The 72,089-nt window shown below is 35.9% G+C and overlaps 2 protein-coding genes and 1 long non-coding RNA gene across 5 annotated transcripts; 2 read left to right on the forward strand and 1 right to left on the reverse strand.

Annotated features, from left to right (window-relative positions):
- The first annotated feature begins 7,815 nt into the window (after positions 1-7,815).
- LOC136219512 (transcription factor MYB80) lies at positions 7,816-8,941 on the forward strand. Its single transcript, XM_066006933.1, has 3 exons — positions 7,816-7,948; positions 8,023-8,152; positions 8,227-8,941. The coding sequence occupies exons 1-3, from the start codon at positions 7,816-7,818 to the stop codon at positions 8,939-8,941; spliced, it is 978 nt and encodes a 325-aa protein (XP_065863005.1).
- A 43-nt stretch (positions 8,942-8,984) lies between these two features.
- LOC136219511 (proteasome activator subunit 4) lies at positions 8,985-24,380 on the reverse strand. The gene is made up of 35 exons (XM_066006932.1): positions 23,979-24,380; positions 23,712-23,814; positions 23,495-23,610; positions 23,246-23,368; positions 22,587-22,688; positions 22,342-22,507; positions 18,667-18,783; positions 18,505-18,572; positions 18,304-18,405; positions 17,997-18,213; positions 17,567-17,803; positions 17,339-17,466; positions 17,091-17,208; positions 16,784-17,002; positions 16,545-16,700; positions 16,322-16,398; positions 16,028-16,236; positions 15,470-15,686; positions 15,301-15,380; positions 15,080-15,197; positions 14,813-14,983; positions 14,319-14,487; positions 14,197-14,240; positions 14,067-14,109; positions 13,846-13,991; positions 13,632-13,726; positions 12,615-13,513; positions 12,235-12,516; positions 12,055-12,150; positions 11,217-11,395; positions 10,763-10,844; positions 10,330-10,454; positions 9,974-10,066; positions 9,295-9,448; positions 8,985-9,200 (listed from the first exon to the last, which is right to left on the reverse strand). The coding sequence occupies exons 1-35, from the start codon at positions 24,137-24,139 to the stop codon at positions 9,159-9,161; spliced, it is 5,454 nt and encodes a 1,817-aa protein (XP_065863004.1). The 5' UTR covers positions 24,140-24,380; the 3' UTR covers positions 8,985-9,158.
- A 20,551-nt stretch (positions 24,381-44,931) lies between these two features.
- Positions 44,932-47,034, forward strand: LOC136216503 (uncharacterized). Of its 3 annotated transcripts, none has more exons than XR_010683323.1 (3): positions 44,932-45,115; positions 45,274-45,675; positions 46,513-47,034. It is a non-coding gene; the product is annotated as an uncharacterized lncRNA (long non-coding RNA). The 3 variants fall into 3 exon arrangements; XR_010683322.1 differs by having other exon boundaries at positions 44,934-45,115; positions 45,337-45,675; XR_010683324.1 differs by having other exon boundaries at positions 44,934-45,115; positions 45,362-45,675.
- The last annotated feature ends 25,055 nt before the right edge of the window (positions 47,035-72,089 follow it).

Consider the following 72,089-nt stretch of genomic DNA (forward strand, 5'->3'; position numbering starts at 1 on the left):
TGCAGTTCATAGACGAACAACGTGATAAGCAGCTTAACCATTCTTGCTTAATCCTCCATGGAACCGCAGTAGATTTTTCACTTAGCAACTTAACCGCATATGCCGAGTCCGATTCAATCCACAAATTGTGCCAGCCTCTTTCCCAGGCAGCTTCAATAGCAAAGGCGATCGCCATCAGTTCAGCCGTATGAGCATAAGAATCGGCAATGGGAAAGGCGAAACAACCCATTACAAAACCTCTTCCGTTTCTGAAAATCCCCCCAGCGCCAGCGATGCTAGGAGCACCCTCAGCAGCCCCATCGGTGTTAACCTTAATCCAGTCTGTCGGGGGCAGACACCAGCGCACCGTAATGAAGTCCGGTTCCGGAGGTGGCCTGACCCGAGACGTTGAAGAGGAGGTCCATTTAGGCTCATGGAAGAGGAAGAAGAGACGGTTCAGAAGAACTTGGATTGAAGGGAGTTCGTTTTCAAACACAGCCAGGTTCCTGATATGCCAAATATACCAAACCGTAGTAACCGTCGCCAAGTTCCACAAGCTGCGTTTCTTCGATCGGAAGCCAACCGCTCTAATAACACTAAATAAAGCCTCAAAATTAGTCATAAAGCAGAGAGTAACCGCAAAGTTATTAAAGACCATCGCCCAAAGACGTCTCGCAATCCAACACGTAACAAAAAGATGATCCAAAGTCTCGATATTGCAATTACACAAGGCACATCTCGAAGCAAGAGAGAAGCCGCGTACCTGAAGATTAGCCTGAACCGAAATTTTCCCATGAATTACCAGCCAGCAGGCAAACGAACGTCGATGAGGGACAAATGCATTCCAGATAAAGCGATTCCAAGGAACCGCCGGCGAAACAGAGCGGAGCGAGCTATACATGGATTTTGTCGTAAGTTCTCCCGACATGGAATGTTTCCAAATGCAGGTGTCGATTCCATCCCGATTACCTTGAACCCGAAGAATACGAGTCTGAACTTGTTCAAGAAGTCGATCCAAGTTATTCCACGAGTTATCCAACCTGTAATTTCGCACCGGCTCAAAAAGTGTGCGCTGATTTTTAGGCGGAATGCCGAGCTGATCAGCGACAGACGGGGATATCCACGAGTCGGTCCAGAAATTTAGCCGGGAGTTGTCTCCGAACCACCACACAATGTCCTCTCTAACTTGTTCATATACCCTCCTCATGGAAGACCAGACCGTCGAGTTTGAGATGTATGGATTTGGTAAGCCCGAATGCGTGTGAAAGCGAGTAATCAGAAGCTTAGGGATGAAGCTGTCGCCCTTTAAAAGTTCCCAACTGAACTTCCCAAGGAGTGCTGAATTAAACATACCCATGTTTTTAATTCCCAGTCCACCACACTCTAAAGGTTGACAACAGATACGCCAGGCAACAGTGCAAAGTTTCCGTTGATCCCTATTTCCCGTCCAAAGAAAATTCCGGAGGGCTTTATCAATTTTTTTGATAAGCGAGGTAGGCCATCTGTAAACCATGAATGAGTGAATCAAAGCTCCCGTTAAAGCCGATTTAATTAGAGTGAGTCTGCCCGCCAGAGAAAGTGCTTGCCCTTTCCAGAGATTGAATTTAGCAATAAAGCGATCCATTAAAGGTTGCAAAAACCTAGCCTTCGGGGCCCCCTGAAAAAGCGGAACACCAAGGTAATTGAAGGGTAAGCTCGCACGCCGAATTCCCAATATGCCGACAAGTCTGTTTTGGCATTGAATGTTGATCCGATTCCCAAAGAACACCTCAGATTTTTCCCAATTAACCGTCTGACCCGAAATTGCTGCATAGAAATCAAAAAGATCCTTGATGCACTTCACGTTCTTTAGGGTAGCCCTGGCAAACAACAACATATCATCTGCATAGAGGAGGTGCGAAGGAAAAGAAGCTTGCTTGTTACATGTCATAGTCTGAAACTGATTGTTCCTAACCAGCTTAGCCAGCCACCGGCTAAAAAAGTCTTCAGCAATGCCAAAAAGAATCGGGGAAAGAGGATCGCCCTGTCGCATGCCACAAGAACAGCCAAAAAACCCCTTAATTCCGCCTCCCAGAGCAATAGAGATTCTAGCTGATCGAAGAGCTTCCAAAATCCAGTCTTTAAATTGCAATGAGAAACCAAATGCTTCCAGAACAGCCAAGAGGAAGTTCCAATCAAGTGTATCAAAAGCCTTTCTAATATTAATCTTCAAGGTCATGTTACCACCATAACAATTTTTATTCAACATGTTAATACCTTCAGAAGCCGCAGCAATATAATGATGAATACTTCGACCAGAAATAAATCCGAATTGATTGTCAGACACAATACGAGAGGCAATAGGGGCCAGCCTGTCTGCCAGAATTTTCGAGATAATTTTATAATTGAAATTCCCCATAGCAATTGGCCTAAACTGTTGAATTTCTATAGCACCAGCAGATTTGGGAAGCAGAGTCATAATACTGGAATTCATCCCCGGCAACATGTAGCCCGAAGCAAAAAAACTCTGAACCATCTTACAAAGATACGCGCTAATTATGTCCCAATAATGTTGATAGAATACTCCCCCGAAGCCGTCAGGTCCCGGAGAGCTATCTCGGTTCAGTTCAAAGACCGCAGACCTAATCTCATCAACCGAAGGCTGCCGAGTTAAAAGCTCATTATCCATCGATGTGACGCAAACCGGAATTACCTCAGTGATTGGGGCATGGTCGACTAGAGGCCTGCTGCTTGTGAACAGACTTGAATAATAATCCACGACATGCTGTGCGATCACATTCTCATCGTTGACCAGGACACCATCAATAAGAAGGGTTTCAAGAGAGGAATGAGTTTTCCTACCCTTAGCTGCGCGATGGAAATAGCTCGAGTTACGATCCCCCGCTTCAAGCCACTTTTCTCTACTTTTATCCCGAAGGAGAAGCTCCTGTCTGAATAACTAAAGATCTAAATCTTGTTTTGCTTCCACTTCCTGCACACGGTTTACCTCATTCAGATCCTGAGAAGAAATAACTTGTTGTATACTCGAGAGGCGCGAATTTGCAGCTGCTATATTATTCTCAACTCTGCCAAAGATCTCTCTGTTCCAGACCCGGAGCTTAGCCCTTAAAGATTTCAGTTTGTAGCAGAAAAGTTGTGCTGGTGGTAAAGAGACATGAGTACCTTGCCAGTGCGCAAAAACCAAATCCCGCAGCGAGATATGGGTAGTCCACATGGAAAAGAACCGAAATCGGGAATGCCTTACAATACCATTTTTGCAAACTAATAACAAAGGACTATGATTTGATTGGTAGCGGGAGAGAGCCGTACAGCTGATAGTACTCCAGGAATCAACAAAATCCTCAGACACAAGAGCCCTATCAAGTCTACTTTCAACATGTTCAGTGCCAAACCGACCGTTTGACCAAGTGTACTGCAATCCTGCATTAGCCACTTCGATAAGCTCATTGTTGTTAATAAAATCACGGAACTCCCTGCAGCTAATATCAGACGGAATGCGTCTGGTTTTTTCGTGAGCCCCTGTAATTGCATTGAAATCTCCAATAACCAGTTTTTTTCTGCTATCATCAATAGCACTGACAGAATCCGAAAGAAGACGCCGTCGACCAAAATAATTGCTGCCATATACAAAAGTAAATTGGGAAAAACCCACTGCAGTACCATATCTAATCGTAATGTGCTGATCATGATTCAAAATGATGTTGCAAAGATTGATATTACCGATTTTGCAGAAAAGCCAAATAGAATTACAATGATTGCTTTCAACAAACTGTAAGCCAATCGAATTCCAGAAAAACGTAGGTATTTTATCCAAAGTAACCATGGGTTCAGAAATACATATCAAATCCGGATGATTTACTTGACAAATGAGCTTCAATGTCCGTTGAGTCCCAGGGTTATTAATTCCCCTGCAATTCCAATACAACACAATCATTTGTAATTGATTATCGGCCTGTTCCGCCCCTTAGAGCGAGAATATGTATTAGTACCCGATATCTTGGCCTTATCCTTCTTTCTAGTTGTTATCCAATCAGTATCCACATCTAGAATGTAAATATCATTATTCTGAGGTCGTTCTGAAGAACCCGTCAAGTTACCTTCAGCAACTCGCTCAGCTGTACGAGGAGTATCAGTCTCTGCTGCTGGGAGGTCTTCCTCATCACTGCAGTCTCCCCAACGTTTGGAACCCTCTTCACTTCCCTGATTGGCGACGGGATGAAGAATTATTTGTAAAGTGTCTTCTGCTACTTTGTTTTTTTCCGCCTCATCCGCGGCAGAAGAAGCGTGAGCTTCATTTGGTTCCGAATGAACATCCAGATTTTCATGTGTAGTAGGTGCCGCTTCACTTTTACTTGACTTCATATGCCTCTGCATTTGAGGTTTTACTTCTCTGTTGTTGCGCCTACATTGAGCCGTGGTATGCCGAATGGACGAACAAGTGCCACAAAGATCCGGGAGCTTTTCACACTCTAAATAAACCCACAACTTCTGATTATCCGTATCCACTCTGAGCTTCGACTGAATATCCCTTGACAAATCAACATCTATCAACACCCTGGCGTAATGGCCAAACTCTCCATTAACAGTATTATGATCGAAATGAATAGGCACCCCTACCACACGTGCAATACCTGCAATGATCCGAGTGTCCCAAAATTCCCAAGGCAAGTTATAGAAACGTACCCAAACTTGCGCAGAGGTGGACTTGTGTGAATCCGGATTGAATCCCGGTGTCCAAGGTGAAAACCGAATGATTCCAGGCTTGAGAGAAATGGGACCGAGCCCCCAAATAGTCTGTAGGGCATCCCTATCTGGCATAATAATCTGGTAGAAACCCTTACCCAACGATATAAGCTTCCAATCCATATTTCTCTTCCATAGTTGATTCAGACGCTGCTTCAATTCGGCATGTTTCCAGGGGCGATCTCCCTTATTCAGAGATATCCTCCCAATGATTGAGTGCTGAAACGCTTTAACTCGTTCCTCATAAATGGCTTGTGGGACTTTAATGGCCTTGAAACCCCCCTCCTCTGAAATTAAAGGCTGCGACGGTGCTGGAATCGCCATTGTGGTGACTGATTTCTTTACAATTGACGCAAAGGAAGGTGCGGGAGTTGAGGGATCCTTAGTGATTGTAGTTTTTAGTTTGCTGTAAGACCTACGATCAAATAAATGGGCAATTGCGAAGGCATCTGATTCGGTTGCAGCGGTGGAAGCAGAAGCCATGGTGAATCTGAAGAGAACGGCGACACAAGAACGGCAGTGCTAGGTCGCCGGCGCTAGGTCGCCGGCGGTCGGCGGTCGGCGGCGCGCGGTCGGCGGTCGGCGGCGCGCGGTCGGAGGTCGGCCGGCGGCGCAGGTACTGTTGCTCGTTGTAGTAATTGAGATTGACTTGAGTGTTGTTTAAGTCAAGTTTTGAGTTGATTCCTAGTATATACAATTATACAATTAAAAGATTCCTGATATACATAATTGAAAGAAAGGCCAGCTAAAGATACATAAACAATAAAATGGGTTGCTAACAAAAAATTACATTTCATTAATTAAGAATCATGGTTTTTAATTGGTTAGATGTGCATATATATAAAAGATGATATATACATTTTGATGGAAAACTATTGAGAGACTTTTAACTTCAATGTCAAATAGAAACAGAAGGCCTCCTACACATATACATTCATATACATGTACACTTTGATGATGTGCAGTGTGGGTCATAAGAAACTCCATAGTTATGTTTTCCTAGGTGAGGTCACAACACACATTAAAATGTGTATGGAGAGAACTTGAACCATAGTTTCAATTGAGTTACATTGTCCATCTTTAAGACTCCAATTGGTTAAAAATAGGGTTAATACATCAAGATTCATGAATTTGACCCCAAAAAAAAATTGATTGGGCACTTGAACTCTTACAAATACCACATTAAATCTTAAACTTGTTTAAAATCACATATTAGCCACTTAAATTTAGGAGGCCATTTCATCTAATGAGACAAGTAATGGAGCATTATGAGAATAAAAAGAAAGATTTGCATATGGCTTTCATTAACTTGGAGAATGCATATGATAAGGTACTAAGGGAAGTACTTTAGTGGGCCTTAATAAGGAAAAACATTTCGTGAAAACATATTGACATCATAAAGAACATGTATAAGGAAGTGTGGAGAAATGTACGTACCAATGTTGGGAAAACTGAAAAGTTCCTTATTACGATTGGAGTGCATCAAGGTTCCGCACTTAGCCCATTTCTTTTTTCCGTTATTATGGATGAATTAACAAGTTCATTCCAAGACGGTGTACCATGGTGCATGTTGTTTGCAGATGATATTGTGTTGGTTGATGAGACGAAAGAAGGTGTGGAGAGTAAGTTGAAATTATGAAGACAAACTTTGGAATCTAGAGGCTTTAAGTTGAGCCAAAGTAAGACGGAACATTTAGAGTATAATTTTAGTAGCGACGGAAGTAGGGAGGCATGGACAATCACCCTAGATGGGAGGGTTGTCCAAGGCTCAGATTGCTTCCGTTATTTAGAGTCTATTATTCAAACGGATGGATAAGTCGATGGGGATCATAGGATCAAATCTGAGTGGACGAAGTGGAAGAGTGCTATGAGTTTCGTTTGCGACCCCGACATGCCTAACAGATTGAAGGTAATTAGATTTGCATTGTTATATGGTACGGAATGTTGGACAGTGAAACATTGTCATATTCATAAGATGTCAGTGGCGAAAATGTTTATATTGCGATGGATGTGTGGTCATACGAGAAAGGATTAAGGAATGAAATAATTAGGATGAAAGTAGAGGTTACATCTATTGAGGATAAAATAATGGAAACCCGAATAAGATGGTTTGACCATGTAAGACGAAGAGCACTTGATGCGCTAGTTAGAAGATTGAAAAGTGGCAAAGGGATGCACTGGTGAAGGGTAGAGGAATGTCTAAGCAAACTTGGAAGATGGTAATTGAGAGCGATATGAATTTATTGGAGATTGAGAAAAATATGATAATGGATAGGACGAAGTGGATTGAGAAAATTTAAGTCGTTGACACGACTTGAATTCATGATTTCGTATGACGGTTCATGTTAGCTGACCCCAAATCATTTCGGAACTAAAGCTTTGTTGTTAATATTTGATAATGCATTTTGATTTTTCCAATTCCTTTCATGTTCTATCGCGTCAATTTAAAAGTTAATCATGCGATTTTAAACATTTAACACTAACTACACATTATGTAAATTTAGAAGCTTAATCGTTTTTTTTTTTTTTGACTAAGTTCACTGCCCATGGATGTATTTAGACTTTAAAATACAACTAATGATTACATGATTAACGTTAAAGGATATGCAATACAGTACAAGAACATGATTGGCTTTTCATGGGGAAAAAGTGTACGGAAACAGGTAGAGTTAGTTAAAGGCAACATATAAGAGAGGAAGAGGTGCACGTGCAACGAAGAAAGTACGTCGCTGCCCAGTAAGAAAGGCAGAATTGTGTGATCTCTGCTTAAACCTGTGTGTTAGAAGGCAGTCAACAAGAGATAGATAGAGAGAGAAAGAGAGTTGACCAGGTGTCTTGCGGGTGAGCTACCAGCAAATCTCTCACACGCTCAACAGCGTTGAATTCTTTAATAAAATCATGCACCTTTTATGTCTACTCTCATGCCTATTCTTTTTCCTTATATAAGAATTAACCATTTCCCATTACTTTTCTCACTTCTCTTTTCTTTATCTAATTCCTATCCATATCTCTGTTTTTACCCCCATTTTTCTTTATTATCCATCCCCCCCTTTTTTTTAATTTACTACATTTTAGCCCCCTAATTTTAAAATAATGGGCAGAATCCCATGTTGTGAGAAGGATAATGTGAAAAGGGGACAATGGACACCTGAAGAAGACAACAAGCTCTCTTCCTACATTGCCCAACATGGTACCCGCAACTGGCGTCTCATTCCCAAGAATGCCGGTACGTACCATTTATTTCTCTTCATATAATACAGACTAGTTTAGCTTACTTACTCAATATCATCTTTTCTCAAGGTCTCCAAAGATGTGGGAAGAGCTGCAGGCTCCGCTGGACCAATTATCTCCGGCCTGATCTCAAGCATGGCCAATTCTCTGATGCTGAAGAACAAACCATTGTTAAGCTTCACTCTGTTGTTGGCAACCGGTACGTCTACTTCCTGCATCCATCGTCATTTAAACACTCATTATATGACTAATTTCCTATATGTCACCTGCCAGATGGTCATTAATTGCAGCCCAGCTTCCAGGCCGAACTGACAATGACGTTAAGAATCATTGGAATACTAAACTGAAAAAGAAGCTTTCCGGCATGGGTATCGATCCTGTCACCCACAAACCTTTCTCACACCTCATGGCAGAAATCGCCACCACACTAGCACCGCCGCAGGTGGCTCATCTCGCAGAAGCAGCACTTGGCTGCTTTAAGGATGAAATGCTTCACCTTCTCACTAAGAAGCGAATCGACTTCCAGCTGCAACACCCTAACTCAAATGCAGCACAAGGGAACACTTCATCCCCTTATAAACATCATGAGGATGATGATACAATTGAGAAAATCAAGCTTGGGTTATCAAGAGCTATGCAAGAACCTGGAATGATGCCACCAAACAAGACATGGGACTCCATTGCTGCAATGTCCAAACATTTTGGAGGGGAATGCAGCAGCGGTTTCCCTGCATCAATTTCCGGTTTCCAGTGTGGACCATCTTCTTTTGGTAATGAAGGGGCTGTCTCACCTTGGAACCAGAGTATGTGCACTGGAAGCACATGCACAGCAGGGGACCAACAAGGTCACTTGCGTGGAAAGCTAGAGGATGAAAATGGAGAGGACTCAGAGGGCGGAAAAGCGATGAGGAACAGCTCAAGCATATTCAATACAGACTGTGTATTATGGGATTTACCATCTGATGATTTAATGAATCCTATAGTTTAAGACAGTTTTAGATACAATAGGAGTCAAGAATAGGGCAGCCTAATTAACAACAATAAACAAACTATCTCCAGGAATTTTATAAATTTTGCTAATGTAAATAAAACAACAATTATAAATTACACTATTTCCTTTTATTCTTCCACTCATTTGCTCCCTTATTCCACTCATTGAGTTCCTACAATATTTTTTACTCCCCCTAAAACAGAAACACTATATATCAAGCAAAATATGACGATGAAGAGGATGTATCGGCCAGAACCTGCAATGTCAAACAGGCAAAAGTCTTATTCTACATGCAAATCTATCAGAAGTTCAAATATAAACTAAAGCCCAAGATTTTACTGCAATGCTACCTCAAGTTGTTCTTCGGTAAATAGATCTTTCTGGAAATTCCATGTATCAGCATGAGTCCGCCGGAACTCAGCAACAGCCTTTGTAACCGTAGATTTCACAGGTGATGGCTCTCCTCCAAAGCGAGCTAGTAAAGTAACATGTTCAGGCAACCACCTGAAAGGAAATGAATATGAACCAACATACCAAGAGAAAAAATATATATCATACAGCAATATCCAGAAACAATTGGAACTCCTGATTAGTTCAGTCTTTTATTTCTTTTAGAAGCTACATGTAGGTATTCTATTAATTATTTCCCTCCATTATCACCAAGAAAAGTTAGTTATCCATCTTTCCATCTCCCTCCTGCCCCCATCCTCTTTAATCTTTCACCATTCCTCATTTGCATCCTTCTAAACCAAAATATTGTATAAAGTCTGGACTGGTTTGAATTTACGTCTATTACGCTAGTAATTGTGGATTCTCAGTTGTCTTTATTTGACTTAACAATCAATGCATTAGAGAGTACTTCATTCTTTTTCTCCCTCCATTACCAAACAATAAGAAATATCGAGAATCCATCCTTTCATCTCTCTCCTTTCCACTTCCATCTTTCCCAATTTCATTCCTCGCCAAAAATAGCCTAAATATCTGACAATACATGACATAGCCAATGGCCTATTCTCAAAGTGAACATACCCGAGCATGTCATATGGAACAGATAATACTGAAGCAGCCAAAGCAAGCACAGCACCATGAACAGACGCTATAGATTGACCTGATTTTATATTCCTGCAATTACGTAGAAAATTGTCGATTAACATGTAGCACACAAAATTTATACCAAGACTAGCTGCCTGAAAAAAAACATGGAATAGAAATGATGATCCTACGCAGAAGAATTACAGACACAAGAATAGCAAAAGTGTTCCACATAATAAATTTTCAGCAAATGAAAAATAACTTTAGAAGAAACTATTTCCATGTCATATAATGCAATTGTATCCGCATCAAAAAAATAGACGAAAACACAAGGGATTAGCCAGGCCACCAACCTTTGTTTTCTCTTCTTTTGGATAGTGTTAGCTTCTGCATAAGCTCTCTCACGGAAATCTCTAGCAAGATCTTCATCCCCTCCCTTCACTAGACCTGCTAGAACTGCTGCAGCATGCTCTCTTACCTGAGCAAGATAATAGATACAGAAAATTAGAAAAAAGAAATAACTGAAAGAAGACCCATCTCAGATTCCAAATACAGATGTTTCCATCACAGAACTCTACTATATCATTAGATTTGGACTCCACCAGATACAGGACTTCTCCCAGGGATCAGATATCATAAGCTAATTGTGTTGTTACAGGATTGTCAAACATCTTTATCACAAAAGCAAGTAATAGGAGTCAAATTTTGATGAAGGCATATGGTTTTTCATTCACATAAATCTACTAACATCCATTACTCATCAATTCAATCCAGCCAGGAACTTGCCTCTACTTGATTGTCTCTCAGTAGATTCTCAACTGTTCGCCAAATTTGTTGTTTCTCCACCTTTGAAAGAATAAAAGTGTGCCTGTTTAAGATTAAAAAAACACAACTCAATACAAATTCGCATCATAAATAAGATGGGCTGGACCAAGAGCTTGAGTTGATTTCCACAAAAAGCCTCCACCCCATCTATGAAATGGATATAAGCACGCCATGAATGGAACCAAGAAGCTCTATACTCTGTAATAGACAATGTATAAAGCATATTTATAGCATGGTATATGTTGTATGCATGAAGGAAATTCCTTGAACTGAAAGAAATTTGGGCTCCAAACTACACTGTAATATAAACTCATTAAAAGAAAAATGCAATTTCAAGATCAACCAGAGGCTCCAAATAAACCCTATGCAATTAAAAAGGTGGTTCACAAAGAGATCCATTTGAAACGTATCATACCTATACATGAAAGTACGCAAATATGTCAGAGTAGCTGATCTGGTCCGCCAGTTAGAATCACTGGCCAAAGAAAGAATCACTGAAATAATCCTCTGCAGATGAGGTTCCCAGAAAATCCTCCATTTTAACAATTCGAAGGAAGCCTTGGCAAGGGTTGACAAATCCTTATTTGATGTTTCCTTCAAAAAATCAATAATATTCATCAGATAAAAATGTGTACTAACTTACGTAACTGTTAATAACAAACCAAGATTTTTGCTCATTCCACAGGGTTACAGTTCAAAAAATAATGAGAATCAAAAACCAATTTAAAAACCAGATATTCAATATGAAAATATGAATTACACTCCCTCCGTTCCACAATAGATGTCTTTCTAGATAAATTGTTTTTGTTTCATAATACATGACGTTTTGAAGATAAAACTTTATCAGTTGATGCAATTAATACAAAGGTAACAAAGTCTTTTAGTTAATATTAATTATATTTCTTAATTATTGTGTATCAACCTTAAAAAGACATCTATTGTGGAAAGGAGGGAGTATATATCTAATAATTACAAGACGCATACTAACATAACTGATAATAAGACTCCAACTTGTTAGCTCATTTCATAGGTTATACACTTTAAAATGTGAGAATCAACCCAATTTAGAAACCAGATATTCAATATGCAAATATGAATTAAATATATTCAATTAAGCATTACAAGTAAAGTCACTGAATGAAGGAATAGTGCAATAGAGGGAACTGTGGTAAAAGAAAACTAGATACATATGTTTTGAAATTAAATTGGAAGATGATCAAAATCAGTCGCTACTTAGAAAAATGCAACCATACCTGCAAGGAAATCACCGGATAGAGAAATCCCACAATAACATCTAGCAAATAGGATGATCTTCCAGATTTCAATGTTGAGATGATAAAATGGAACAGCTATACCAAAAATAACCATAAATAAATTTATGAACAAAAGTTTTAAGAGTTACAGAATTTACAAGTTATTGAAAAATATAGTACCGTTTCCATCCATTTTACATCGTCTTGTACATCCCCATTCAAGGACCCATTCTGTGGCACTATTGATGTTGGTATCTCCAAATTGTCTGAAGGACTAGTTTTCTGAATATTTATGACCACCTCAGATGCTTGTTCTGTCAGAAGCAGAAGCCATTTTTCTTCTTTCAGTTGGTTATCAACATCAGCAATTGCTCTTTCACTTGAATGATTAGAAGCAAATGACGAATAAAGGCGAATGTTGGAGCACAAAATAGACATGTTAACGCCTATAGCTTCCCTGACCTGTACCATGCAATATTGACATCAAAGTATGACAATAGTAACAACTCAAACTTTCATGGCAAAAGAAGGGTAAGATTATATAAAATTAAAATGCTTACTTGGGCTGATGAATGACACATATTAGACAGCAACTCAGTAAGAAGTTTGCTGTGGAGCTGTATCTCTGGCAGTGGCATTTTCTGTGCGGATATTTCAAGAAGTGCAGCTGAAAGAAAAGTGTATCGCTTTGCAACTATAGTGGTTGTTACAGCTGCAGGTAAAGGCATTATCAAGCACTCCAAAATTTGTTGCCTCAGAAGGGGAGTTCTCGTACCATACTTTCCTTTTCCAGTAACTGCATAACGTATACAAGCTGCCCACTCGGGTACAGATTCCACTGACTGCGAGAGAATGATACTCTGTAACTGAACCTTCATCCAATTGTCCCACACGTCTAAAAGTCCATTGACATCAGAATGCAACACCCCTGCTAATGCTTCAGCAGCAACGCATTGTTTGGACCTTTCCTTAGCATTTACAAACTCCTCCAATGTACTTTTAAGAGCAAGTAAAACAGGCATCCCGCATTCTTGTATGAGTCGCTTAAAAATACGTGCAAAATGAGGGTAGAAAGTATCATTTCCTAGTAAAGAAATCCAACTAGGAGTACGTGGCCAAGAAGCTGTAAAGTCAAAATAAAAGCGGGTGATGGATTTGTCTGCCAGGCTTTGAAAAGAAGGATTCCCATGACTTCCTCTAGATGTGCTATCATTATCCGTGATTATATGAACATGGGAAAGACTATTCAAAGTCTCAGAAAAGAATCCATCTTCCTGGAAAATTTCACTTAATACCCCTTCAAGAGATGACTTGGTAGTTGTTGACTGCTCCCTAGAGACTGCTGGTTGATTCTCCGCTGAGATCTTATAAGGTGATTCATTTAGTAGTGTATTCAGAGCTGAGATTGCAAGTATCCTTGTCTGAGGAAGTTGACTTTTTAAATTTTTAAGGAAGTGACCTGAAAAGGCATGAACAAGAGAATTTTGGAAAAACTAATTTCATTTATTTAATGAGTAAGACTTGCTAGCGAAAAAGCAAACAAGGGCAATCCATGATCCAAAAAGAAAATAGCTAACCAGCAGTTTCACTCAGTATTTTTGAAGAAACGTTAGGATCGTTTCTGGATGTCATAGCCAACAAAAGCAAGACCCTATTAGCCATCAGGTTATACCTAATACAGGAAAAAGTAGCAGATAACATGTTAGTAATAGGCAAAGCAATACATGTTCATCATTAAGAAACTCATGACAAGCTCAAAAAAGTTTAGTGGAGAAGCATTTGAACATATACCTCCAATGCAAGTCACTAGAATCAAAACTCATAGATCCAATCTGAGAAACCAAATCTGTTAAATCCGGTTCAGCTATGTGATTGTCTGCTGCCCTGAAAATGGCTCTAGATACTCCAGAGAAATGGATGTTGTACTTGACAAAGAGCTGTTGAATATGAAGCATATTAAAGAGCGAAAAATTCAGAAATTGAACAAATAACTCAAAAAACTGGGAAACTACCTCATTAATTGCTTTCTGGGATTTCAGAGATTCATGATGTGAGCTACATCGTAAGGAAAAGGAAAATGAGATGGAAAAAAAAAACTATTGTCAAAATATTAGACAAAAACAATGGAGTTTAAAGGGACACCTTGAAAGAATTCCAAGAAGAAATGAAGATAACGCTTTTGTATCCTGAAATGAAAAGGTTAAGCATCAGGAGCAAAATATTTCCGAGGAGTTGACATCAACCAATTTGTGCTAAATGACTACCGCTGTCAAATGCTTGAGAACTGTTTGCGTAGAGAGGACTGCACAAGAACCCAGGACTGCATACTCTGGTGAGTCGGGACTTTGTAAGTTTCTAGTAAGACAGAGCACACACTTGGAAATCATAGATGGCCATCTTTTAATAATCTTCAGCAGCGATTTCCCAGCAAGTCTGTAAACCATGTCAGCATTGCATATTAGACAATGATTCACCATTTGCTACGTAATTAAATAGAAAGAATATCAAATGTAGCCCCCAGGAAAAAATACAAACCACCATAAAACTTGGAAATTCATGAGATGGTTATATATGAAAGTTATGCAGAAGCCAACATAAAATGCTTAATACTAACACGTAGAAGCGTGTTAATCAAGTCTAGCAAACTGATTGAAATCACGTCCCCCTACCCTCCTCTACCCCAATCGAGAGGGAGAATGATAACTCGTAAGGCAAACAAGTCGAACATAAGGAGATCACAGAGCACTGGAAAACTTACCCGCGAACAGTTTCATAGCTATGCAAAGAGAGATTAAGCAGATCTTCCATTAAAAGAACTGCATGATCTGATGGAGAAAAATTGCCGTTTGTACGATATAGATGATAAGATGACTGTGATGATCTCCATGTGCTATGCATATATGCCTTGTCAATAAGAGCCCACCTAGGCCTGGAGACCAAGAACGGATTCAATGTCTAAGTGCTAGTAATTTATTGCATGGTACAAGTAACAATAAAGGGAAATCTAACGATATAGACTCCTTACCTTTTCTTTCCTTTAGAATGAGATGATACAATGAAATTTATTGGAGGCTCTATGATGGCAGCAGATTCCAACTTCCAAGCCTGCCTGTGATTTGACCACTCATCATACTCCAAACTCCCTGTTAGAATAACAGATGTCAAAAACTGGGTCAAAGGAAAGGCTACTATAGACGTTAACAACAAAGTTCCAGGGATTCTAGTCATCCAGATGTGTCGTCTCACCGTAATTGCTCAAGGCATCCATTATACGAACAATGAGTATCAATAAAATGCTATCATCTGATTTTTCTTCTAACAGATACCTGCCAATGTATGAAACAATTTTTAGAACCAGAGCACCTGCAATAGGCAAAAGGAAACACAAATGACTCCTGAAAAACTTGGATATTACTTGCAAGCTGTATGAATAATTGTGGCAGCTTTTTCACGCAGTTTGATGCTTCCAACAGTTGAACCTGTTGCTCCAGCTATGAAGAAAGAACCATGATTTGGGTCTTTGACAATCCCATTCCTTGAGGATGGGCTGAAATCAGGTAAGCAAGATAAAACACCTTGCAGGGAAGAATCAATACGCAGAAGAGTCACTTTCAAGTGCTCTTTTTCATTTCCTGCTAACAAGTCAACTAATTAGTAATAATGATAATATAAAGAATATTGCACAAAAATGTCAGGGTTGCAAATTTACATGTAAAAAAATTGCACGGCCCTAACAACTAGTTGTTTCCCTCTTAACTAGTAAGGCACATGCGATGGATATAATGGCACTGACATATGTAGTACAAGGAACACTTAGGAATATTAAGGTGCTATGACGAGAATAAAATATGATAGCAGTATAGTCAAGGCTATATTTAATAAAAAGACTCATGTCAGAAGAACATAAGCTATTCAAAATAATATTGAACAAAAAAGAAGAAAAAAGAAGGTAAGAAAATTTAATCAGCATTACCTGTATCAGAGTGAATCTTGTTTTGGCATATTCTCAAGAGATCATCTAAAGCTGATTCAAAATGAAGGTTCAAAAGTTCATTCGCAAACTGGATTTCTTCATTAATTGGAACATGCCACTTTGGACCCTTCAATTCTCCATCACAGTTATAATCCTTTGTGCTGATCCAATCCTCTAAAGCTGCAGCAGCAGGATGCCGCAACATGCACCTAGAAACCAAATATTGCACTTCCAAATTAACGAAAAGGAGAAGGAAATACTTTATTCTAAATATAAAGAAATGTATGATCTTACTTGTACTGATCAATAGGATAATACAGAACCAAACTTCCAAGGAGTGACCGAAGGAGATGATCTCCAGCTCCATTAACCTGTCAAATATAAGAGCTCCAGCATATAAGGTATGATAGAATCGTATGTTTAGCAACAAGCATAATAAGAGCATATTACTAATATATTTGCTAAATGAATGTTCCGTTTCCTTGTGTAAAAAGTTAGTTAAGAGGCAAACTGAAACCTTCCATGACGGAGATTCAAAAGCAGATACGATAGCTTCTTTGAATTGTTCCTTGTAACGAAGAAGTGAAGGACCTCCATAACTGATGGAAACTGACAGTATTTTTAATTGATAATCAATTGATGTTTCAAGAGCAGGAGAAAGTGTTGGTTTTTCCTGGGAGAGAATTGATCAAACTTTTAAAATAAGTCTTGGAGTGAGATAATAGCATAAGAAAAACACATTAACCAATGTAAAACCTTGGTTGATAAAGTGGCTTCAGGATTTCCTCCTCCCCCAAACCCAGTAACAGGAGTTCCTTCTAAAGAAGATATAACAGATGACAAAATTGGTTCAACAAGGGAGCCAACTGCCTCATCTGGGTTTGTATGAACACATGCGCAACAAAGCAGTCCGACTTCTGCTATTGCTCCAGGAAGAATATTTGTCCTGACGAACTTTGAAATTTTCTTCAAAGCCTATTATAAGAAAAAAAAAGTTAACGACATCATCTATTTACAAACTAAGGTGTCTGCTGAACTTTCATTTTGAAGATTAAAACTAAACCTGGTTGTATAATGATTTTGACAGCCTGCCAAGCAAGATTTCAAGCATGCAATAATAATATGGACCATCCTCAACCAGAAAAGTGCCAGATGTTGCTGATGAAGTTAAACCTTCATTCCTATCATATGAGCAACTTATTATTCTGACCTCAAGGGAAAACTTCTGCCAATAACAAACTGAATGGCCATTTCTAGATGTATGAAGGAAAAAAATCAGAAGGCGATATGGAGCAGAATGCTATTACTTACAGAACATTACTGGGTTCCAAGTGTTGAAGTAACGAAAATAGTCGACAAAAAAATTCATCCAACCACTCAGCAAAGCTGCTCATTGGCATGAATGACATATCATTATTTTCATCATCCAAAGTAGCAATCTGTGAGCATATGTAAATTAGCAATCAGAGTTAATATATTATTAACATATACGACTTTTTTTTGCTCTAATGATCAGAGTCTTTTAAGTTTGAAACCTACATTTGAAAATATGGAACCAATTAACTGCATGGTAGCTAAGGTTTTGGGAGGATCATTAGCATCCATGCCTAACAATGCATTAGACAATGAGATCATCAGAAGATCAAGAAATGCATCATCACCACCTCCAAGATCATCATCATGTTTTACTGAAGTTGATAGGGATGTGAGAAAAAGCGAACGCCCAGCAAATGCTACAGACATGACAGCTGTCTTCAACTGGTGGGTGGCAGTCATCTGACTAGATGTAAACATTGGTAACAGCAAGTTAATGTGATGAAAGAAACAGAGTTTAATGAAGTGAAGATGATATATCATCCAATCAATTAGGCATGTTCCCTTTAATAAAGAGAGGCCTTTTGCAAGTTCAAGCAACAAAGGAGAAAAATAATATCCAAGTATTCCTAGAAATTCCACTAACACTACTGACCGTCTCCAAAGCCAGATGGAACCGAGATGCTAAAAATGGAAGAACCAAAGAGGGCTCCACATATGACAAAATAGAAGTTGCTGCAGCAACTGTCTCAGAAAGATGTTCGTTCTTACTATATTGCCCACGGTCAACCAACTTCAGAAGCACATTAACAAAAGAAGTCCTTTCCAATTTTCCCAGAAATAGTTCCTCTTCTCCAATATTATTTGTACTCCTGCAAAGTAAGTATTTGAACAGGACTAGTTCAGAACACGTTAAATAAAACACTGGAACTCATATATCAGTTATCTTGGTATATCCTTACTGTTGCTCATATTGTAATCGTTTCTGAAACGTAAGTACTAAATAGAGCAAAAATCTTTCCAACGAATAAGTCCACCGACCGCCATTAGAAGGATGATAATATCTGGAACAACAAAAACCAGCTCAGAACCATCAATTGGAATATATGCATGATTCACATGCTTCAGAAATGACAATTAGCATTTGATGTCAGTAGACAAACTGTTCTAAAAGGTCAATTAATTTCTTGAAATGCTCCTGTGCTGAAGTACCAGGTTTTAGTAGATATACCTGCAATCAGAAACAAAGCATCAGAGTCTAAAAATCCCTGGTATGTCACCGATTTATGAATTTTGCAGATTGTAAACTGCATTATAAGTCTTACAATCGATTTTGCAATAGCCTTTGCTGGAGTGACTGTTTTATTAGAGAACAAAAATCTTGTGTATCTGGGAACATCAACAGAAAAGGGATATGATCCAGTTCCATTTGCCACAGGAACCTGTGATTACCATACTCAAGCATTAGAATCTAAAATCAGAAAAAGGAAACCCACACAATGATATAGGAATGGAATGATGAAATAGCCGAATATCAAAAAATAAAAATAAAACATCAAGAACTTCTCCCAGAGCAAATGTAGACACTTAAAATCTAAGTCAAATTTACAATAACCGTAGGATCATACTTATATATGGTAAATTCTTCTCAGTTATTGCACTTCAAATATTCATATGAAGTTGCAGTAAGCAAAGAAAAGTACACAATTTTTTTGTCGCAACTACCTACTGTTGTACTATTGTATAAACAACAGTAAACATGTACTCAAGGCTCCATATCAGTGATGTTAAAAGTTTTTACAAATCCCACTCTCAAGTACCAGAGCACCTTTCAAGGCTATGTTTGATGGAGAGTATAAAGAAGAACAGCTGGTAGAGTATTGGTTTTTCTTAGTGATGTTTGGAAGTGTCAGATATTAATATAATTGGGCCCTTAACTATCAACTTAAGCTTTTAGTTCAATAAGTTCCATGACATGGTATCAAAGCCTCTTTGGCCAACTGATCAATGGTTCGATTCCTGACAACCCCAATTGTTGATTTAATTTCAGCACATGGTAAGATGGGCCTGTGTTGTTCACGCTTCAAGCTCAGTTGACATTCGCCTGCGAGGGTGTGTCAGATATTAATATAAATTGGGCGCTTAAAGCAAATGAAGCCTGGAGATGAGAAAGGATGGAATTCACAATTCTAATGTGTACAATGGATAACTCTTACTCAAAATTTACTTGCAGTAAAAGGTAAATTCAGATATCCCTCCGATGAAGGACTGACATTTATGGGCCAACATAAGAATTGGGAGGATTGACTTTTGTGGGCCGCATAGAGAGGGATGGAAGGATCCAGTTTTGTTTGCCCAGTAGAGGGGTGGAAGGAGGCTTTAGACTTTTTACTAGTTCATCTATCCAGAGAAACAAAGGAGAAATATTCTATTTTACCTTTAAACCCTTCCCACCTATCTTTTCCTTTTTCCCTAAGCACCCTCCAACCCACATACGTGAAGCAACAAAAGATAAATTGACAAGTAAAGTATTAAAAAAAGGAAAAAAAAAAATCAAGATTAACTTCTGATGTTTCTCATCCCACTATTACCACTGTATAGATATTTTTAAAGACTTCACCTCTAGAACAAGAAACACAAAATTTGCAATTTAGTTTGATAGGTTTCTAGGATTCTCTTATATGCATGTTTTAACACTAAACTGCTGAAAATCACAAGTAAAAGCTACTGGAGGAAAATAGTTGAGAACAGTATTTCAATAATGTAACACTACTATAATTATTGTAATACCATCTAAGAAAATGCAACATTCAATTAGAGCAAGAACAAAATGAAGAGTTTAAGGTGTTGATTGTCAAGACATACAAGAGCAGGTGAGCTTGAAGGACTAACAAGAGCTACGTAAAACAAAAAAAGACAGATATGACAGAGAACATGAAAACGGAGATGAGTATAGCAATAACATGAACAAGTTAACTCAAGAATGAGAATTCCAATGTTCAATTATTTCAATGCATCCAAGTTAAGGATCCTTCAAATAAATTTAAGACCATGTTTCTCTCCAACGAAAGAGAATAATATAAAAAACGAAAATTATTTTTGCAAATTACTGCTATTATAAAATACATTAATTTTATGTTAGGACCTTCTTACGTGGGAAACTTACAAATTACATTCACATATTTCATTGATTTTAGTTTAAGACCTCAAACTAAGGAACCATTCAATTTTACTAACTATAGAAGTTTTCGCTTACCTAGAAACCTATGAGAATCTAGGTAATGTCGATCATTGATTATCTCGAATTTTTCTATCTGAGAACAAAATCAGGTATGCTTATAGCATTTTTTCTACTCTATTCCAAATTAGAAAAAGTGAAGTTATACAGCTATGAAAGGATTAGTGAAGCCCATCTATCCCCTGTTTTGTCCAATCAGCATAAACTGTCCATATAAATGTAACTTTTCAGACAAGAAAATATAATACAACAAAACGCCAACAGACAAGAAAAATAAAATATATTACTCCCTCTGTTCCACAATATTTTTCTTTTATAGGTTAAGGCACAAGAATTAAGAAATGTAATTAATTTTAACTAAAAGACTTTGTTACCTTTGTATTAATTGCACCCACTAATTAACTTTTATCTATTCCCAAAATAAAAAAGCAACTTAAATAGGGGTATATTTGGTAAAAATCAATTACTGTGCATGTATTGAATCAAAACGGCATATATATATTATGAAAAAAAAAAAATTCTCTAGAAAGACAAATATTATGGGACGGAGGGAGTATATTTTATAACTGAATTAAGTTCAGGACTAGGAAGCACCGACACGGGTACGAGTCCAGGTGCGGCAAATGGCATTTTTAAAAAATGTGAGACACGGGTACAGCAAGGACATCCCAAATTATATATATATATAAGACATTACAAACCATAAATAACATCCATAATAATAACTGATTAATTCATCAAAAAGAAACAGTTAATACTTCAAGATATTTAAACCACCAAAAAAGGGGCCTTTGTTATATTCTTTTCTTTATTATGGTTTTATTTTTATTTTTTTATATATCAATCCCTCTTTTTTGTAAAATTGTTAAAGAAGCCGTGTCCCCAAAGTCTCCCCATATCAAAATAAATAAATAAAAAGGACATTTATTTTGGAGTGTCGGGTGTGTCTCCCCGGAGTTTCCGGAGTGTCCTATACTCGTACTTTAACCTCCTAGAAGTGTCCATGCTTCCTAGGTTCAGGGTAGATGGGTTCATGTTCTTGAATCCTCAATATAAGTTAGTTATAAGACTTCCTTGGGACATCAAAGAATTAGTCTAAAAATTCTAGTTAGCAAAAAAGACCACATTGAAAAGAAAACAGGTCGAAATTCTAATTGAACTGGCAGTATTGAAATTCAACAATGAGTTCATTACCATGGATCACATTGCAGCCACATATATCCATCCATGCAACCAATCATTTTACTTAATATAAAAAAAAAATTGTAATTTAATTAGATGTTTGCTCAAAGAAGGTATGCTCTTTTCTCTCCCATGCCTCTCTCCTAACAGACACAGTTAGTAACTATCTTCCTACCTTCTATCTGTCTCTATTTCTCAAGCCAGAAAATTCCAGAAATATATTTCCGCAATCCAATCGATCTTCTTTTCAAATCATATGCACTTCATATACTATTTAAACGGGAAGCCTATAATCCATTATTAAGTCAAAGATTTTGTACATCCTGAAAGCACTGCCAGGAATATTGTGCTAATGTCCTATTCCTATATCACTTCATCATAACCGAACAATAACACAGTTCTGTGAATTATTCTCCAAACCTGTCTGTCATTACAGGGTAAAAAACAACAGTACAGGAATGCATATAGCCCTAGATGCATTTTAGTAACATAAACATCAAGCAAAAGCAAGTCAAGTTCAACTATCGGTTTCTTATAACAGGGTCAATTGCTTAACCTAGTCATATGTATGCATACTCACCTCAAACATATTCAAGTATCTGGAGAAAAGTGTTGGCAAGAAGCACTCCCAGTTGATAAAATTGCAGTTCTTTATAACACGTGCTATCACAGCAGCCCACTGGCTATTCCAGAATTGGGAATTCGGTATCGAGTCCCACAGTTCCAAACTCTTTCTAACCCAATCACTGTTATGTCAAGAAGAAAAAGAAAAGAATATATAGTTGCACACCTAATACAGGAAAAAACAAATGAGCTGTTCCTTACTCTGTGTAGAAGTCTTGGTTGTCCAAGTTGGTAGGCAGAAACAGCCTAACAAATCCGGATCCTTCAAATGATGTATTATGCCAGGGATTTTCCAATAGAGAACTGCAAGTTTTTTTTTTAAATATAATATCAAGTAAAGAAACAATATAAGTTACCAATCTTCACCTAGTTCATGATTCGGCTTACTCAAGGCGCAATCTCGATATCAAGCAAATTTAATCTTAATATAGCAAAGCTGAGAATTTTGACTCTTCTGGCTAGATTTTTGCATCAATTGTTTCACATGAAATATGACAGCAATTTTCTTTTTATTTTACAGACGAATTTTTTTTTACTTTATAGGGGAGGTGGGATTATATATTCAATATCACCTAAACTGAAAGTCGACCTCTATTTGAAATTATTTCAGAGTTTTGTAGCAAGCCTATGTATGTGCTTGGTGATAGCAGGTTCTGTAAACCCAAAACAAGTTACAAAATTCTAGAGTTTAGACACGTACCAAATACAAGCCAAACAGGAGGAGAATATATAATTTCTTATTAAAATATATTCACATTTGGTCATCTTGTAACATCTCAACAACTATGGGGCTCTACAACGTCAGGTTTATGAGAAGCAAAGATTAGATGATAAATCAATAAGAGAACCTTAATACTTACCTAAATTCAGACCATATTTCCAAGGCAGAACCAGCTGGAAAGAATCTCCTGCAGGATCTAACAAGTGAAGTAACAGTCTCAAAGTGTCTTTGTCTCAACCTCCATCCTTCTGGACCTGTATTCCTGTGATAAAGATTCAGTTTTGAGCACTAAAGTAGATAATTGAGATCATAAAAGATATTGCATTACTAGTTCATTAATCCAGAATTACGAACAAGTACATAAGAACAAACTCAGCGACTGACTCACCTTGTGAAATGAGTATGAATCAGAGTATCATACAATGGCCGCCACTGGACTTTCAAGGAATGCAATTTCTTTCTGTACTTATTAAGAACTCTGACTAAAACACTTCCCCATCTAACCTAATTCACCCAAAAAAAGAGAGCAGATAAAAGGAATAAAATTAAACCACCCATTTATGTATTTAACAAGAAGGGGAATTCTTAATGGCGAGACAATAAACCTGGGCATAAAGCTTGTTCTGAGATATATTGAACAATTCAATCCCAATTTCCACAATTTGAGCCACATCTTCCACAGCTACTTCACTTTTCGCCTTTATATAACTGCAGAGTCAAATTATACAGCATTAAAAAGATCCAGCTCCACTCCCAGTTCAATTAGCATCCAGGAAACAGAAAAGCTAAGATTAAAAGTAAAATAAGAAAACCTCAATTGAAAAAATGAAGTTGAGCTGGACAAAAATGAAATGAAAAAGATAAAGACTAACAGGTCGATAACGGAAATCCATTTGAGAGTTGAGTAGACAGATTCGGGATCGTCAGGCTTAAAAGAGGCCTTTACAGAGTTGACCACACGAGTGAAAGATTCAGCTTCTTTAACGGCCTCTTCTACCACCGGTGGCGGTAGCCATGCATTGTAGAGATGCATAATTTTGATGTGTATTCTTCTTTCTTATGGTTGAGAATGGAGGTGATCAAAAACTGGAGATGTGAAGGAGTAAAAGAGTAAAAGAGTATTTATAGTAAGAGATTTCTTGTGCGTTGGGCCGAAGTGGTTTTTTCCTTTCTTTTTTAACAAGAAATGAAGGAAACGAAGACGAAAGACTTTGGCCGCGACTGCCCACCGGTGACCGGCGCTCCTTCTTTTATTGTTTTTGTTCGGAACCGCAACTCAACTCAACTCAGCATTCATTTTCATTAATTTATCCCATTTTCTAGCAATTCTTAATGCATCATGCACCTCTTTTTACTGTCATAAATTCTTGTTTTTATTATTAGGAATGAAATTTGTAAATTTTTACTTTATAAAATTGCAAACTTTGCATATATTTACACCTATCAGAATAACTGAAATTCTTTATTGAATTTTTAGAAGATAATTTGAGAATAAAGTTATTTTTATTATCTTTTTACAAAAATGTATTGATATCCGGATATAAATATATCCGTGTGGCGTTAAATTCACATCGCTCAGAATCAAAATACATGTGGTATCATCAGTAAGGTCAGTTCTCCAAACGACTTAGTCATACGGTTTCGATTCGAGATATCAATATCGACCTAATCAAAGATCAATCTGTTACAGTGTAATCATGCTCAATCTCGTCAATCACGGACCTAGTGGATTTGAGGAATACCAAACCCCGATCAATGGGTACACGGTCGTCTATCAATAGGCAACACATATTACAGCGTGCTCCAAGGTTTATAATTGCCTCCCTCTGTTCCAATCACATTTATATATTATAAATAGAGTAAGATAACCTCTAAGGTGCACATTCATTTCATTCATTAAGCTTATACTCTCTAACTTGATTTACTGTCGTGCTCATCCTCATATCATTATTGAAAGCTCATTTAGGTATTGGAGTGGGTTAGCTAGACTCGGGCCCCTCATTTGACCCTGCTTCTGTCTTATCTTAGGCTTGCTCGAGGACTTACGGGATTTGCCCACATTAAATTGGTACGATGGGCATGGACCAACATAACCATGACACGTTCGAATAGTTCGATTTACTCCCCTTCCTCCAGTGCACTTCTTGCATTTAGAGTCCAAGAAACGGCGGAAGAAGAAGCACGCTAACTTCAACAAGTTAATAACAACCTACTGGAAATGGAGGAAGATGTTAACACTTTAGAGCCACAGCAACAGAGACTCTTAGACACAATCTCTAAGCGATTGGTGGAAAACCTCGGGTCAGTCTAAGAGTCTGTCAACATAATGTGACAAGAGCATACCATCGAAATAGTGGAGGTAAAGGAAAAACTAGAGATAATTGAAGAGACCATCAGATACATCAAAAGATCCGAAAACACAGTTGCTCTACCGAACATCACACCATCTGAAGTTGTCCCCATCACTGAGACAGATCATCAGTGCACCGGCAAAGAGGCTGAGGTGACCAGTCGAGGGGAAGAGAGGGCTCCCCGGTAAGACGTCATACATCAAGCAATTCGATAGCACGAGACCTAAGGAATGCCAACGATCAACCCCCTAAGATTGAACCGGATAAGAAAAGACAAACCACCCTCCCCGAACAGGAGGAACCAGGATTCGAATCAAAGAAAGCCTCGACACAGATCAACCGAGTCCCGATCCATGAGCTAAGAAGATAAAAAAAGGTGACAGCGCCCAAAACTCAGGATCAATGGCCACCCAATGAGAGAGAGACTCTGGAAAGAGGCGGGGATTTTCCAAAGCCAAATACGAAGTGATTCGAAAAGAACTAGCATGGCTCAAGAGTGCCATTGCTGAAGCAAGTATCGATTCAAAACACCCCGACATAACAGAAATTTCAATACTGTTGAGTACAAGGATCATGATGAAACTAATGTTGAGATGGTTCAAATACCCATTGTTGAAGGAATATAATGGAACGGGGGATCCCACTACCCATGTCAAAAAACTCCAGGTGCGCCATGGACACTATAAAGACCACAAATGTTGTAATGTGTTGCCTCTTCCCCACGACTCTGAAAGTCACCGCCACCTACTGGTACGAGCAGCTCGACTCGGGCTCCATCACAAGCTTTAAGCAAATGGCATGGCAATTTGTAGATCACTTTGTGACATCTATCCCTGAAAGTAAAAGCATACAAGACCTCAACTACCTCGTCCATCATGAGAACGAAACCTTGAAAGACTATATAGAGCACTTCCAGCAGGATGCAATCCAAGTCTATGTACTAACTATAGAAAGGATGGTAGGTATTATGCATGTCAATTGCCTTAATAAGGAGTTATCTCAAGAATTGACAACTAATCGGCCCTGAACCTTCAAAGACCTAAGAACACGGACAATGGAATTCTATAGATGGGACAGTCACAAGTTGAACCCACTGTTAAAAGACAAAGTTGTCTCCACCAGCTCACACAGATAGCTTAAGAGTGATAGAGATAGGTGTTGGTCCTGTGTAGCGTAGTAGGATTAGTTCCAAGGGGGGGTTAGGAACTAATATAACTTTTTCGCTTTATAATGTTGACTTAATTAAATGTTTGACAATTTAACTCAGCTTTAGGTCAGCAAGGCTGAGTGAGGTGTGAGACAGCTTTAATCAGATACTGACTAGAGCTGTTTCAATTGTGAGTTGGGAAGTAACACTTTAGGTCAGCTTCCAACTCAGCACTCTGATTACTCAGCGTCGGCTTGTACAAATTATTTACTGACTAATTTAAGCAAGCAACACATACATATACATATATATCAAGAGAAAGGGTTAGAGATTACTCAGCAGACTTATCCTGGTTCGGCCTCACCGCCTACGTCCAGTCCCTAGAATCCCTCCGGGCTTTTTCAATCCACTACTGAGCTCTTTAAAGGTAGAGCACAAACCGTTTACAATAGCAACTGAGTATGAAAGAGTACCGTCCTCTATTCGTCTACTCAATCCTATCTACCACTGAACACTATAACCGAGTATTCAGATTTTCTCTACCACTGAGTACTATAACTGAGTACTCAGCTTCACTCTTCTAACCTTTACAATTGATACAAGATTGTTCTCACAAAACGAAGAACACTTTAGATGAATAGAATTCACTCTAGACTTTTACACAATGATTGGAATTGGGTGTAAGAACTTGCTTTTTCTATTCAGACAGCTTCTCTTTTGGATTTTTGACTTAGTGAAGATTTTGCTTGTCTGTATCTCTCTTGTATGTATTTGGCAATGATCCAAGTGATGAACTTGTCCATTTATAGTGAATTCTGAAGCTTCAATGATTTGAATTTAGACATATCCATTGAGAGTAAACGGTCTTCTTTCGTCATTGATTGGTCAGCTTCCAGAATTGCAGGCCAATCTTGTCTTCTGATTTTCGCAGGAGCCAGGCTTGCCAGATTCGTCTTCTTGCGCCAGGTTCATCGTCTAGCGCCAGGTTTGTCTTCTTGCTAAATGTCAGATGGTCCATGCGTCTCGAAAAGGTCCTTGAAACGGATTTCCGAGGCTTCTGAAATGTGTCAGACTTTGTCTCACAAGTTGACGGATAATTGGACACTAACTTGATTTTCATTCAGCTTGACTTAGCAGCGACTTGAATATTGCTCAGCTTGACTTCGCAGCTTCGCCTTCAAGCTTTTCTGAAGAAGACGTTTCTTTCGTAAAGCTGAGTTGCATTCTACTCAGCTCAGCCGTGTGACTTGCTCATGCTGACTTTGTTCTGTCTTTCTTTTATAAACTTTAAGTTCCTGTTCTAGATAGTTAACTTACTCAACATTGAACAAACTCATTAGTACAATTAAATCAAAGCACTTAAATTTAATTGTTTTAATCATTGGATTAACTTAAATAATTTTGTCAAATCAAAATCATGTGGAAAGGTGTTTCAACAAACTCCCCCATTTTGATGTTGGCAAAAGTATTTAATCAATGAACTCAGTGTTGAGCATCCCTCATGATTTTTGACCTTTTTATTCTTCTGAAGTTACTCCCCCGTATGGGTTGCATCTGTTGACTTAGTTCAACTCTAAACCTTCTAAGATCTAATTGAGTGAAACTAAGACTTGAGTCCACTTACTTAGTTCAATTCTAAACCTTCTAAGATTTAATCGAAAAGAGCCTAAGGTCAGCTTCCGAAGAAGGTCAATACTTGGAACATTTGGTCATTTACTCAGTTTTGATACACAGTTCAATTCAGGTATCAGAGTTGGGTTCTGGTATCAGAGTTTAGATTCAAATATCAGAGTTGAGGTATACTGAATGTATTTTACTTGATAAATTTTTATGTTCACAAGTTTTAAGTTGTTTTTCAATGAGTTTGTATGAGACAGATCAGCATATAAACACAGCAAGTAAGCATCACATATATAAAGACAGTTTGGATAAAGGATGCTTATATATAGAAATACTCAGCTTAACAAGAACATGCCATAAAAACATAAGTTACAAGCTAAGACTATAGACTATTGCTAGTTCTATATCTTGATATTGGCTTGAACTTGATTTGACTTGGGTTTGGTTTGGCTTGGCTTGGCTGTTCGTTGTTGCTGACTTTGAGTGCCTGGGATAGCAGAAGTTGAGCCAGGAGGCTTCTGCTGAGTTTCGGCGGCTGGCTGCTTAGCCTTATCTTTCTCCCCCGTTTTCTGCTGAGTTCCAACAGCTTGCTTAGCTTGATCTTTCTCCCCCGTTTTGCCAGCATCATTAGATTGAAGGGGAGGAGCATAGAACTGCCCTTGTTGAATAGCACGAGTCAGTATGGCTGAATGGTGTTGCATGTGACCCGTACTTTCTCTAAGACCCTTAAAGACCTGCACGCAGTCGACCATACTTGAAGCGAGGATTTTAATATTTGCGCTGAGCATGCTGAGTAGGTACTCAAGTGATTTCCCTATCCAAGTAATGGAGTCCGTCATTCGTGCTAGGGGTGAGCAAAACCGAACCGAAAACCGAAAACCTAAAAAACCTAACCGAAAAAACCGAACCAAACCGGATTGTAGTTTGGTTCGGTTTGGTTCTTATTTTTATACAACTTTGGTTTTCGGTTCGGTTCGGTTTGGTTTGGGTATAAACCGAAAAAACCTAAAAACCGAATTAAAATATTATTTGATTATTAAAAATAACCTATTCCCAGTACAAATCAATCTATTAACCCATTCCTACTACAAACCAGACTATTATAATTATTTCAAACCTAACACTATAAATTAGCAGAGAAAGTCGAGAAAGAGAGGAACTCAACTCCACAGCAGCCGCTCTCTCTCTCTCTGTTATTTCTTTCTGTCGACTTTCCAAGCAAGTCGATTGAGTTTGCCCACCCTCTATTCATCTAATCCGGTGCAAAATTGTCGTACTCCTTCGTGCGAAAATAGTCTTGCCGCTTACTGATTACCAGGAGACTGATTGAGAGTCTGAAAAAGGTACGAATTGACAGATTTTCTTAAATAATAAACAAGTTGTTCACGTTTTCTTAAATATACAACTATCAATAATAGACAAGCTGTTCACGTTTTCTTAAATATAATGTATATGAAAAACAATTAATTCTGTTGATAATATTATAAAGCACAATTGGTTATGTTCATGTTTTATTACGTTTTCTTAATAAACAATTGGTGTTGTTTATGTTTTGGTTCTGTTGATAATATTAGTACATATATTAAAACAATTGTTTAGGTATATAATAAGATATATATGGAAAACAATTAGTGTTGTTCATGTGCTGTTAAATTCCCAACCATAAAATTATATAAGAGGTACATGCATAGCAAATTATTTCTTTTAGTGATTATGTGCAAATTTCTATTCATATCTTTATGAGTGGTAATACTAATATTTACTAATCATTAAAATTCTAATTATTTCATAAATTGTGTTTCTATTTGTGTTGTAAACTTATTATATGTTCTATTTTTATTTTTTATGTTTGTATTTGTATTCTATGATCTAATTTGTTTCGGGTGAACTAACTTTTTATTTTTTACGTTTTTTATTTTGTAGGTTTAAATTCAAACTTGGTTGATAAAGTTTAATTTGGACTTTAAACTTCAAGACTGTTATTTTAGTTATTATTAGTACTTACATCAATCAATTTTATTATTTTAAGAGTAATTTATATTGGATTATTATTTTAGTTTATTTGGAACTAATTTATAATGGATTATTATTTTAGATTATTATGGTTATGGATTTAGAATTAGAATGATATGATATGATGAGATTTTAATTATTTTAAAATTATAAAAATAAGTTCCTGGAACAAAAGTTCCAGCAACATTGTTTTTGGATTGTATGCTTTATAACAAAGCAAAATTGACATATATAATGTAAACGTTCTAAATAAAAAAAAAAGTTACAGGAAACATTATTATTTATATCTAATTTGGTTTGGAATGGAACCAAACCGAAATAGTTTGGTTCGGTTTGAACCGAACCGAATTTTAATTTGGTTCGGTTCGGTTTATAAAAATAGTCTTTATTAGGTTCGGTTTTATTTGGTTCGGTTCGGTTTTTGAACCGAACCGGACCATGCTCACCCCTAATTCGTGCATAGGATTGATAATACATCATGAGCAGTGCAGAATCATACGAATGACGCTGAGTATTAATATGTCGTACATGCGCAAGTGTTGACCTGGTGCAGTGCAAAATGTCATTGGTCTTGACCTGGTCAGTGTCCACTTCTTCTTTGCTCAAGTTGAGTAGGCGTATAGCCTCACCGATTTGTTCTATGGAGCATTGAGAAGAGGATGATATAAGTTCACGAGCCCCGATTAGCTCGACAGTCAGCTGGGTAAAATGCTGAGTGACCTCAGCAGAAGTGGCGGATGATGAGTTCGCAGCAGTCAGGGCATTGATTTTCCCTTCGATGGAGTTCATATGATTAACCATCATCAGCTGAAGTTCGGCCAGCTTGACTATGAATTCTTGCTTGGGCTGCTGAGAGACTAGAGAGGTCATGACACTCATCAGCTCCTTGAGACCTTTGAGTTCGTTCAAAAGTTGCGTGACGGAGGAAAATTGAGTTGGCTCAGCAGGAATGGACCCAGCAGCATCGGTTTGAGACTGATGAATCTCTTGAAGTAGAGTTTGAGCAGAGTGGATGATTCTTCTTCCTGACTCAGAAGCATCCAAATAAGTATAAGGATCATCAGTGTTGTGCTCAGTGGCCGTTTTCTGGTTAACGGCAGCAGGTGGAGAATTTTGGTGCTGCCCAGAAGTGGAAGTGCCAGCCTGGTCAGTGGCTGCACTTTTATTGAGGCCAGCAGCAGGAGCTGACTGGTTGATGAACTGCTCAGTGGAGGATGGAAGTGGTTGCTCGGTAGTCTTATTTACCTGCTCAAGGTCAGTCTGGAGTTGAGTAGAACTTTGAGGTGGAGGCAGCTCAGCACTGTCTTTAGCAGGTGGATTTTCCTTGGCTAACTCATGATGTTGAGCAGCTGGAACATCGAGCACTTGCTCAGTGGAAGGTTGAGCAGAGGTGTCGGCAGAAGTTGGACCCTTAGTGGCTTGTTCCTCAGCTTGAGAAACAAAGGCTTGTTTTTCCTTTACTTGGTCCGGAGTGGGCTCAGTGATGGTGGTGAAGAATTAGAACTGGAGCCTGGTTAAGTCTGTGATTGGGTCCCTTAGTGGTGATTCATCCAGCAGATCTATAACGCTGGGCTTTTGAGCTTTGCGTTTGAAACGCTTGTCCGCACTGCCCTTTGGAGTTTTGGTTGGAGGAGAAGGGTCAGCGGCAGGAGAGTCAGGTGACTCAGAAGAGAAATTGAGTCTTAGGTCAGCGTAGAGGTTCTCTTTAACCTTGTCCTTTATTGGAGACTTAACTCCTTGCTCATCAGTCTGCTCAGCAGCAGTTGTATTACTCGGCTCAGTAGAATGTACCTTGTCAGCTCGAGCCAGTTCCTCAGTACACCCTTAGTTTTCCTCCTGATCACAAGGTGTCTTTTCCAAGTCAATTTCTTGACTTGGTACAAAATGTGAGTCCGCTAAAATCACAAAGTCAAGTGGGTTAGCGTCTAACGGCTTCAACCTAGAGGTTTTCTTCCTCTTAAGCGGCTATTCAAGTGTCTCCTCACTTTCCTCAGGGTCAGTTCTCTTCTGTTTCTTCTCAGTTGACTCTGGCTTTTCTTGCGCTGGCTCAGCAGGAGCAACTTTCTTTCCACCAACTACCACCCTGATTTTCTTGGCAGTCTTGTTAATATATTTGGCCAGTTGGGTTGAGGATTGGTCAGCTTTCCTTTTTCTCTCCTGCCGAGTTCGCTCAGCAGGTGCTGTTTTAACCACAACTCTCTTTCCTTTTTGAGACAGCTCGGCATGTCCTTCGTCATCCAGATCATCCTCAGCAGGTTCTTCTTCAACTACAGCCCCTTTTCCTTTCTTAGGTTTGATAGGTTGACTATGAGCTAAGCCGAGTAGGATGCCCGTAGTGATTTCAGTCCCTATCACATTGATTTCCCCCTTTAAGCTGATTTCGTGATCCTGTAGAATTTTGGTGATCAGAGAACCCATCCTAAGGATCTCGGTGCTGTGTTGGAAGGCCCCAATGAGAAATACAAGCATGTTGAGTGGTTTGTAGTTCAACATGTGCCAGATGAAGCACTGTTCGAAGTTTGAGTTTGAGGAGGAGGCATTGACCTTAGGAAATAGATAGTTGGTCAGGATGTAGTGTGCTTGTCTCTGAGGCTGACCCATATTGGTACTGTAGATTTCACCGCTGTGCGTTTTAGGTTTACAGAACTCAGCTACGTACTTAACCCACTTATAGTCGCTTATGCACTGGAGTTCTGCTCCTTCTTCTTTCAGATCAAGTAGTATGGCGAGATAGGAAGGGGTGATGGTAATTTCCTTGTTCTTGACCTTAGTAATCATATAGTCGTCATTATCGTCGGCTACTCTCACATTCGCGTAGAATTCCTTTACCAATTGTGGGTAGGTAGTTCCAGGAAGAGAGAAAAGTGTAGTCCAACCATTCTTTGAGATCCAGCCGCAGAACGGTTTCTCAGCTTCGACGAAACTCTTAGAGAACCATCGGGAGTGGTAGACTTTTAGGTTTTTAACGCTGGTGAAAACTGGGAAGAATTGTCTTTCCTTCGGTTTCTTGTTCTTTTTCTCCTTCTTTTTCTTTGAAGGAGTTGTTTGGTCATTGTTAGGGTTTTAGCCGAGGATGCTGACCTCAGGCATGGCTTGGTCATACTAACCATGAATTTGTCCTTGAGACTCTGAGGAAGTCTCTTGATATTCCTGCTCAGCAGGAGAGGCAGGGTTGATGTCTGAGTGATTGTCGTCGTAGTTCTCGCAGGAGTTATTCTAGGAATCGCTCGACATGGTGTTCTTGAGAGTTTTTGAGAGAGTTAGAAGATTAGGGAATTCGGAGAGATAGAGATCGAGTGCAATATGTTTCAAGTTTAAAGAGAAGTTAGTGGGAAATCATCCACTATTTATACCCGGTGCATGTTGATCTGATAGGTCGGAATGGCGGTTTGTTCTCGAATAGATCAACGACAGTTATCTCTGGCATTAATGACACATTCGGCGCATGGTTTTCTAATCATTATGCTTACATCATCCTAGGTGGCTACTTAAATACACGTGCAAGCATTAAATTTCGCAAGTTGTCTTACTCAGCATCTAGGATACTAAACGTTTGGTGTTTTGAGTGCTCAGTTTAGCGTAAAAGGGATTCATATCATGTGAAGTAACTCAGCATTTAGTAATCACTCAATATATATAGCAACTCAGCATATAGTGATTTCATAGCATTCAGTTTTACTCAGCATATGATAGTTACTCAACATGTAATGATCACTCGGCATATTATAATCACTCAATATTCATTTAGCTCAGAAATTTATTTAAGAGGATTAAACATACTGATAGCTTCCCTTAGTATGTTGAACTGCTCACGAGCCAATGGCTTCCTGAAGATATCTGCAAGCTGTTCATCTGTTGGAACATAGGTCAGCTTGATCTCACCCTTGAGTACATGATCTCTGATGAAGTGATGCCTTATGCTGACATGCTTCATCCTGTTGTGTTGGATTGGATTTTTAGATAAGTCAATGGCACTTTTGTTGTCACATTTGACTTCAATTGTTTTGGTTTGGACTCCATAATCATCCAGCTGTTGCTTGATCCATAGGACTTGTGCAACACAACTTCCAGCAGCAATGTACTCAGCTTCAGTTATTGACAGGGCAACTGACGACTGCTTCTTACTGAACCAAGACACTAGACAGCTTCCAAGGAAATGACATCCTCTTGAAGTGCTTTTCCGCTCAAGCTTGTCCGTCCATAGTCAGCGTAAGTGTATCCTATGAGTGTGAAATCGTTTGTGTTTGGATACCATAAACCTGCATTCACTGAGCTTTGCAAATATCTAAGGATTCTTTTTACAGCTATGTAGTGAGATTCTTTAGGGTCAGCTTGATATCTTGCGCAGTAACATACTGAGTACTGAATATCTGGCCTACTTGCCGTTAGATAGAGTAAAGAGCCGATCATACCTCGATACAATTTGCTATCTACTAACTTACCTTTTTCATCAGCACAGAGCACCGTGTCAGTACCCATTGGGGTAGATATTGGCTTACAACTTTCCATATCGAATTTCTTCAATATCTCCTTAGCATATTTAGTCTGACTAATGAAGATGCCATTCTTACCTTGTTTGATTTGAAGTCCAAGGAAGAAGTTGAGTTCTCCCATTATTGACATTTCAAACTCAGTTTGCATCTGTTTGCTAAATTCCTTGCACATAGATTCATTAGTAGCACCAAAAATGATATCATCTACATATATTTGTGCCAACAGGGTGTCTTTACCCTTTTTCTTAATGAATAAGGTTGTGTCAGCTTTTCCTCTGACATAGTTCCTGGTCAGCAGAAAACTGGTCAGCCTTTCGTACCAAGCACGTGGTGCTTGCTTCAGGCCGTACAGAGCCTTTTTGAGTTTATAAACATGGTTTGGGAATTTTGGATCCTCAAACCCTGGAGGATGACTAACATAAACCTCTTCATTTATAACTCCATTAAGAAATGCACTCTTAACATCCATTTGGAACAATTTAAAGTTGATAAAGCTAGCAAACGCACACAATATTCTTATTGCCTCTAATCTAGCTACGGGTGCAAAGGTCTCACCATAGTCAATACCTTCCCGCTGACTGTAACCTTGAGCTATAAGTCTGGCTTTGTTCCTGACTACGTTTCCCTGTTCATCTAGCTTAATGCGAAATACCCATTTTGTTCCTATGGTCTTTTGATTCTTCGGTTTAGGCACTAAATCCCATACTTCGTTTCTCTTGAATTGATCAAGTTCCTCTTGCATAGCGTTTATCCAGAATTCATCGTGCTCAGCTTCTGAAAAGTTTTTTGGTTCAAGAACTGAGACGAACGCAACATTACTGAGATATCTCCTGAGTTGATTTCTGGTCATCAGGGTGTTCTCAGCAGCATCAAGAATGGACTTCTCTGAGTGTCCTCTTGGAACCTTGATCTTTTTTGGTAGTGTGGAGTTTTCAGGAGTTGGTGTTTCAACAATCTCTGCAGGATTATATTGGTCAGTAAAGATAATTTCTAGTTCATTTTTACCTTTGGTCAGCCCTTGAGGTAGTGACTCAGTGGCTCCATTTTGGTCAGCGGAAGCTGAGCATGGGTCATCTTCGGTAGGCTGACTTATCTTCCATGCAGGGTCAGTTTCATCGAACTCAATATGTACAGACTCTTCTACGACCTGAGTTCGTTTATTAAACACCATATATGCTTTGCTGTTTGTTGAGTACCCTAGAAAGATAGCTTCATCAGCTTTAGAATCAAATTTAGCAAGGTTGTCTTTAGTATTTAAAATAAAACATTTGCAACCAAAGGCAAGAAAATATCCAATGTTGGGTTTTTGTCCTTTCCAAAGTTTGTAGGGGGTTTTCTTAAGTATAGGTCTAACTAGAGCCCTATTGAGTATATAGCAAGCTGTGTTGACAGCTTCACCCCAGAAATACTTTGGAAGCCTATTCTCACTTAGCATTGTCCTAGCTATTTCAACTAAAGTTCTGTTCTTCCTTTCAACAACCCCATTTTGTTGAGGCGTTCTAAGAGCAGAAAAATTGTGGTCAATGCCGCTGACTTCACAGAATTCATCAAACTGTTGATTTTTGAATTCTCCGCCATTATCACTTCGAATGTGAGCTAACCTTAGGTCTTTGTCATTTTCAAGTTTTCTAATCAGTGTTGAGAACATCTCAAAAGATTCATCCTTGCTACTCAGCAGGATGACCTAAGTATACCGAGAAAAGTCATCTACAATGACCAAGGAAAATCTCTTACCACCCAAGCTCAGTGGCTGGACTGGTCCGAAAAGATCCAAGTGTAGTAACTCTAATGGGCGCTTGATTGAGGCTACATTTTTACTTTGAAAAGACTTTTTGGTTTGTTTACCTTGCTGACAAGCATTGCATAATTGATCCTTCTCAAATCTGAGTTTGGGCAAACCCTCAACTAATTGCTTTCTTGCTAGTTTGGCTAGGAGGTCCATGCTTACATGACCAAGTCTCATATGCCATAGCCAGGAATTATCTTCCTTTGACACTAAGCATATATTTTTTGAAAACTTCTTTTCTAAGTTTAGCATGAAAACATTTTCAACACGAGGGGCAGTTAAAATCAATTCATTTGTTTTTCCCTCGAGTATTCTACACTCAGTGGCATCAAATACAACCTTTCTATCACTGTCACATAGCTGAGCTACGCTCAATAGATTATATTTAAGACCTCTGACTAGGGAGACTAACTCAATAGTAGGATTACCACCAACGGTACCTGACCCTACTATCTTACCCTTTTTGTTGTCTCCAAAACTTACATTACCTCCTCGTTTATGCACAAGTGTGATGAACTGAGTTTCATCACCAATCATATGCCTCGAGCATGCGCTGTCAATGTACCATAGCTTTGACTTCTCCGCGCACCTCAGGCTCACCTGCAATTTAACTAGTTATCTTTAGGTACCCAATTCTTTTTTGGTCCTTGTTTGTTAGAGCTAACAGGTGATGCATCATATTTAATTTTGTGATGGCAGACATTTATGGTGTGGCCATCTTTTCCACAAAAGTCACAAAAAACTACCCTTTGAGGGTATTTCCATTTTTGGTCAGCACGATGGTGCTGAGCATACCAACACACTTTTATAGTGTGTCCTCTCTTTCCACAACAGTCACACTGACTGTTTTGTTGAGTGTACCGTCTTTGCTGACTCGTACCTGAATACTCAGCTTTTGGATAGAACCTTTTCTTAGCCGATGAACTCAGTTGATTCTGTATGGATGTGATGTCCTTTCTCAACTTTTTAGAGTCGGATTGAACTTCAGAGACAAACCTGTGCATGATTTTCAAGTTTTCATCTTGCCTGGTATTGTCTTGGAGCAGATGTCGGAGGTCACTGAGTTTGACCTCTTCAATCTCATCACACCGCCTGCTGAGTGCTCGTATTTTCTTGTTACACTTTTTGATCAGTGTATAAAGATCACTTAAGGCATTAACCATTTCATTTCTGAGCAAGGGAAGAGATGTTACCTCATTAGAGTGTTCCTCATGGTCAGACCCATCGGAGAGGTCAGCTTGCTCAGATCAGCAGTTGTCAGCAGATTCATCAGCCATAAAACAGATGTTTGCTGACTCAGTGGCATTAGCTTCTGATGATGTTGACTCATCACTATCACTCCATGTGGCCACCATTGTCTTTCTACTACCTTTCTTTTCTTTCTTCAGAGTAGGACAACTTGATTTGATGTGCCCAGCTTGATGGCATTCGAAACAAGTAATAGGCTTGGAGTTGTCCCTCTTGTGTCTGCTGTCGCTAGACTCAGCTTTGTATTTATCGCTTCTTTTAAATGACCTTTTTCTGTTCTTGTCATTTTTTCTAAACAGCTTCTTCATCTTCCTGGTAAACATGGCCATCTCCTCATCATCTGATGAATTAGCTTCCGTTGAGTCAGCTTTCATGACAAGAGATTTTTGCTTCTTGTCCTCAGTCTTTTCTTTGGCCTCAAAATTTTTCATGGAGATCTCATGGGTCAGCAGAGATCCGATGAGCTCATCGTACTTTTACGTGGTCAGGTCCTGAGCTTCTTCTACGGCAGTCTTCTTTGCTTGCCAGCTCTTTGGAAGACTTCTTAGAATCTTCTTCACTTGTTCTTTTTCAGTGAAGTTCTTGCCGAGTCTTTTAAGCTCATTTATGATGTTGGTGAATCTTGAGTTCATCTCAGAGATGTCTTCATTTTCGTTCATCTCAAACAGTTCGTATAGTCTCATTTGTTGATTCACCTTGGACTCATTGACCTTGCTGGTTCCTTCATAGGTCACTTCCAGCTTCTTCCAAATTTCTTGTGCTGACTCACAACCTGAATTTTTGTTGTACTCTGCAACATCTAACGCACATTGAAGCATATTGATAGCCGAAGCATTATTTTGTAATTTTTTAAGGTCATCATCTGACCACTTATCCTCACTTTTAACGGACTTTACACCATCAATAGTTTCATAGGGAACAAACGGGCTTTGGACTATAGCTAGCCATGCACTCATGTTTGTTGCTTGAATAAATTTTTTCATCCTGTTCTTCCAGAATGTATAATTTGACCCGAAGAACAGTAGAGGCTGACTAATAGATAATCCCTCGGGGAGTATCTGTGTTGTTTGATTTCCTGGAAGGAAACGAGTGCTGTTCTCAGCCATTACAGGGATCAGCTCAAGATAGTTTTATCTTGAATAGTGAGCTACTGTGCTCTGATACCACTTGTTGGTCCCGTGTAGCGTAGTAGGATTAGTTCCAGGGGGGTTAGGAACTAATATAACTTTTTCGCTTTATAATGCTAACTTAATTAAATGTTTGACAATTTAACTCAGCTTTAGGTCAGCAAGGCTGAGTGAGGTGTGAGACAGCTTTAATCAGATACTGACTAGAGCTGTTTCAATTGTGAGTTGGGAAGTAACACTTTAGGTCAGCTTCCAACTCAGCACTCTGATTACTCAGGGTCGGCTTGTAAAAATTATTTACTGAGCAATTTAAGCAAGAAACACATACATATACATATATATCAAGAGAAAGGGTTAGAAATTACTCAGCAGACTTATCCTGGCTCGGCCTCACCGCCTACGTCCAGTCCCCAGAATCCCTCCGAGCTTTTTCAATCCACTACTGAGCTCTTTAAAGGTAGAGCACAAACCGTTTACAATAGCAACTGAGTATGCAAGAGTACCATCCTCTATTCGTCTACTCAATCCTATCTACCACTGAACACTATAACCGAGTATTCAGATTTTCTCTACCACTGAGTACTATAACCAAGTACTCAACTTCACTCTTCTAACCTTTACAATTGATACAACATTGTTCTCACAAAACGAAGAACACTTTAGATGAATAGAATTCACTCTAGACTTGTACACAATGATTGGAATTGGGTGTAAGAACTTGCTTTTTCTATTTTTGACTTAGTAAAGATTTTGCTTGTCTGTATCTCTCTTATATGTATTCGGCAATGATCCAAGTGATGAACTTGTCCATTTATAGTGAATTCTGAAGCTTCAATGATTTGAATTCAGACATATCCGTTGAGAGTAAACGGTCTTCTTTCGTCATTGATTGGTCAGCTTCCAGAATTGCAGGCCAATCTTGTCTTCTGATTTTCGCAGGAGCCAGGCTTGCCAGATTCGTCTTCTTGCGCCAGGTTCATCATCTAGTGCTAGGTTTGTCTTCTTGCTAAACGTCAGATGGTCCATGCGTCTCGAAAAGGTCCTTGAAACGGATTTCCGAGGCTTCTAAAATGTGTCAGACTTTGTCTCACAAGTTGATAGATAATTGGACACTGACTTGATTTTCACTCAGCTTGACTTAGCGGCGACTTGAATATTGCTCAGCTTGACTTCGCAGCTTCGCCTTCAAGCTTTTTTGAAGAAGACGTTTCTTTCGTAAAGTTGAGTTGCATTCTACTCAGCTCAGCCGTGTGACTTGCTCATGCTGACTTTGTTCTGTCTTTCTTTTATAAACTTTAAGTTCCTGTTCTAGATAGTTAACTTACTCAACATTGAACAAACTCATTAGTACAATTAAATCAAAGCACTTAAATTTAATTGTTTTAATCATTGGATTAACTTAAATAATTTTGTCAAATCAAAATCATGTGGAAAGGTGTGTCAACAATAGGGACCGAAAGAAACCACGGCAACACTTGGAGAGAACAACACTCTCACTGGATGCTCCTTGAAAAGAGGTCTTGTATTGGGTAAAAAAGAACATGGTACATATCAACTACCCCCAAAAAATCAAGCGATCACCCCTACGAAGAAATGATGCATACTTCCACTTCCATAAGAGCGAGGGCATGACACAGAAGATTGCAGGCAGTTTATCACCGAACTATAAAAGATGGTCGCTTAGAGAAAACTAAACCATTTTTTGCAAAAGATTAGAAAGGGTTGTACATCGGAGCCAAAATAAAAGTGCAACAAGGACCGGGCCTCACGAGGCATTATCAACGTCATCTCATGAGGACCCACTCTAAGATAGACATCCAAGAGAAAGTGGTCGCTAGGATAGGAGAGGCTCTACTCATCTAGATCGGACTTTTCATTTAATATGACGAGAAATACCCCCAGGATAGCGCATGATGACACGTTGGTGATCGAAGTCTGAATCAAAGAATTGAAAGTTTGTAAGGTATTTGTGGATAACGGAAGCTCTACAAACATCATAACAAAAAAAAGCCTATAAAGCACAACACCTCAAGCCAATTCAGTTGAGCCTTATACAAGCCCCCTGATGTGAATTAGCGAACACACAGTCCATTGTTTAGAAGTATAGCTATAAAGATAGAAGTTGGAGACGACCATCCTACCTAGCAATCGAAAATTGAATTCTTTATGATAGACGCTGGCCTATCGTACAATGTGGTAGTAGGGATGACCTTTGATGTCGGACTTGAAAGGTTCCTTGTCCATTCGGCACATGGCATGGCAGATCCTCACATCTAGAGGAATGGCCATCGTCCAAGGAAACCAAACTATAGCACAACAAACATACAACATCATCATTAGAAATGAAGCATCGGAAATTGAGCCTATTAAAATGGAAGAGAGAGAGGGAAGAACCAGTAGGAGCCCTAAAATCAGTATGGTTAATAGAGTGCAAATTAGTACGAGTCTCAACATAAAAGTGGAGGCTATGCAAATCATACAAACCGAGGTGAAAATTTTGTTATATTATGGACACATTGAGAAGGTTGTATATCCACCTTGGCTAGCAAATGTAGTTTTGGTAATGAAGGCAAATGAAAAGTGGAGGCTATGCATTGATTTTACAAATTTGAACAAGGTTTGCCCGAAGGATTCATATCCACTATCCTGTATTGATATAGTCATAGCCACCACGAGAGGATATGGAATCTATTCGCCGATGGATACCGCAGTCAGGTACCGCTAGATACCGATGAACCCACTCTATAAGGAAAGAATGAGCTTCATAACCAATGAAGGCATGTATTGTTACATATTTATGCCTTTCGGGCTAAAGAATATAGGAACCACTTATGAAAGGCTCACTAACATGATCTTTGAGGGTTTGATTGGAGAGAAAATCAAAATCTATATTAACGACATGATTGTGAAAAGCAAGACGATAGATCAACATGTAACATACCTAGAAATGGTCTTCAAAACCTTGAAGTAGTATGACTTTAAGCTCCACCCTAAAAATGCACATTTGGTGTAGGTTCCGATAAATTCCTAGGGTTCATGATTTTCTAAAGAGGAATAAGGAAAACTCTAACAAGATTCAGGCAATAATCGATATGGCTCCACCTCAAAGAATCAACAACATCTAGAAGTTAAATGGAAAAATAAATGCCTTAGGAAGGTTCATCTCATGCTCGGTTAAATGATGCATGTCGTTCTACAAAAGTCTAAAAGGGGCAAAGGATTTTGACTAGACATCCAAGTTCCAAGTGTCCTTCGAGAAGCTTAAGGAGTTTTTAGCATCACCTGAAGGGAAATTAGACAAGTCTAGGCACAGCTGAATTATAAAATTTTATCTATTTCCCTTTTTCTAAGATCTGTTAATCGTTATTTCATATAAAGAGAGATTAAATACATGTACCTTGGTTGACGAACTATCTACCATTGTAAATAAAGTGCCCCATGGATATCACGTCAATCATGAACACAAACAAAACTAAAATATTAGTAATCAACCAAAATAACAACCAAGTGTAGATTGTCTCTAACGGTATCCACACGAACTAAGAAACGAATAGAACAGACGAGATAATTTATCAAATGAGGGACGAGAAGAATTTCCTATCTCTCTATCTGTGTTGGTCGAATTTCATATGTTAATCAACTATTTAACTTCTCACAAGTTATATGTGAGAGGGATCTCAATTTTTATCCCTTATGGAGTGAGATAGATTATTGTGAGTTAGAAATAAATAAAGAGCAATATTCTAAATTATTAAACAAGAATTACTTAATCTTGCAAAGAAGGTTAAAAGTAAACCAATCAATCTTGTTAAGTTTTTAGCTCGTGTTTCCTTTGGGAATGCCATACTAATTCTACTTAGCTCAGAAACTAGAGCTCGTTAGTTTTGTGTCTCATCAATCCCTATAGTTTCTAGGTTGTCAAATCTGCTAATGCGACATTTATATGAACCTTAGGAGATTTCGGTATTGTAATTGCCCTACATGTTAACCACTTATAAAAGTAAGAGAAAGAGATTAACAAGTATAATAAAAATGAAAATCGCAAAATATATATTAAAACTATGAAGATAATTTGATGAAACATAACCAAACCCTTAATTATTTATTTTTAGACTCATTAATTAACCATTTCTTTGTCAAATTAGTTAGTAGTGAACATCTAATTCGGTTAAAAATATTTTATTTTTTTAAATGTGACTATGAATACAGTTTAAATTAGAGTTTTTAGAGTTTCTTTATAGTCGCATTACAGTTATGGTTTTTACTGTTTGAAATTATAAATTTAACCATAGTGTTTCCAAGTAAGATCAATTTTAGCCATACGTTTCTCAAAATTGAAAAAACTATCTTGATTGTTATTTAACTCTTACATCGAACCTTCCAAACGAGTTTATGGATAAATTGAAATAGTTTCATATGTTTTTTGTTAATTATTTGTAACTATTAGTAACACAATAAATATTTTAGACATTTTGACAATATTTTTGTGTGATTAACTTACACGTGACAAACATTTTTTTGACAGTTTATCCAATTTCTCGTTTCGAGACTCGTCAGGTATCCTTAAGGTCAAAAGTGACAGTTAAATAACATTCAAAACAGTTTTTTTAAAATTTTCGATGACGTTAGGTTAAAATTGATTTTTCTTAAAAACGTTAGATTTAATTTTGTACTTTTCGTACGTTAGGACTAAATAACCACTTTCCAAAACTAGATAATGAAGTTTAAAGATTAATGTTTGAAGTCAAATTAAAATTGTTAAAAATATAAGGACTGTTATAGTAATAATTCATTTGGGTTCATAACAAGTGGGCCCATTATGCATTATGATATTCAGATAAGCCTTGACCTAGTATAAAGAAGAGCCTTTAGGAGGAGTTCGGGCGCTGACTGAAGCCATCCTTCGGTCATTTCAGTATGACCGAAGGTAATCAGTCAAAAGGGATCTAAGGACATGCGGACCAATCAGAAGATGGACTCTAAGTGTACACTCCTTATATTCATAAATACAGTGACACATAAAGATAGGGTCCGCTGACCTATCAGAAGCTGACACGTGTTTAGATATCATTTTTCATTATCTATAAATAGTTGAGTCACTACAAAGTTGAAGTAACTGATTCTAACTACTCTAAACACTTTCTAAGTCTTTGATATTCTCTCATATTATCAAATGACTTTACCATCGGAGAGGGTTCGCCGGTCTCTAGCCCCTTTTCTGACGGTTCTTGTGTTCGCAGATAACTGAAATCTTGATCGTGAAAACAAGTTACGAAACAACGGTAACAAGGATCAATTTTGAATTTTTACTTAAAAAAATTTACAAGAATTTACGGCTTGCTTACTTTTTAAAAGAGTAAAGTTGAAACCGATGGACTAGCTACCCGTTTCAACTTAAAAAAATTAATTTGAAATTAATAGTTAATCTATGGGTTTCTATACAAAATGAAACTAGTAGAAAACCCATATGTTTCTTCCTTGGTTAGCAGAGATCCATGGTGAGGTAATATGCTAAACCAAAGACATGTATGAGGATTAAATATTCACAAAGGCCCCAAAAAACATCTAATATAATCAGCTAACAGTTAACAACTAATAGCTATTTACTAAAAAGACCTTAATGTTTCTTCCAAAAAAAAAAAAAGGGTAGAAGGAGGGAATTGTAGGAAGAGAAAAATTGACTTGACATTATCGTCGATATACACTGCGGCAACCGGAGATCAATGGAAAGAAGAAGAAAAAAAGTTTGTGCTCTAAAGATAGATGGGAAGTTAAAGAAACAGCAACAAAACATTCAAAACCCAACACTAAACACTAAGAGCATCCCTAGTGGTTGGGTACTCAAATACTTTCCACATCATCAAATAATACTATTACAAAACACCCTCCATAATAAAACACTCTCCTTACAAAAACTCCTCTAGTGGTTAGATACTTTTACATTACTTTAATGGGATTAAAATCTGTTGTTCCTTGTTGAGTGTCCCCTTCCCTCCCTGTCCCCCATTTATTTAATTACGTATCAGCCTTTAATTCTAATTTTTGAACTCTGTTAACGTTTAATTAATATTAATCCCAACACTGTTAATTCCCTTCAACGACAACCTTTCTCCTTCCTTCAGCACCAACGCGTCTCTTCAATTTCTTCGATCAACAGAGTTCTTCCTCTTCGATTGCGATTTCTTCTCGATTTCAATTACATTGTCATTTTCTTCCGATTACAGGTGATTACAGGTTTATTTCTCTTTTGATTTTGTATTTTTATTGCTGAATTTTCTTTCTCTTCTCCTCCTAGTTAAACCCAATTCTCTTCCAATTTTTCTCCAGAAAAATTATTAGTTTGAAACATGTAATTACAGCTATTTTTTTATGTCAATTTTAGGGGAAGTTGTTCATTATGCTTCTTGCTAAAGATTTCTGCATCGTTATTCTTCTTCCGCATCAGGTTCTTTTCTTTCATTTCTTTTCAGACGGACTGCAAACAAGAGGGATAAGGAATACCAATTGTCCCGGATACGTTTGAACCACTTCGACAGGTTATTTTGAAGGCGGCTTGGAGAGAACTTAAGCGAATCGAAAATAATGATAGACGGGAAAGAATAAGACCTCCATACAAAGGAAAGGGTTTAATTGAAAGCTGCTTTATCGACTTAAAGGCGCAAATCAACCGAAGCGCCTATAGTTTAATGTGAAGCTAAGGGCTAGCTATAGAGCCATTGCTCCACAAAAGGAACACGTTAGGATAGGCAGGGCTAGTGCATAGCAGCTTGCTTATTCAAAACAGGTACTTTATTGTTCATTAGACATATGTGTATTGTAGAGGAAGAACTCAAGGTTCTATGCATTGTATAATTAATAGCTAAATTAAAAAAAATCTTGATATTTGCAAGTTATGCCTGCTAGAATTTATCAAATATGGTTCTGCCAACCTTTATTCATCCTTGCCAACCTATATTTTTTTTTTCATTTAGCTGAACTCTTGAAACTTATCCTATGTAAAAGAAGGTAATTAATTCTTTCTTTTTGCACTTAAAAACATGCATTCCTATATAAAAAGAGTTAGCAATTTTCTTTTTGCATATTCAATTATCTGATATATTGTCATCTTTATCTCCTTATTGTAATGGAAAAAAGAATTAGACCTTTTGGGCTTTACAACTAATTAGCTAAAATATGATTGCAAAGTTGCACATATGCAGGCAACCGTCCCACCAAATTTTGTGATCTAAAATGAATGTGTTATTTTCAATTGTTTAGCAAATTGAGTAAACCAGTAGTAACTCATGTTATTGGTAGTTGGTATTGTTATATTTTTATTGAATAAACACAATAGCATATTGAACCTAGTTTTTATTATAGGTTTATATTGTTTTTTTTTTATTTAGAACTTTGTGGATTAGACATTTTTACCATGCATTTATGTTGGTTATAATCTTGAGAATCATGAATTGGATGACATATGCTCTTGATTGATTAATGTTGGACTTGCTTTTTTCCATTATTTAGTTATTTAAGTTGTGAAATAGAATTATTATCAATATTCGATATAATCATCAAGAATCGTTCTGTCAATAATTTATGACTAATTTCTGCTTGTTTTTATTTCCAATTACAACACTAGAGGCAACCCATGGAAAAACATGCTTGATGGATGGGGCAATTAATTAGATATTCCTTCAGCACTCCATGTATTCGACGAAACTCTTCGTCCGTGGAATATCAGATGAATTCCAGAGAAATTTCATAATTTCAACCATGAAGGGAAAGAATCGTTGGGCTAGGCTGGGAGGCTTAATTATAACTCTATATTTCCTCGAGCGAGCTTTAACTGACGAAGAAGGGAAGCCGACCCTTTTTCTTTCCAATCCGGCAATGAAGTTGCTCTCATCTCCTTTACTCGTGGAATGTCCATGTCCGCTCTCTAACAACCTAGCCACTAGCTACTGGATGCCAACAAGGGAAATATTGTGGATCTTAAAAGTTATGTTCAACATGGGTTGAGATTGTCAACTGTGTAAAATTAGACAAATTTAGTTTTTATTGAAAAAAAATTAATGTATTGCCTATATTGTTTGTAATGATCAGATCAGAACATCAGTATACTGAGTATCTATAAATGAATATGTGTCTTATATTCAGTTTAACTTTGGCAACCAAGTTTATATACATAAAATTTTACATGTTACATAATAATTTTATAGTGCAAATAATCAATATGATGAGTTCCAAATAGCAAAGAATAGAATATTGGAAATGAAGATCAGAGTAGGATAAGAAGTAAGAACATCATTTAAAGCAACAAAATGACACAGTTAAGCATTTACAATGAAATCTACTATGGGAAATGAACATAAAATATATGACACTGTGAACTTTGTGCAAAGAACTTTTCATTCGTATTGCCTGAAACTTGGGTTCTGTTCATCTTGGGTTCTATTCAGCAAATCATATTCTTCAGTAGAAACAGTGTCTGCACTCACAAAATGACATTTTCATGAAATTTTATGGAATTAATATTTTTAACATGCTAGTTATTTCTAACTAATAAATACATGAATAAAACATACTTATAGATGGAACTCTGTTCCAATTTGCTGTAAGAGGTTGTTGGTAAGTGATAGGGGCGTTTCGTCCCTATCTTTTAGCGTGATTTACGGTTTAATTTTAGAAGAAATAAATAAGTTTAATTACAAAAATAGAGTGTTTTAATAAAATAACAAAATAAAAATAAATTCCTTACTTTCGGTTAATTTTCCTTATTTTTTATTAATATTAGAAAATAAAACGTCAAGCTAACTCGGCTCTCAAGATTTGTATTTCAGGTACGAGGAAGGAGTGAAAATCTACTCAAATACGTGGGGCGTATCATTATTTACGCGGGGCGTATCGTCATTTACGCGGGGCGTAAAACATGGTGTCAGAAATAATTGCCTTATCCGGCGTATGACACCTTACGCGGGGCGTATGACACATGTCGGAAATGATTAGCCTAATCCTGAAAGTCAGACTGCATTGTCTCCCGGAGTCAACTCTCCATACGCGGGGCGTATCACCATTTACGCGGGGCATAAAAGGTAGTTCTTCAACGTAAAAAGATCAGAGACTCATTTACGCGGGGCGTACTTCAGCTACGCATGGCGTATTTGAGACAATTAGACATAGAATTGGTCCACATGCAGGAGATTTCTGACGGAATGGGCACTTACACGGGGCGTATATCACCTTACGCGGAGCGTATCATGGGATTTCTGCACCAAATAATGTTGCTCCATACTTGTACCTTGTGAAGTTACAATTCTACCCCTAGTTTGATGTATAAATAAGAGTGACTAGCACTCATTTAGATACTTTCTACCTTCTACCTTCTATCTTCTACCTCTACCTTATAGTTGTTGTATAGTTTTGGTTTTAGATTCGGTTTATGTAATAAAACTCTCCCACCTCGAGAGCTTGTTCGGTTATTCCGACGTTCCATCAACGTTCCACTCCATCATTCATCACCAAGCTCGAGAGTTCCACCTCCAAGTCCTAAGAGACGGCCTTGAGTCCGGTTGGCTAGTTCCGAGGGCCGATTCTTCCCTCTTCGCTTGCTAATTAGCTTGCACTCTTCCTATGTACTAGGCTTGATTGTATTCCTCATTTATGCTTTCCACATTTATAATATATGATTTGCAATTTCCGTTTCTATATACGTGTTGATGTTTATTACTTGTTTTGATACTCGTAATTGACTATTGTATAGGGGAACGCGATTTCCGACGCCATTCGGGCTATCTTTAGGGATTCATATAGGTGTTGCCCTACCGAAAGTGACGCTCCAGAAACCGTAGGAATTGACACACCACGGAACTTACGGGCCCTAGTTTCTGATCCCCAGCATTAGACACGCCTTGACTAGGAACCACGTAGTCTAAGTACTTCACGGGTCGGTCGAACTACACGTAGTCGTCTTTGCAGGAGTAAATTGTCAACCGAATATATTCGGAGTTATTGCATATTATGTTTATAACTTATCGTCACCCATATCATTCCCTGGAGTTTTCCGTTACATAAATCTGTCTCACCAATAGGTTAGGAGTAGTTTGTAGTTGTGTCTCACACCACCCCAAAGTAATCACCGCTTAAATAATATACAAAACCGAGTCGTCTAATACTTGTAATTATAAATCCCATGGATTCGATACCCGGTCTTAACCAGATTATTACTTGATACGACGGGGTACACTTGCCCCTAAGTAGTCGTAGCGTCTAAGTAGAGTCAAGAGCAATTTATAAAGACCACATCCGTAGACATAGCACATTCACCGCATTACACATTTAGTCGTCGTAAGAAACTCTACCGCTAGGTCCTACGCCCCATCAGTAAGTCATAATAGAACCTTGCTGATAAGATACACCAACATTGGAACCTCCTAAATTCTATACAACATTGCACAAAAAAAGACAAATAGCAAAATAAGTAATAAACATTAATTAAGCATACTATCAACTCATTAAATAACAAACACTTGAAAGAACCTGAACATATTGATATGGTGATGTGAACTGCATGTTTGGATGCAAAATATGTGGGGTAAATTGCATTGGTGGAGAAAAAGAAACAGAATTGAATTGCCGATGAATTCCATTCTGCAAAATATATCGAGGTATCTGTTAAAAAAATCACTATTGGGTTAACAAAACAAAAATAATTAAGCAAGTTATACACAGATTTAAATAAGTTAATTAAGCAAGTTATTAAAACATATATAAAAAATATTTACACCTGTTCATTCATTTGATTTTGTGAAGAAGACATTCTTATGGAATCCACACTTTGAGATGTCAAATTAGGACGATCTATTTGTGGTTCCTTTTAGTGTCTTGGTGAAGTATCTACATCTTTGTTAGGTCTTTTTCTCCCGATAAGTTTCTCCAGAGCATTCTTTGGTCTGATAGAATCCTTTTTACGAACAATTCTTTCTTTAACCTTGATTCCTTTCACGATATGCTCACCAAACTCATCAGTAACAACCTCATGTGTAGTATTATTGATCACTGAGATGTCTTCAGGTGGATTTTGACAGGTCCTTACAGATGTCTTTACATCAAATAAAGTCTTGTGAAGAGCATTTGAAGCAATTTCATAAGCCTCGTCAGATTCAGTAGCAATTGTTGCTAATTCAGTGTGTAATCGAGCCAAGTCCCTATAACGCCTTGCTATTTTTCCCTTGTGATCATTATCATCATTTTTGTTTGGATAAGACACATTCGGTACTTGATCTCTAATATCTTTTCTCCATCTTTTTGAAATGTATTGGCTAGGAATTGTCTTCACATCATTAGCTGAGAGAACCTTTAAAGCATGTGAACACAAAATTCCAGCAAATTCAAATTTCTTACAACTACATGCAATAGTATTATCAGCTGAATCAAATGTCACAATATGATGGAAACACTTTCCATGAGCAGTCACTTCATATATCCATATAGTTCCAATGTCGCTAAACAACTTAAAGGTGCAATCCTGGGCTTTACATAACTCAACTTCGAACCATTTAAATACTGTCGGTGTGTATACTTTGGCTGCATCCCTTAATATCTTCACAGGGAATGATAATGCAGGGATAGTATGACTTGCTCTAAAATTAGCTATTAACTCTTTATAACGACGATCATCAACTAATCTTTGAAAGTGACGAAAAAATCGTAGCAAATCAAACTTGTAGCTCACATACCTCTTAATAGAATTATTCATGCTTTCGCTACGTTGAGTAGTAGTAATATCTGCACTGAATGTTTCACGTCCGTAGACTAAAGCCCATTTCTCCTTCACAGTAAATAATCGGTTGAACCATGTATTATCTTCGAGTTTGTACTTTTCAAGCATCTTCTGCCAAGCTATTGTGAAGTCTTCAACATCTTCGTAATCATATATTATACTGCTAAAGTCTTTAGCAAAATCCTTAAACTTCTCAAAGACACATTTAAGATGTTTAGCAGCATTTTGATATATGTGCCAAATGCATAACCGATGATGTGATTCCGGCCATTGTGTGGCTAAAGCTTTAGCCATTGCAGGATCTTGGTCGGTCAATATGCTTTTCGGTTTCTTCCCTGCCATTGTATTCACAAAAGTGTCAAACAACCATATAAAAGTTTCAACAGTCTCATCATATAACAACGCAACTCCAAAAATAAGTGTTTGCTTGTGATTATTAACACCAACAAACATTGCAAATGGTCTTCCTTCTTTGTTTTTCCTGTAAGTAGTGTCAAAACATACTACATCACCAAAGTAATCATAGTCTACCTTCATCTTTGCATCAGCCCAGAAAATATTAGTTATCAAATCATCTGCATCAACTTGTATAGCATATGTAAAACTTGGATCATTTGATTGCATTTTTTGTACATATTCTAATAGACCACCTGTATCCCCTGACTTCATCTCTCTTGTTCTTTTTGAACGTAAATAGTTCCTATAATCTTTTGTAATAAATCCAAGATGCTCACGTCCACCAGCTTGTCTACTCAATAACTCAAGAGTTTCTTTTGGATCTAGTCATGAATCTTCAGCCATGTCAACCATAACATTTTGTGCTAGAGATGTTTTTCTATGAGACCGAAATCTATGTGTCTTTCTAGGAGTTGAAGTCAAATGAGTATGATTAGCAACAAATTCTGAAACAACATACTTCTCAAACAATGAATCATATCTAATCTTCATTCTTGCTCGACAACCAAATCTAGTCTCTGCACGATGAACTTTGACATACATACTTCTCTTGTTTTTTTCACGTTTACCTTCAGCTGAGCAAACAAATATTCTGTTTGTCACAAAGCCAGTGGATGATGTATGTGCTTTACTTAGCCTAGTACCAAAACCAAATTTATATGCATATCGATTATAAAAATCGTGTGCATTTTTTTCTGTTTCAAACTCCATACCAACTATAGGGATCCATTCTTGACACATTTTCGAATGAATAGGGTCAATATCACAAGGTTTGCCTGTTGATAGTAATTCTTCTTCATTACATTCATCATTCACTTTACTAGAAATTTCATCGTCATTAGTATATGTAGCTTCAACTTCCTACAAGAAATATAAATTCAATATATTAGGCACTCAAGAGTTTTCACAAAATCATTTTTCTATATCAAAATTTAAATAACATAAAAGAAGTTTGGTGCAAAATTTAAATAACAAAGCTTTGAAGTTATGAATACTTTCAATTAATTTTACACAAAAGTCAATGATTCATCAAAAATTCAAACTCAACTATATTTCAAAAACCATAGATTAAGATATAGAAAACAAAAGGCAGATGGACTGATTGCATTTTTATAGAAAAACATTTGTCCTAATAGGTCTATGGTTAGGCATGGTAAACAAGTTATAAAATTGATTTATATAAAAAGCTTTATATTTCATATTAAACTTAAATATCTTAAGCCATGAATTCTATTTATTTAGACCAAGGAAAACAAATTACTATTTTATGCAGGAATTAATAAATACATGAAACATCACTCAAAAAATAAATGCAGTAAGTTGCTGAGACCATTTTAATAAATAAATGACCAACATAAACTACACTTCCAATTTATTAAGACCATTGTCACTCAAAGAATGGACATGTTCATAGGCATATATGATCAAACTAGTAATTTTTTTCCACTTTCTCTAACTTTGAGATAAGGATCACAAGGTAGTACTTTCCAAAAAATATATCAGTATCTACCATTAAGCAAAACTAATGGATATTTATGTGCCAAATTATAAGATATTAGTTCTTTTGTCACTTAAAAAAAGACCATTTTAAAGATGTAGCAGATATATAAACAGCTTCTAGCAACACCGGAGCTATAATCAGTATTACTGAATTTGGTGTCATTATCACAAAGGAATTCCTTATCAATACATAATCAAATTAAATGTTATTCTTAATTACCTCTATTGATAGTGCTTCGCTGCTTGAGTTTAATGGCACATAAGTTCCACCTTCCATGAATGTTAGATTGTCTCTGTCACACAATTAAATTTGAATTTTGCTGCTTCAACCTTCTATAAATTCTAGCTTTAATCTTCCAGGATTTGTTACTGTTATTAGAATTGGAAGAGAAAGAAATCGGTAAGCAGAATTGAAAGAGAAAGAAATCGAAATCGGTAATCAGAATTGGAAGAGAAAAACTATGATTGAAAAAATTAGAGTTTAATGATTGTTTGCTTGGAATAAAATAGATTGATCAATAAAAAAAATAGAAGAAAAATAAATATCAGCAATAACAATCACAACATCGGAATCGAAGAAATAGGAAAGAAGAACTTTGTTAAAAATCAGAACCTGAAGAAAAATAGAATGGGAAGAAAGCGGAATTAAGAACTCTGTAAAAATTCAGAACTTGAAGAAAACAGAATTTTGGAAGAAATCAGAAGGAAGAACAGGGTTAAATATCAGAATTTGAAGAAAACAGAATCCATGGAAATCCGCAAGGAACAACTTTGTTAACGGATAGGAAGAAAAATTCAAAAGAAAATGTGCTGAGGAGAAGAGACATTTTTGGTGTAGAAACGTAATAGAGTTAACGTTAGAGTTGGTTAACGTTGATAGAGTTGCAATTAAAATTAAATGCTGATTAGGATTAAATTAAACACTTGTAATTAAATAAAAGGGAGACAAGGAGAGGGACACTCAACAAGGGACAGCAGATTTTAATCCACTTTAATGGGTCTCACACGTCATAACATTTTAATTTCTTCATTTTTAATTCAAATGTTTGTTTTTATTAATAATATTCAATATATATTCGGGGAATATGATATATTTGACTCATGTTGATAACTACGTGGAATGGGTCGGTTGGAGATATTTGAGAATTTGGGCTCGAGTATTGGGAGTTTGGAGTTTCTATATTTTGTGAATCGGGAACGAAAGAATAATATTGATTGAATCCATCACGATTATGCTCCATTTGAAAAAGAAATTGCTATATAAAAATAATTAAAGATTGTGAATTGTATTTGTTGATTTTAAACCAAACTAGTAATATATATATATAGAAGTTAGAAATATTACCGTTGTAAAATTTTTAAATTTTAATATTTATCCCATTTACTATTTTATCACCGTTGAATATATATATATATATATATATATATATATATATATATATAGAAGCATATTTTTTGGGTTCTTTTATATGGACCCACCATTTTTTACAATTCATTTCAATATCCTGCCTTGACGCACCAACTTCCCTTCATGAAAACCACGCCACTTTTACCATTTGACACATCACGCGCGTATCAATCCCTTGTTCAACCTGCTGCTTTTCTTCCTTTCTTCCTTTAATCCAAATATCAGTGTCCACATTTGGATACTCATCAAATCCGGATACAAGAAATTTTGGCCAAAATAGTGGTTAGACACCCACATCCATACTTTTTAAATTGCAAGTCAGTCCTTTATTTTTAATAGTTATGTACAACACTATAAAATAAATGAAATTTCAAGTCCATATTTCAAGATAAACGAAGATACTTACACACAAAAGGAATTGGGTAAAAGAGCAATCAAACACCCCTTAGTGATAAAAAAAATTCCATTATATATTTAATGTTTTATAAATCTAAAATTATAGAAGGTTTGAACTCATGACCTTTTACAATAAAACAAACCTCTTAACCAACTCGACCATTTTAACATCTTGAAATAATACTACAAACACGTCTTAATATATTAAAATTAGGGATGACTATCACCTACCGAACCAATTTTACTCAAGGATGGAGCCGGCGACTGGGGGGCCGGAGCCCTCCGAAGCCTTGGGCTGGCTCCGCCACTAGACGGAGGAGGGGCGATCTTTACACTTAGAAGAATCGATGTGCTTCTTGCAGTACTCAATTGCCTTTGAAAGGATCTGACTGGTGATATTAGACAGAGGAATGTCGTTATCACCGTAGTGGTCTTCAGGCCAGCAGAATTTTGGTACAACCCATAGAACTCCAGTTTGTTTGCTAACCCACTGGAAATTAATTTGGACGAGCATAATGAAGTAATGGAGGATGTAGGCGGCCTGGACGAGTCACGGTGGAGATCGGAAGTAGCATTGGAACGACGATGGTTGAGATCGGTGACTTTGAAATTTGCATCCAATAAACAGGAAGGACGGGAAAGAAGTAACGTCGTTATATTTAGGGGTGAGCAAAATAACCAGTAACCGATTACCAAACCGATAACCGAATCGAAATTTTAATTTGGTTCGGTTATTTTAACATTTTGGTTCGGTTCGATTTTCATTTTAGCTCAATTTGGTAATCGGTTTTCGGTTCGGTTATTGAAAAAAAAAATATCGGTATAACCGATAACCGAACCAAACTTCATATATAAATATAAAAAATATAATTTTATCTTTATATTATATAAATAAAAATTCCAACCCTAAAAAATACACTTTTATCTTTGTATATATATATTTTGGTTTAGTAGTCTTTAATTTATTCAATTGTAACTTTTGTACAAGGATATTATTTGAAAACTAATTAAATAAAAATGTAGAAAAAATTAAATATTTTATGTTTTCGGTTATTCGGTCGGGAACCGAACCGAACCGAAAATTTTCGGTTAAATGAAATTCGATTACCAAATTTATTCGGTTCGGTTCGGTTATGAAAATAAGGCAAATTTCGATTCGGTTAACTGACAGTTCGGTTCGGTTAGTAACCGAACCGAACCGATGCTCACCCCTGGTTATATTCAATCAAAACATTTTTTTTTGCAAATAATAAAAAGCTTTTTTAAATTGATGAGGCCGAGGACATGTGTCAAAAAATATGTGAAAGATGTTTTTTTAGTTGGAACATTTGGACCCCAGTGTAAAATCCGTAAAGGAGAGAGTTATGCCCGGTGTAAGAATATTATTAGTTAATGAGGATGTGTATTGGACTTTCTTGATTTAAAAAAAAAATAAATGCTTTTATGTTTGATTAAAATTGCTACGTCAATATTTTTTAAATGGTGTTAGTATTTTTTTACTGTATTTGTTAACGGTTAGAACCTTAAAATATCTGTTTGTTAATTTTTACAACGAGACTATATTTATAAATCGATAACCACGTGATATATTTTTGTACTATTATCTAAAGTTTTTCTTAGAAATGAAAAACATAAATTTTTAAAGTTCACGCATTCTTGAAAAAAGAACTGAAGGAATTGCTCGATATAATTTAGGGAAAAGTACAAATATAAATCTTGTGGTTACATCTGTTTTCGATCGGTACCATTGTGGTTTAAAAGTTTACAAAATAGTATATTGAGGTTCATTCCGTTAGGAAACATATAACGGTGTTAAAAGTCAAAGGAAAAACAGTTAATTTGATCCTTATATTTATTTATTTTATAAATTAACCCTCCTTATTATCTAATTATCATGAACAAACCCCAAAATAAAAAATAAAAATCAATTAACTCTTTCATTACTTTATAAAATAAATAAATATAAAGACCAAATTAACTCTTTTCCCTTTGAATTTTAACACCGTTAGTCAATTTGATATGTGTTTGCTAATGGAATGAACCTCAAGGTACCATTTTGTAAACTTTTAAACCACAATGATGCCGATCGAAAACAGGTGTAACCACAAGGTTTATTTTTATACTTTTCCCTATAATTGAAATATTAAATATGGATGATCAGGTTACCTTTCGTAACGCAGAATTCTGTTGAGTTGTTATATCAAAAGAATCAAACCGTGATTTATATTATTGTCACATATCTTACACCAATGTGAATAGAGATGAGCTGCAATGATTTTATGGTTTGACTGATGCTCTATTTATAAAGGAAGATAAAGACTAGTACTAATCTTAATTATAGTCAAACATGGTAAACCTTAATCAATCATGTTACTAACTCTTAGTTAAAATAAGATTCTATCTCTTTAGATGGTTATGATTCCTATTTATCTTAATTAAAATAAATGTGAATCCATATTTATCCACATGGTCTAGTTTAGTTACGAGCGAATAATTCCTACATCTCCCATTTGTACATAACTAAACACTTAGTTTTATCTCATCTCATTCATACTTATAAATAGTTCATGCGACCAGCGTACCATCAAGAGCTCATACTATGCACTTGTTAGAGATATATAACATCTCGATTAAACATGTACCGAATATAGTACTATACACTTGTTATGGATATATAGCCTATTGATTAACATGTATAAAAGAGTATACATGTTATACATATATAGCCTCTTGATGAAATTTAATTGAAAAATTGTATACATTGTCTTAAATTCACATCCATTATAATTACTTGGATCTTTACGGTGTTTTTATTATCACAATTATACATATGTGCATAATTACCACTAGTGAAAATTAGAAACTTGAAGATGTGAATACATGGTAACCTTCTCCTTTTACTTCATTCCTTCCATCATAATTTAATCACTTATCTAGTGGGTTCTTTTCTCAGGAAAAATGGAGAATAAGATTTTTTTTATTTAAATTGAGCATCAAGATTACACCTATACATGTGGGAAAAGAAAACTGCTAATGTGAAAACCAAGATCTGGTATAATGATTACAATAAAAAGTGATAATGATCTAATGGTTCTTAATGATTGGTGCAGGTGATTGGTAACTACAATACAGTGAACTGGGTTGTCATCATATCTTCCTTCAATTAGGGGTAGCATCACAGGTGTGACAGAGGAGCTAAATTCTGTTGTGGAGCATTTTGAAGTTTGTGAGTGTAGCTTTAGAGAGATAAAGATCATTATTGAAACGATGTGTTTCAATGCTTTTGATAAAGCTGTGCATTTTGATCCGCTGATTTCAAAGAGGAACTTATTAACATATGAATGTAAGGCTATATTTGCATGACAAATTCCCAATTCTATTAAAAAAACAGAAAAGAGTAACAAGGATTCACAAAGTGACCTACAAAGCCGAAAACCTCTCATAATAAATAACATGAAATTAAAAACAAAAATCAACTTATCTCGTATCCATCATAAAAAGTCAATATCTTCAGCCCTTATTCTTGAGACGTTGAATGTGCCTGATTCAACCACTCGATCCTGACCACCATAGAGAAGCCAATAGAAGACAAGTGCATCATCAATCACTACAGCATTGTGCGTTCCTTTTTAAAGAACCAGAGAAATTTAGGTTTATGGCTAATTTTAGCCTTACGGTTAGCTTCCAAAGTTCAGGCCGTAAGGATAAGAAATTTTTTTTAGCCTCGAACACCCTAAAACTTTATCGTTTTGGTGTGTTAAATACTAAAAGATTAAAATTGCTCGGCTTAAAATGAGTAAATATTTTTAGTGTTTTATAAATTTAACGCTAATTTTTTTTAAAAAAAATATTTTTAATTATGAATTTCTTATGATTTTCATAAAAATAAGTTTTTTGGAATCTCAAAAGTAAAAAAAAAAGATTTAAGAAAAAGAAATTAGTTTAAAAAGGTTAAAGCAACGACGGAGATAGGGGCACGGGCCCCTCCGGTCGCCGGAACCACCATGTCACAAGTAGTTTCGACCCCTGTTTTCACGACATTAGGTTTTCTCTAAATCTAAATTTTCATTTTTTTGGCCTATTAGGCCTCATTAAATCCAATTTCTAATTTTTTTTTGGCTTGTTAGGATATTTTTAAACCTAAATTTCTAGTTTTTTTTACCTATTAGGCCCTTTCTAAATCCGAATTTTTTCTATTAGATACTGATTTACCAAAAAAAAAAAATTTACACACCACGTGTAAAATCGGCTCCCACAACCGAAGAATCATATATTCGCTACTGTTAAAAGGGCATAGAAAATTCAATAAATAAATAAAAGCTTTAAAAAAAAGTGTAGCCTAACTAACTCAACTATCTTAAAAGTATTATAATAATATTACAAATACACCAATATGAATAAAAATTAGGAGGGCTGCAACCTACTGCAACACGACTACTCAAGGGTGGAGTCGGCAGCCGGGGGGCCGGAGCCCCCCAAGCCATGGGCTGGCTCCGCACCTGGGCAATTGTATAACCGTTCCAAGCCAAATTGAACACTTTTCAGGAAGTTAACACATTATTATAGTCATGTGATTCTAAATCATCAAAGGAAAATACATACCAATCACTTCAAATGAACCGTCTGTCTGCAAAATTTATCTGTTTATCACACCATGTAAAAATTGATATTTTGGGCGCTTTCTCAAGGAAAAATTTAAAGCTTCCTACATAGCTTCCATAGAGTTTTCCGGTGAGTGTCCAAGCCTCCTGGCATCCCCTTTGAGATAAATGCTTATGTTGATTCTTTATTTTGTTAGAAATTGAACAGATTCTCGTCCATCGCTAGCAGGCCTGGCAACTGAGTACCTTCTATATGGATATGCTGAGGGAGGCCTTGCTGAAGTGGTTGCTGATATAGGCCTTGCAGATATGCCGAGGCCTGTCTGGAAAGGTTACACTCCGGTTATTTCACTTTATGTTCTAATGGGAATTAACATCAATTTAGTCCAAAATTAAATTTGGGTATGTATTCAGCACATTAAGGTCAAATTAGCATAGAATGACATATGTCTATTTATGATTGGTAGTTATTTGACACGTGCCAGTTCTTCACCTCGACACATGTCAATTTGAAATTATTTGACTCTAGATGTTAAGTTGAAGGATCAAATTGATATCCAAATTTAATCTTGGACTAAATTGATCATGCTAACTCGAGAAGCTAAATTCATCCTTTATTCAATATAATGTACAAGGAGGCTGAAAAAACATATTTGATGTAAAGCCGTTCGTTTATAGGAAAATAATGTGTAAGGAAATGTTTTCTTAAATTTTTTTTAGTATTTGTTTTTTTGGACAAAGTACAAAAATAATGTTTATGATTTATCATATTTGCAAATAGAGGTACGTTGTTTAAAAGTTTATAAATAGAGGTATGTTGTATTTTTTTTACAAAACAAAGTATTTGAAATTACATAATTAAGTTCTAATGATAATGCTTTTAAAAAAAAAAAAAAAGTTCTAATGATAATGAAGAATATTTTTATTTTTTTATTAAATTATATTTACGTATTGACAAAACATAGATCCAAAATTGAAATGTAGTTGTATAAATTAAACTTAAGTATCAATTTAGTTCATAAACTATCAAATTAGTAAGAAACGTAAAATGTTCACCATATGATTTATGGTTTTGATTTAGGGAGATGTGTTTTATCTATATTTAAGAATAATTTTTTTAAAAATAAAAATGTTATTGGTAGTAATCAGAATTTAATAATATAATTTGGAATAATTTGTTTTACAAACTTTTAAACTGCATGCTTTTGTTTGCAAATTGGATCAACCACAAACATTATTTTTATAAATTGTCCTTCTTCCTTTAGTGTTTTTTGTTCTAAAAAATTAGTTAAAAGAAAATACTATGTTGGTAAAAAAAACAGAAAATTAGAAAAATGTTTTATCTTCTTTAAAAGGGTAAAATATTTTCGTAAACCTTTTCTTCATCTCCGATTGCTTTGTTTTTTTTTTTAAATTCGACCGACTAATATAATAAACGAGTTAGATAGCGGGTTAGTCAGATTGATTCATTTAACGCATTTAACAATTGATTTTTATTTGGTTCCTAATAAAAAAAAAAGTTAGAATCAAGCCACTTGTAGTGCAATATATCTCAACAACTCATCACTAAATTATAGATAGGAGCTAAATGTAAGATTAATTATAAGTTGCATATCATCATCTTTTCTATAAGTATACTCATTGACATGTTTTTGACAGCCTAACATATGACATTCACTAATCAAGATCAATTAAGTTGGTAATTATAATATTATCATAAAAAAAAAAAATTGGTAATTATAATAAGTTGCATATCATTAGCTTTTATACGTCTGTTCAAAAACGTTTTTGTCTTTGCTATCATTGGGGAAAAACCGGGACAATACCCAGTGGCGGATCCAGGATTTGAAAGGGGCAAAATTCTATATAAATTTTTTTTAGATAAAATAGCATTAATTGAAAAAATATATTTTAATACATAATTGTTATTCGATACAAAATATCTTAAAAAAAACTTCTAATGCTAGATAGATCGACGATTACGAGGTGACAATTGACCTCTACGATCTGTCATAACTTGAAAACGATATGTTGCCTCTACCAATACTGCTTCTTTTTAGGGTTAAGTACCCCTAACGTTTTGGGTCAAGAGCAATTTTACCTCTAACGTCTAAAATGGTGCAATTTTACCCCTAATGTTTGTAGCCAAAAGCAATTTTACCCCTAACGTTGATAAATTGGATCAATTTCAGACACTATTATAAAATACAGTCATTTTTTTTCTTTATTTTGCACCAATTGCATATCAATTTGTTCTAAAAAAATGATATAATGTTTTTTGTAATTTAATAATAAAATTGGAGATTAATATTTATAAATTCGGTGAATTTTTTGAATTTTTTTTGTCTAATTCGTACAAAAGACATTATATTTTTAATATTTTTTTCTTATTTTTTTCACATCCCAACATATGTTTGTGATTTGTTACTGATAAAATAACGCATGTGTTGTAGATGACAAAATTCATGACCGAAAAGACAGTTTGATGAATTATTTCTCAAATTGACCCAAATTATCAACGTTAGGGGTAAAACTGCTATTGGCTTCCAACATTAGGGTTACAATTGCACCATTTTAAACGTTAGGGGTAAAATTGCTCCTGACCCAAAACGTTAGAGGCATTTTTGCACATTAACCCTTCTTTTTGGACTAAATATTTTTTTTTTTTTGGGGATGAAGGCCCCTATACATCCGCCCCTGAGAATACCTTATCCTAATTGCTTACTGTAAGGCTTTCAAGTAGCTACTTCTAATAATGGTCTTTATGATTTGGGATTTCATGGTTATCCGTTTATGTGGGAGCGAGAAAGTGGTACTACTTGATTGTGCAATATGAATGGATATTGACTTGATGGGAAAGTCACGAATATTCGAGAGCTTTGACTTGGTTAAAGACAAGAAGTTTGGATGAGATTGAGGCTGAGTCGGATTTTGTGACAGTTATTGCTCATTCATCTAAGCTAAGTTTCCGGTCTTCCTATGATGTTTTAATTGGTGATTGTAAGTTCTTATTAAGTTTATTTATTGATGTGAAAGTCAGTCGTATTAATCGTTCTACGAATATAGCAGCCCATGTCTTAGGTAAAGCTAGCTATTCTTTGTCAGGACCTACGGAATAGATGCGCAACTCTCATTTTTTTTATTCATCGAGCTTTATATGCTGATTTTGTTTAATGAAATTCTGTTTGCTAAAAAAATATTTAAATTATAAATTTATCTAATTATTTATTAATGTTTTAAAATGATAATATAATTTTATAACCGTGATGATTTTGACTAGTTATAACTTTTATCTTAGGGATTCTAATTTAACAGAATCGAATTTCTAATTAATATAATAAAAATATTAGACCCCATTTATTTGCAGAAAATATTGGTAATAGAAAATTTTGTGTTGGAAATAAAATGTTTTTCAGTATTTGGTTATAATACCGGAAAATAGGAAAAACGATAGATTGCTATTGTTTTCAAAAGGATAAAAATGAATGAAGTATGATTCCAAAAATTTAAGAAAATGTTTTACTCTTTTGAAAAGTGTAACACATTTTCCACGTTTTTTTTCATATAATTTTTTGTAAATTAACCTAAATTTTTTTGCTGATTTATTTTTTTTAAGCAAACAAATATCGAAAAATTAAGAAAATATTTTCATATACAATATTTTTCGGTAAACAAACAGTGCCTAAACCAATAAATAAATCTGTAACAGTTGCTGAACTTGATGAAGTAAAAAATTACACAAAATGAAGTACCATAATAGGCCAAACTTAGGGCATAATTTACATGGGCCCGTAGCATTGAAGTGTTCTGGAGTTTGGGCTTGAGATATTTGAGCCCAAAAATTCCTAATGATGAGAGAGACAAAAATGTAGGGCAAAGTCCATATTCTGATTTGATATCACATTCAATCATTTCATTTGAACTTTTGAATTTGTATACATTCCCCATCATGGAATATCTCTATTAATTGATAGCAATTGCTTTCTCTTATAATATGGTCGGTTCTAATGTCAAACCCAAAACTACTTTAACAACTATATAATATTAAAATATAAATATCATATCTTGGTAGGTTTCATCAGCCAAAAAATAGAAAAAGAAAAAGAAAAGGTGCATGAGTTCCTATTATTACTCCTTTTTCCTTCAATCATATTACTTTCCCACTTCTATTATTACAAATTTGGATTAATTCACGAATTGTTCATAACTACCAAAGTAAGGGTCTGTTTGTAAAATAGTTGTTAGCGGATTATCTTTTTGTTTATAAAGTTATTTAATAAAGCTTAGCTGATTATTAGTTGTTTGTATATTTGCTATTTTATGATTGTATTTTATTTGGGAGATTAAAGGGGAGTAATAAGAGGTAAAAATGTCAAAAGAGATGGAACAATAAACTAATTGAAAAAGCTCCCTTTTTCAGAATTAGTTTTTTGAACCAAATAAACTCTTTCAAACATCTCTTCACCAAACACCATTATTAGAGGTTTGATTAGTCAAAACCTCTAAAATAGTTCAAACCTCTGATTTTATTCCAAAAAACTCTTTACCAAACAGAGCCGTGGTGTAACTTTTTTTTTACATTATTTCATATTTTGGTGTATAACTTTAATTTTTTTTTGTACATAAATATATTTTTATCTTAGTAGTGAATATTAGAGTATATATTATTTATTTATTTATCTGCATCTTTGACACAGCTTAGTTCCCTATTTCTAGCCTAGAATATAGAGTTAATCGTTCACTACAAAGTGAACTGTACTCTGTATATATACGAATTACATATCGATAACAATCACTGAGAATTCATATTGTTACATGGTATCAGAGCCCAAAACCTAGTCTACCTCCCTCTATCTCTCCAATCCGATCTCTCTCTCTTCTCCTACCTCCCTCACCGCCGCCGAAACCCTAAGCCGCCGCCATGACTAATACATCGGCCACCTTTCACTATGATAATAGCATGTACACTATTAGAAAAACATGATGGGGCACAATTTAACTTATATGATTGGTAATGGTTCTATACTCCATATTCATTCTATTGTTTTTTTTTCTCGATAAAATGCTATATATTATTTCATTAGATGAAAAAGTGCAGATACAAATGCAATATGAAAATTATGAGGAATAAAATCTAGGCTAAAATTAGTACAAGATCCATATAAGTAAGAAAAAAGGACTACAAAGAGCAATAAAGACCATTAAAGGTACAACTAATACAAAGAAAATAGAAATCACACACTCCTCGAAAGTCAAATCTCGTTGATGTCAGAGATTAATATAAGATATATGATTGGACCTTAACTAAAAGTTCGAGCTTTTAGTTCAATCGAGCTTTTAGTTCAATCGGTTCCTGAAAAAACATAATATGATGGACTTTATTATCTTCCGAGTTCATCATCAGTTCCAGTTTCAGTTCAAATAAATATTGTAGCAGTTTCTATTTAACATGCTCGTCTAGGCCAAGTTGCAATTCCAGTAAATTAATTGCTTTTGGTGTTGTTTTATCTTCCAATTATACAAGCAAAAATCTTTTTGAACCATGTAGTTTGAGTATTCATCAACTTCCTTTTAATAAATATGTTTTTATTGTTATACAACCACTTGAATTAATTTGTTCTGATATGTGGATCCTACCAAAATTACCTCTCTAATGGTTATTCTTATTATATATTGTTCTTTAATTATTATACCAAATATTATTCTTATTACATATTGTTCTTTAATTATTATACCAAATATTATTGGATTTATTTTCTCAAGCAAAAATATGAAGATTATAACATTTTTTTTTTTCTAAGTTTTGTTTCCTTGTAGAAAAATATTTTGGTCTGTCCAGGAATCACAAGGAGTAGGATACGCGGATAGTGTCAATCACAAATCCTTATCCGTATCTGTCCCATTATCCTAACATGTATACTTTCTGCATCACATATCCGTCCCATTTAATTCACGGATATCCGTGGGTACACCTACCCGTTAAGAATTAATAAATAAAACAAAAAGTATTACAAATTTAACAAAGTATAAATTGAACAAATTGAACCTTAATCAATAACAATAAAATAACTTAGTGGTATCACTCAATGGTTGAAGAAGAAAAAGTTGGGGTTCAAATCTCACATCTTCTATCTAAAAAACAATAATATTTTTTAATATATAAAAGAGTTATGACGGGTAATGAGTACTGGGTACCCTGAGAGGTATTCCCATACCCGTCCCATTACCCTAACGAGTAATGGTTTTGATTCCATACCCGTCCCATACCCTTTTATATAGGGTACGGATAGTGTCGGGTACCTGCGGTTACAGTACCCATTGTCACCCTAGGTCTGCCTATTAAGATGTTTTGGGGGGGGGGGGGGGGGGGGGATGTATTTCATGCTTTAACTAAATATTTATCTGAGAATAGTATAGTTAAGTGATCCTTTTGTTCTCATACTCTGTAACAAAACCGATCCGCTGAACGAAAACATCGTCATATTGTCAAACGGGACTTGTTATGTTTAATCACGCTCATTTACCTCTTTCTTTTTGGACATGTGCATTTGATACTGTTGTTTATATTATTAATCGTCTTCCTAGTTCCAATATTAACTTTGAGATTTCGTTTCAAAAATTATTTGATCCTATCCCTAACTATTCTTAATTACGTACTTTTGGTTCTTTATGCTATCCATGGTTGCGTCCTTATGCTTCTCATAAATTAGCCTTTGGTTTAACTAAATGTATTTCTTGGGATATAATTGTCTCTTTAAAGGCTACTATTGTTGTGATCCTATTTCAAGAAAAATTTATGTCTCACGCCGTGTTTTGTTTGATGAGCAATATTTTTTGTTTGAGATACTCATTAAAGGAGCTATTGGTATCCATAACTTGCGACCTCCATTGCTACCGAATGATCTTCTCTGAAATTCTGGTCAGTCTGGAGCGTTTCCATTATTATGTGGGGGAGAGAGACAAGTTTGGTTGCAGAGATGACTGTCTTTTGTGATGAACCAGAAATAGCATAATTTGGGGAAGACGACACAATTGTCTTCTTTTGAATGCAGAGTTGGGCTTCGCTTCTATGTGGGCCTTTAATTGAACAAGGCCTTTAGCTAATTTTGCTTAATTGACTCAGAAGCAGCCTTATATGCCTTACGAAATTTTCAACACTTAAAACAAAATTGTTAGATTATAAAGCAATTAATTAATTCTAAATTTTAATCTATGGATGGATCTTATTCGTTAATGTAACTTTTATCCTAATCAAAACTTAATCAAAATTGGATTCCAACAGGTTGATGTTGGTAATTTAACTCCTTTTCCCACTAGACTGCCAACTATAATTGTCTCTCTTATTGTTCAAGCTTTTGCAACCTTCGGAACAAAGACAACATCCGATGGTTAACGGTCACAAGTTGGCACTTTTAAATCTGAAATGCTAACTGCCACTATTCTCCCTGAACCAAGTACCTGCTGTCCCATATTGGGTGTCCCCTTCTCTGTCTCCCAGTAATCTTATGACATGTGTTATATTAACTAACCACATTTAACTCTAATTAACTCTGGTTAACTTCACTTAACCAATTTCATTCTGATCTCTCTTCCAGACCTGCTATTTCTTCCTCTTTTTAAGCTCATGGAATGCACAATGGACTGGAATATTAGCATAGATGAATTTGATTTTTTTTGTTTCCTCTTCCTTCACCCTCCAATTTCGCCAATAAGAATTAATTATGGTTTAATTCCCAATAACCTCCCGTCATCGGCAGCCATCACAAAACTTTTGCAGGCTACGACTTTACGGAGCCGATCGAGCCGTTCTTAGAGCTTTTGCTAAGACTAAACTTGGAATCATGACCAGAGTTGCAATTTAATATCATTATCATCAGTATAGGCAATGATGTTGTAGTTGAATTAATATCCATTTTATCCAAAATTAAACTTTAATTGGAAAATTAATTTGAATTTAGTTTTGCTTCCTGGAGAATGTGAAACCGTTGCTGGAAAAATGGTGACTTTTGCTACTTCTTGCATCAATATATTGATATTCATTAGGGGTAAACTCAAGATAAAAATTGCTCCACTGTGCATTCCATGAACCCGTTGTTCATGGAGGAAGAAATAATAGCAGTGAGAAAAGTGGAGTTAATCACACTTGGTTAAATGAAGTTAACCAGAGTTAATTAGAGTTAAATGTGGTTAGTTAATATAACACATGTCATAAGATTAGTGGGGGACAGGGAAGGGGACACCCAATATGGGACAGCAGATCATCTAAAGAAAAACATTGGAGAAAAGCCATGGCTACTAAATATAACGCGTTACAAATGGAACATGGAGCTTGGTATCCTTGCCTAAAAGAGCTAATTTGATTGATAAAAGAATAAAGTAATAAAATAATAAAGCTTTAATACTTTTTTTAATACGTAACTTCTGGTAACTCACATCCACAGGGAAGGAAATTGAGATACATATGCTTTGGTACATCACGGTTTATCAGCTTTTACTCTAAACTGATGGCATTCGATATCAATTTTTTTTACTAATTCAATTAATGAAGAACTTAGTGGTATTAGTCAATTTCAGTTTTATAAATCTTGCTCTGGTTCAGATTGTTTTTTGAATTTAAACTTTTATTTCGAGACTCAGTTCGTTTAAGGTTTTTTTAGGTGTCAACCTTATTGTGATGTATCTTTTTCCTGATTTCCATATTCTTTGCTTAATAATAATAATACTAAATAATTGAAGAAGTTGGATATATTAGGATGGAGATAAGGGTTTGAAGAAAAAAAGGTGAGATGGATAGAGTGTCCCAAAAGAGAAAGGCAAAAGACTTACTTGTATATATTAAGCTTTGATAACGTGTGGAGCCATTCTAAATATTTCTCTTTTATTGTTGATATTTCGTTTAGAAGAGCTAATTTTTTTAATTAAACATTAATTTTGAATCTGAGCAAGGGAGTAGAAGAGGGTGTGTAATGAGCTCTTCTGCACAGGGTCTCAAAATTATAAGGGCCCCAAAATTTAAGACGTGCTTAGTCAAATATAGATATTAGCTTAAATTGAAAAAATAATAATATAATGTAATAAGATCTATTTACACCGTTTCACTATATTAAGCGCATATGTAATTTAGATATTCAACAATTCAAAATTCACAACCTTGCCATTCATTTATTTCTTTTTATATTTTTCTTAATACAAAATTCTATTAAATATTACGGGTTTGATAAAAAAATTAGCACAGAGACCCCAAAAAGTTTAAGACAACCCTGAATTTGAGGTTGGTTAAAATAGATAACAATCTACTTTTTAATTTGACCTTTAATATCAAATTAGTTAAAATAATGTCCGCCTAAAAAGAGGCACGTGTCAATAACTCTTAATCGCATACTGACATGTGTGATTTTGAACTGATTAATTCTAGATGCCAAGTTGATATCCAAACTTGATATTTGACTTAAAATGTTAAATTCATCCTTAATTCATAAAATTTTATTGAAACTTACCATTTAAGGCTCACTTCGGTGTTTAAGAGTCTTAAATCTTTTAAATAGACATTTCATTGCAATTTGAATTTTCACATAAAAAAAACTTTAATTGAAAGATGTTCTACCGAAAGAGTTTTTGAATAGTCTCGAACCGAACAATTTGATAAATTATTCAAACGTGTCCCGCACTTGTTTGTTTGTGATCAGGGACGAAGCCAGTTCAAGGCCCAGGGAGGCCGGAGCCCCTTCGGCCACCGGCTCCACCTTTGAGTATTGGTAATTTGGCCCCTTGTAGACCCCCTAATAATAGTTTATATATAGTTTCTATGTAGTATTATTTTAATATTTTTAGGTAGATGAGATGGTTGAAGATGCATGTTTTTGTTAAAAAGGTTTTAGGTTCAATCCCCACTAAACTATTTTTTTTAGAATTTTTTTGTTTATTTGAACTTTATTTTTCAAATAATTATAAAACTATATTACCATTATTAATTAATTTAAATAGACTCTTTATTTTTATAACACTTTTGAACTCGTCGTTATTATGTCTTTTCTATTAAAAAATTCTTATTTTTTAAAGTCGATAAAGAGATCCTGCTAGTTGGCTGGAGTAAGCCTAGAGAAGGGTTTGCTAAGTTGAATACTGATGGCTCCTGCCTTAGCAATGGCAGAATTGCTGCTGGAGGAGTTCTTCGGGATGCTGGTGGCAATTGAATGGCGGGGTTTACCCATAACTTGGGGACGGGCTCCTCCTTTTCTGCGGAGCTCTGGGGTATCTTGTCAGGTATTAAACTCGCCATTCGCATGGGTGTTAAAAAGCTCTCGGTGGAATCTGATAATCTGGAGGCTATTAACAGGATTTCAGATAGCCAGGCTGTTTGTCTGAAGAGCCAGAATCTCATCAAAGCTATTTTGAGGCTTCGTCCTGCCTTTGAGTATCTTAATTTCTCCCATATTTTTAGGGAGCAAAACCGCGTGGCGGATCGCTTAGCAGCTGCTGGGCATGGGAGAATGTTAGGTGTTTCTACCCTATCTGTTCCTCCTTCTTTTCTTTTGCCTTCTCTCCTAGAGGATAGGATTGGAGTCAGCCTTCCTAGACTGATCCCGGTGTAGGTTTTTTGTTGGTTTTGTTTTTTTCCTTTCCTTTCTTACCAAAAAAAAAATATAACTTAATTTCTAAATTAAGTGTTATTTTATGAAAAATATAAAAAATTTGAACTAAAACTAAAAAAAATATCAAAATGTTATAAATTTATAGAAAGTAGCATCGAAGTAATAAAAAAATTAAATATATCTAGTCTTTTTTATGCTGGGCACTTTTAATATTTTAGCACAATGCATCAAAACAACGATATTTTGACGCGTTGGAGACTAATTTTTTTTTTTGTCATAGACTTTAAAAAATGACCCCCAACCCCACAGTGAAATTTAGTCCTCCAAATCTAAATTATTATCTCGGCCACTGTTTATGTTAGTTTTTTTTTTCTTACAGTTTGTGTTGTTCGTTACTATCATATTTGTTGTTAGATAGTTGGATAATGTCTCTAAATAATATGAGGAAACACATATTTAGGTATGGGTTACAAAATAATTCCGATTTTTTTTATTTAAACCAGGAGAGAGTGGAAATTCCACCAAAGAACACATTATAATAATATTGTTTAGGAAAAAAAGATCATAGCTGTTTTGAAGCCAAAATACAATCACTAAATTATAGTAATATTTTCATCAAGATCATAGAAATGTCCTATCTCCTAGAGGATCTGCACCCATTAAATGATGACCTCGATCGTATTTAGTTGCATTATTAGTTGTATGAAATTCTAGTTTGGCTGCCTAGGAGATTCTTATTTTATATAGACCATATTATAACTCGTTTGCTTTTAATAGTCATTTTCTTATTTTTAATAGTCATTTTTTTTTGCCTTCGTGAACTATGTATTAGATTTTGCCTATATGTATGTAAGGTTTTATTTTTTACTAGTCTCTTATATACTTTTATGATTTAATGAAATATTAGCATTACTATAAAAAAAAAAAGATATTTTATCATTTGTTTTTTGTGATATGTTTTGTTTTTTCTTTCATGCGGTCTATATTTTTCTTTTTATGAATTTTATACAGGCTACTTTATTTAGTATTTGTGGATCAATTCTACCTATTTTCACTAAATTTTACTTATTTTAATATTGTGGTCATTAAACTTTAATTTTCAACGTTATGATTACTGAATTTTACACTTTTAACACTGATGACAATTCAACTTTAACTAACTCGACGTCAAAATAAAAATTGTTCAGAACGATATATATCATGAAACCATATTTTTTATTTTCTGAAATCACATTTTTTTTTGAAGTTTTCTCTCTAAAAATTCACTATTTTCTAACCAAATAACACGTAAATGATTTCAAAACGAAATTTTTTAAGAATTAAAGTTCCTTAAAATATCATTAACTCTTCGATTTTTTTTATTTTGAGACCGTCAATGGTCATTTTGAGGCGTTGAGTAGCCACCAATCTTAAAAAGTGTAAAATTCAGTGATAATACCATTAAGAATTGAAATTCAGTGACCATAATATTAAAGTGGGTAAAGTTTAGTAGCTATGGGTGTAATTTACCCTAGAATTTGTATGACATTTTATTTATGTTTTTTGTTTCTATAATTTTTTACATTAATGAAATGGTATATATATTTAATTTTATAAATCATGATAATTATAAGAAAAACAGAAAATTAGTGATAAATAATATCATCAATCAATCATGACACTGTAGGTTGCGTAATTGTTACACAACTCAAATCCAGAACATGTCAATATAATTCTAAAATGGGAAAAAGTCAAGGAAAATATAAATCAACACAAATACATACACTTATTTATTGATTATAAATTTAAAACCCATTCGTGTGGCAATACAAATTGAATTAAATAAAAATTAAAATAAAGATGTTGGGTTGGGTTGGATTGGGACCCACTAGCTTTAGGAAGTCTTCCCATGTCCTATCATATTAAATCTTTGGCTTTACTAAAAGGAAGTGGGCCAGAGTGGATAACCACTTTTATTCATATATAAATTAATAAAGTATAAATTTATTTCATCAAAAGAAAATATTTAGTTGGATTAAAGCGACGGTCCAAAAATCTGCCTGCTTTCTTTGCGAAGATTCCGGTGTTTGCTTCTTATTAAACATTGTTTTTTTTTTATTAATCCTACATTTTCATGATAGTGGTGCAATTTTATTATTAATACCTCTAGTTGTGGTTGAATCCTCTAACTCCATTTGTCAACATGTAATGGGATAAAAATAAGGTTAAAAGAGATTCATTGTCTGATCAACCCGCTCTTATACATATGTCAATTTTAGGAAAGACACAAGGACGTGCATAACAGGAAATCAAAGCTATAATGTAAGTTTAATGAATGAATGAAGTACCGTACATTGAGTTGTACTTACTCTATTTATACTGTAGTCGAGATATAGAAGACGATTATTAGTTTAGGAGCGAAACGTGCTATGTGTCACATGTTGATAGGTGAACGTGCGTTCGAATATCGAGACCTGATATTCCTTAAGCCCACTAGGTTTGTGA

This window comes from Euphorbia lathyris, chromosome 2 (assembly GCF_963576675.1).
Source record: "Euphorbia lathyris chromosome 2, ddEupLath1.1, whole genome shotgun sequence".
NCBI classification, from domain to species: Eukaryota; Viridiplantae; Streptophyta; class Magnoliopsida; order Malpighiales; family Euphorbiaceae; genus Euphorbia; species Euphorbia lathyris.

Excerpts from the sequence above, each read along its gene's own strand:
- LOC136219512 (XM_066006933.1), top strand. The coding sequence starts at position 7,816 with ATGGGCAGAATCCCATGTTGTGAGAAGGATAATGTGAAAAGGGGACAA. Across the intron at positions 7,949-8,022 it reads TCTCATTCCCAAGAATGCCG|GTCTCCAAAGATGTGGGAAG; the intron begins GTACGTACCATT and ends TCTTTTCTCAAG. Across the intron at positions 8,153-8,226 it reads CACTCTGTTGTTGGCAACCG|ATGGTCATTAATTGCAGCCC; the intron begins GTACGTCTACTT and ends GTCACCTGCCAG.
- LOC136219511 (XM_066006932.1), bottom strand. The coding sequence starts at position 24,139 with ATGCATCTCTACAATGCATGGCTACCGCCACCGGTGGTAGAAGAGGCC. Across the intron at positions 12,517-12,614 it reads TGTGTCATTCATCAGCCCAA|GTCAGGGAAGCTATAGGCGT; the intron begins GTAAGCATTTTA and ends TGCATGGTACAG. Across the intron at positions 12,151-12,234 it reads ATGTAAAATGGATGGAAACG|CTGTTCCATTTTATCATCTC; the intron begins GTACTATATTTT and ends TTTTTGGTATAG.